This window comes from Meles meles, chromosome 19 (assembly GCF_922984935.1).
Source record: "Meles meles chromosome 19, mMelMel3.1 paternal haplotype, whole genome shotgun sequence".
NCBI classification, from domain to species: Eukaryota; Metazoa; Chordata; class Mammalia; order Carnivora; family Mustelidae; genus Meles; species Meles meles.
This window is the reverse complement of record NC_060084.1, coordinates 58,922,641-58,989,143: the sequence shown is the minus strand read 5'-3', so window position 1 is coordinate 58,989,143 and position 66,503 is coordinate 58,922,641. Positions and strand designations below refer to the sequence as shown.

The window sequence follows — 66,503 nt, the reverse complement described above, 5'->3', positions numbered from 1 at the left end:
CCTGAGCTGAAGGCAGACGCTTAATTGACTGAGGCACCCAGGCGCCCCTCTAACAGTGTCTTTGCCACTGTGAAGGTATCAGCTTTGTGGCAGAGGAAAGTTTCAACCTATTTGGAAAATGTACATATAATAACAAGAACATATTGATAACCCATCCTACTTGCCAATTGAATGAACTCCAGCTACAGTTGTTCAAAGGATACAGAGAGAAGAGGTTGAGGCCTCTGGGAACAAAAACAGTTTTTCTAGTACATGGGCCTGATGGGTTAGATGTTGATGGTAAACTGTTTATGTAATTTTTAAAAAATATTATATTTATTTATTTGACAGAGACACAGTGAAAGAGGGAACACCAGCAGGGGGAGTGGGAGAGGGAGAAGCAGGCTTCCTGCTGAGCAGGGACCTGATGTGGGGCTCGAACTCAGGACCCTGGGATCATGACCTGAGCTGAAGGCAGACACTTAATGACTGAAACACCCAGGTGCCTGTTAGGGTCCATGATCAAAGGAACGAGACTGACACAAGGAGAAAAATCAAGCAAAGCTTTATTTCGTGCCATGCATCAGAAACCAAACTGCATCAGAAACCAAACTGCATCAGAAACCAAACTGCATTAGTAACCAAACTGCATTAGAAACCAAACTGACTGGTAGGTGCCCGAGCCTTGCTGGGGACCACCGCCTCCCAGTCACTGGGGTCCCTCCTGGAGGCTCCCTGCCCCACCCTCACCTTACCACAGGCCCACTCCCAGCGAGGCTGCACCGTTGGCTCCTGAGAGGCTGCTCCTGGTGGTGGCACTGCTGAGTCGGCGTGGCTGCTTGAGCAGCGCGGCTGCTGTTGCTGCTGCTGATGCTCCGGCTCAGGGTGGCATTGCTTGCGGGGGCGCGGCTGCCACTGCTGCTCTGGTGCACGGGGTGGCGCCAGCGCTTGCGGTGGCGCCAATGCCACTGCTGCTCTTGCTAAAAAAAAAAAACCTACTCCTCCAGCCTCACAGACCATCTTTTATAGTGGTGGTTGAGCCCGGCCCACACACAGGTGGCCAATCGGATTTCAACCTACCACAGTTAATATATGCACACCCCTCTGATTGAATATGGCTATCTGGCCTGGCCCGCCCCTATATCCAGGTTTTGCAAGTAACTTCCTTTTGCTAACCAGGCCCCTACATTCCCCCTTTTTCTTTGGAAATTAGTCAAATCCTTGACTTTTTTTTCAGCCAGTTCTATGTTCTCCTATTGTAAGGGGGTTATTTGGGGCATGTAATATTGGGGCCAAAAAGTAACAGTAGTGTACAGTCGGCTGTTGAGTTAGCCATTCAACATTTTGTATAACCTTTTCCATTTTTTTTCCTATTTCCGTTCATCTAATTTCCCACCTATACATTTCATAAACAGAGAACAATAGGAGCAACAATAAATTCACAGTTTTTTTAGCCTTAGCTTTAGTCCATGGTCAGTGGGGTCTGTCGCCTGCAGCTTCCATCTCTGGGGCGTGTCCTCGTCCTCGGCTCATTTGACATGACCCGCATGAATCCAGGCCCTAATGCCTTCTACTTTTACTGCCACGGGGGTGGTCAAGATAACAGTAAATGGTCCCTTCCAGCAAGGCTCCAAGTTTCCCACTTGATAGCGATGTATCCAAACCAAGGCCCCAGGTTGGTAAGGATGTGGTTCCACCTCTGTCTCCGTCCCAGTGTGGGCAGTCAGGATCCCTGAGTGGGCTTTTTAAAAGACAGACTAATGCCTGCAGTGACTAGAGTACAGACTGATCAGTCATTTCTGCTAGGTCAACCTCTAGTAGTTGAGGACAGAGAGGGGGGATCTCCCAAACATTATTTCAAATGGGGTCACCTTGCTTAAATAGGGTGTACATTGTGCCCTGAGGAGGGCGAAAGGAAGGAGATCCACCCATCCACCGCTAGTCTCCAGAATTAGTTTTGTCAAGGTCTCTTTAAGAGTCCGGTTCATTCTCTCTACTTGCCCGGACCTCTGAGGCCGGTAGGCACAATGTAATTTCCAATTAGTGCCCACGGCCTTGGCCAATGCCTGTGAGACTGAACTCACAAATGCCGGGCCATAGTCTGACCCGATTGCAAGAGGCAGCCCAAACCTAGGAATTATTTCTTCTAGTAGCTTTTTGGCTACCACTCCTGCCGTCTCATGTTTGGCGGGAAAAGACTCTACCCAGCCTGAAAAGGTATCTCCAAAAACTAACATGTACTTGTGCCCATATTTTCCAGGTTTTATTTCTGTAAAATCTATTTCCCAATAAATTCCTGGTTCCTTACCTCTATCTCTTTTCCCTCTTCCCATTTTTGTTCTTCCCACATTAACTGCCTGGCATTGAGCACATCTATCGACTACATCCTGTACCATACGCCCTAATTTAGAAACCTGGAACTGCTTGCCTATAAGCTCCTTGAGTTTGCATATCCCCAAATGAGTACCCTGATGTATCTGGTCTACTAACTTCTTATCTACTCTTCGAGGAAGAATTATTTTTCCTGCTTCAGTCTTAGCCCAGTCCCCTTCCTAGTTCAATTTAACCCATTTCTGTAAATACTTTAAATCTTCTTCTGAAGAGTTCAGTTTTTCTGGTAGGGCTGGAGCCAGGAGTGTAACCAGTTCTTGCTCTGTTTCTCGGGCTGCTTGCTTTGTGGCTTGATCTGCTAATTGGTTACCTTTTGACATCAGATAAGTCCCCTTTTGGTGTCCCGGGAAATGCATAATGGCCACCATTTTTGGGTCCCAAATAGCCTGGAGGAGAGCCAATATTTCTCCTCTGTTTTTAATTCCTTTTCCTTCTGCTGTTAATAGGCCCCTTTCTTTATAAATAGCCCCATGTATATGAAGAGTAGCAAAGGCGTACCTGCTGTCCCTATAGATGTTGGCGGTTTTACCTTTGGCCATCTGCAGTGCCTTAGTGAGTGCAATCAGCTCCGCTTTGTGCCGAAGTTCCATGTGGCAGGGCTGCTGTCCAGAGTCTCTGCCCAGGAGAAACTACCGCAGCCCCCACATACCTCTTTCCTTTGACCATGTAGCTACTCCCATCTGTGAACAGAGTCATCTCGGCATCCAGGGGGGGAATGTCTCTAAGATCCGACCTTATTCCTGCAACTTGGGTTAGGACCTCCCCACAGTCATGTGGATGGTCAGCCAGCTCCTCTGGCAGCAGCGTGGCTGGATTTAGCACTGCCAGGGGCCGGAAGGTCACTCTTGGTTCGTTGAAGAGGAGGGCCTGATACCCCATCACTCAGGCGTTTGTCATCCATCGGTCTGGTGGAGTCCGGAGAAGGCCCTCGATGGCGTGTGTGGTGGTCAAAATGAGATTTTGACCCAAAGTCAATTTACTTGCATCCTTGACCAGGAGGGCCGTGGCAGCAATCATGCAGAGGCAAGATTCCTCAAGAGAGGAACCCAGCCGCTACTGGATCTAATTTCTTGCTAAGATAGGCTACTGGCCTTTGCCAAGGCCCCAGAGTCTGAGTGAAAACTCCTTTGGCCACCCCTGCTTTTTCATCCACATACAAGTGGAAGGGCTTGGTAACATCTGGGATGGCCAATGCTGGGGCACTCAGTACAAATGTTTGTAATTCCCAAAATGCTCCTTCTGCCTCAGCTGTCCACTCTATCATAGTGAGCCCCCCCTTTTGCCAGTTCGTAGGGAGGTTGGGCAATCTCCGCAAACTGCAGTATCCACAGCCTACAGTAGCCCACCGCCCAAGAAACTCCCTCAGTTGTCAGGACGTGATGGGGCGGGGGTATCCGGTGATCACCTGTTTCCTGGACTCAGACAGTGAACGCACTCCCTCATGAAGATCAAAGCCTAGATAAGTGGCATGGCTCTGACAGAGCTGTGCTTTCTTTGCTGACACCCAATGCCCTTTTTCCTGCAGAGTCTGTAAAAGAGATCTTGTCCCCCACAAACATGACTCATAGTCCTCAGTGGCTACTAGCAAGTCATCAACATACTGTAGCAGAGTGACTCCTGGGTTGGAGGTTCTGTACTCACACAAATCCTCATGTAGGGCCTCGTCAAAAAAAAAAAAAAAAAAAAGGTGGGTGAATTACTGAATCCTTGGGGAGGTGAGTTGGCCTTGAAACCCTTTCTGTGGGTCGGACCACTCAAAAGCAAAAAGGGCTGAGAGTCCTTTGCTAAAGGTATACAGAAAAATGCATCTTTAAGATCTAAGACTGTATACACAGTTCTTTGGGGGCCCAGGAGGGAGAGTAGGGTATAGGGGTTAGGCATTGTCGGGTGGATATCTTCAACCCGTTTGTTAACTTCCCGCAAGTCCTGAACAGATCGGTACTCCCCAGTCTTGGCCTTTTTGAAGGGCAGCAAAGGTGTGTTCCATGGAGATTTGCAAGGAACTAGGATCCCACCTCCTCGGAGGCGGTTAATGTGTTTTCTGATCCCTTCCTTTGCTTCCAGGGGAAGGGCGTACTGCCGAACGCGAATAGCCGTAGCTGTCGCCTTTAATTGTTCCACCACTGGAGGTTGTTCCTTGGCCAAGCCAGGGGGCTTCCCTTCTGCCCAGACCTTGGGAAACTCAACCTGTAGGATTTGGAGACGGCTCCCCCTCTTTGTCTCCTCTGGATTTGAGACTGGCTCGTAAAGGAGGTATTCATCTACTGCTGCCATAAGCACCTGTACAGTGGGTCGTCTCAAGGTTACAGTCATGTCTCCTTCCGAGAACTGAATGCCAGCTCTTAACTTATGGAGGAGATCTCTTCCCATCAAGTTATATGGGGCATTAGGGAGGACCAAAAATTGATGTTTAACTATTCCCAAGGCCAAATTTTAAAGTCCTTTCTGTTGTCCATTTATGTCTCTCTGTGCCATTTGCTCCTTGTACCCAAACTTCCTCTCCAGATAGTTTTCCCATAGGTTTAAGTAATATGAAAGTTGGGCTCCCGTGTCCACCAAAAAAATCAACTGATTTCCCCTCCACTTCAATTTTTACCCGAGGTTCGGGGAGGGGTTCCGAACCATGGCCCCCTCAGTCTCTGTTGGCGAGCATTGCCGTCTTCTTTTTGGGGCACTCCCTGGCCCAATGTCCTTTTTCCTTACAGTAAGCACACTGGTCTGGATCTAAGTCTTCTGCCTGCCTTTTCTGTGCTTAGGCTTTTCCTTCCATTTACTATCCCCTACCTATCTCATGTAATGCCAAAACCTTAACCAGCTTTTTGTCTGTTTTTCATCCTCCTGTGCATCCCTGTTGTTAAAAATCCTTTCTCCTATTCCCAATAACTCAATCAGATTCTTCCCTTCAAATCCTTCATTTTCTTGAAGTTTCCTCCTTGTATCCGGGACTGACTGACTGGCAAAACCAAGATTCACTGCCCCCTGATTTTCAGGTTCCTCAGGGTCGATCAGGCTATACATTTTATAGGCTTTAATAAACCTTTCTAGGAAAGTTCCTGGAGACTCATTCTTACCTTAAGTCACTGTACTAATTCTGGTTTAGTCTGATGGTTTAGTCTGAGTGCAACTTTTACTTCTGGAAATTCAGTTCCAGGATTTCAACATATCAAAGACCTGTATTTGTTCTGAAAGTCTCCCATATGAATTTCCTTTAAGGCGGAATTCATCTTACAAGAGAATTAAAACAATTACAATTGACAAAAAAAACCTCAGAATAGTTATGGTTAAATATCAAATGATGACCCTTATCAAAACATTAAAGCTTTAGGAAATGTATAGAACCTCTGGAGTAGTTACAGCATTTACCCAAATGTAACCCAAGGCTTATCATTGATTTAGCAGTACTTCCTGAGTAACTTAGCACATCAGGGAAAAGCCTTATGAGTCAAAGAGATCTCATTTACAATTCTAGGTGGGCAAAGAGAAAACCATTCACATTTTAGCCACTTGTGAACTGTTACAACAGCCGTTAAGCACAAAACTTGTTTAGTAACAGATTTCAAAAGCAAACCCAGTTCCAGCAACCAGAACCCTAGCACTTCATCCCATTTGTCATCCAAGAAAAACTTCAAAGCTTCAGGTTGCCAAAGACTCTGAAAGCTACTTTAACAATTACCCATTAAAACCCTGAGACAGACAATTAACCATCAGTTCAGTCATCTCTTTGCTAACAGATTTCATGTTCCATCTGGGCCCATTCCACTTCAGACGCCATGCTTTCCCGCCAGCAAGGGGGAGAGGCTAGGCAGTCCACGTCGGGCCAGAGAAGGCAAGGAATTCCCCGAAACAAAGGGAGTTTCGGCAGCTGCTTGGGAATATTCCTTTAAGTCTCTGTCCTGAGTTAGACTAACCCCAGTTGGCTCTAGTGATAGCCCTTAACACACGAAATGAGTGAGGGAGAAGCCCCACATCTATTATGAGGAACAGAGGGATGAAAGTCAGAGTCCCCTTACTCTTTGCTTGCCCCATTCCTTCAAACATAACAAAGAACACAGCAGACAACAAAAAGACAAGACAAAGACAACCAGAGGCCCAGCGGTCCTGCCACCAGTGGGGATTTCCTAGGGGGTCTCAAACCCCCTGATCGCCTAGGGGGACTCGAACCCCTGATGACCACCTCGGGGGACTTGAACCCCCGATGACCACCTTGGGGGACTCGAACCCCCGATGACTGCCTAGGGGGAATCGAACCCCCTGACCATCCAGGGGGACTCAAACCCCTTGGTGACCGTCCAGGGGGACTCGAACCCCCTGACCATCTAGGGGGACTCGAACCCCCCCACTGCCCAGGGGGACTCAAAGCCCCTGTTGATCTACCAGCAGAGGGATGGGGTGTCCCTGCATCCACTCCAGCCCTGGGGAGCATGGCTGCGTCCAGCTTCTCCCCGGTGGGCCATACCCTGGACCTCCAACCAGACAGACAGATAAAATCCTAACACCTCGGGAGGCTTTTCCCATAAATTCCGATGCTGGCTCAGTTCTCGTTGTTTGATCCCAGACGAGCCCCCAATGTTAGGGTCCGTGATCAAAGGAACGAGACTGACACAAAGCGAAAATCAAGCAAAGCTTTATTTCGTGCCATGCATCAGAAACCAAACTGCATCAGAAACCAAACTGCATTAGTAACCAAACTGCATTAGAAACCAAACTGACTGGTAGGTGCCCGAGCCTTGCTGGGGACCACCGCCTCCCAGTCACTGGGGTCCCTCCTGGAGGTTCCCTGCCCCACCCTCTCCATGCCACAGGCCCACTCCCAGCGAGGCTGCACCGTTGGCTCCTGAGAGGCTGCTCCTGGTGGCGGCACTGCCTGAGGCGGTGTGGCTGCTTGAGCAGTGCTGCTGCTGTTGCTGCTGCTGATGCTCTGGCTCAGGGCGGCGTTGCTCGTGGCGGTGCGGCTGCCGCGATGCTGCTGCTGCTGTTGGTAAAAAAAACCTCCTCCCTCCAGCCTCACAGACCATCTTTTATAGTGGTGGTTGAGCCCGGCCCACACACAGGTGGCCAATCGGATTTCAACCTACCACAGTTAATATATGCACACCCCTCTGATTGAATATGGCTCCTTTTTATAACCAGGCCCCTACAGTGCTGCCCCTTTGCAATTTTTTAAAAAGGTTTTATTTATTTATCTGTCAGATAGAGATAGAGAGAGAGAGAGTACACAGGCAGGAGGAACAGCAGGCAGAGGAAGAAGCATGCTCCCTGCTGAGCAAGGAGCACAATGTGGGACTCGATCCTAGGACCTTGGGATCATGACTTGAGCTAAAGGCAGATGCTTAACCGACTAAGCCACCCAGGTGTCTCAATAGAATTTTTAACCTTCACAGACTGTCGGTAAAAGTGAACATTCACATAAATAATCTGTAATAAAAGGCAGAATGAAGAAAGAATGTGAAAGACACAACCATGGGGTACAACATGGAGGAGAGACCAGGTCTACCACTTGCTCCTCTGCAAACAGTGTTCATCAGGTCTCATCTGGTGCTCCCATGTGAGCACTGTGTAGAGAAATATGTCCAGGTACTAGCAAATCCAACTGCAACAGAGCAGCTGGTGTTTAGATTTGAGAACATGTGTGTATCTCATGACACAACACAGAGAGCTTACTGTTGGAGCACACTGCCGGTGGAGCAGTGAGGAGAGTGAGTGGCACCAGTCCAGAGATGTGAGGATTAGCCCTGGAACTGGAAGTAAGAGAAGTGACAAGTAGTACAATTGAAAAGTCAGCAGAGGGGCGCCTGGGTGGCTCAGTGGGTTAAGCCGCTGCCTTCGGCTCAGGTCATGATCTCAGGGTTCTGGGATCGAGTCCCGCATCGGGCTCTCTGCTCAGCAGGGGGCCTGCTTCCCTCTCTCTCTCTCTGCCTGCCTCTCTGCCTACTTGTGACCTCTTTCTGTCAAGTAAATAAATAAAATCTTAAAAAAAAAAAAAAAAAAAAAAAAAAGAAAAGTCAGCAGAGGTAGAAGCATGGGGAAGAACAGGCAAAAATGGGGTGTGGGCACAATAATGGCACCGAAATGCTAGTTAAACAATAGATTTCTGGCACTGATTTGTATACAATCCTGATGTCACGTCCTCCTCCAGGGACTTCTCCTTAGGGCCAGACTTCCTCTGACCCCATCTTGCTGTGGCTATTTTCATATACATCTTGTGTACTCCCAGGGGGGTCTCCATCCCACCCGCAAGATAAGTAACTGCATGGGACCTGGATGATATAATTATTAAGGAGAAGACAGAATAGAACAGCAGCTAACGCTGCTAAAGAATAGCTCAGGACAGGACAGCCTATAGGAAAGAAAACTACTGAAAAGAGAATTTCAGAGGGAGGGTCTTGCAAGAAGAGCCCTTGGTCTGAGTAAATCATGACTGAGCTGAGGGTGAATCCTTATACAACTATGGGCTTTGGGTGATAATGATATGTCAGTGAAGTTCATTAATTGTAACAAATTACTACTCTGCTTGAGGTATACCGGTAATGGGGGAGCTTTGGTTGGTGGGGCAGAGTTATAGGGGAAATCTCTGTACCTTTTGCTCAGTTGTGCTGTGATCCTAAAACCGCTATAAAATATAGTCTATTACCCAAAAAAGATAGCATTGGTTAAATTGTTCTCAGATTGAGCTGCTTCTCAGATTGCTAAAAGAAATTGGGTATATCTTAGAATACGGAGTAAAAAAATGTGGATAAAAAGTGTTTTTCAGGGGCGTGTGGGTGACTCAGTGGGTTAAGTCTCTGCCTTCGGCTCGGGTCATGATCCCAGGGTCCTGGGATCCAGCCCCACATCCCGGCTCTCTGCTCGGTGGGGAGCCTGCTTCCTCCTCTCTCTCTCTGCCTGTCTCTCTGCCTACTTGTGATCTGTCAAATAAATAAATAAAATATTTTAAAAAGTGTTTTTCAGTGCACAGGACATAATTGCTGATGATATATGCAACTGAGAAATTTTCTGTGGGATTCAGACGCAGAGCTCCTACTTGTTCACTGGCTTCTGGGCAGTCTAACATTCTTCTTCTTTCTTCCCACTCATGGCCCTCTGTGGAGTTTTTTCTATTCTTCCTGACCAAGCACAATGAAACACTGAATAGCGCTTCAGTCCACAGCATTTGAAGAACAATAACATAACGTTTCCAGCTATTCAAGGACACATTTTATGACTGATTATGGGATGATTATTCTATTTATGCTAAGTAGATCTGGGAGCATCTCAGGTAAGATTTTTATCCTCTTGGAGTAGGCTGATTTTGTGGAGTCTGAAACAATGTCTTTTTAATGCGTTTGACACGGGCAAAGCCTTCTCCTCCCCTGAGGCAGGAATATCGTTTTCCGGCTTCCCTCCTAGTGCCGCGCAGCCTATGCTGGATACCCTGGTTTATCAAGGGTGGAGAACCCGCTTTCCTGCCACCGCCGGAACTCTAGGACTACATTACCCACAAGATCCTGCGTTCCGAGGAGCCGAAGACGCATCAGGACGAGGATATCTGCGCGTGCGCATCGCGTCGGGGCGGGACTTCCGGCCTCCTGCGCGCGTTTTGCAGTTCTCGGGGATCCCTTCCGCAGGGCTGAGGTGTAGGTAACAGAAGGGAGCAGGCGTAAAAAGGCTCGCCCTTACCGCAGAGATATGGGTCCTGGGCTGTCCCGCTCCGGGCCGGGACCTGGACCGCTGGCCCCGTGTCCGCTCCGCCACCGAGTCCGATGGCAGCGGCCGCTCCCAGGGACCCGGCTCCGGTAAGCGCTCGTCCCCCGGGCCATCCCTGCCCCCCCCCCCACCCCGACCCCGACCCCGAAGGCCCGAGCGCGGGGCGCCTGCTCGCGGCCCTGCGGCCCAGGCCCGGGTGTCCCGGACAGAGAGGCGCGGGTGGGCGGGGGCGCGGGTGTGAGAGCCGGCGGGCTGCGTGTGGGAGCAGGCTTGGGGCTTAGGGGTCGCCGGGGCGGGGGCTGCCGGGTATCTGAGGCGGGAGGATTCCGCCCTCGGGGCGGAGAGCGTGAGGCGGAGACGCCTGGATTGGCGGGCGGAGGTGCGGTACCTTCATGGGAGGACACTAGACGCCAAGGGGACTTTGGCCAAAGGAGGGACACGATCTCCATTAGCGTTTCAAAATTCCCCCAGGGAGTTCTAAAGAAGAGCAGTTTGGAGGTGGGAGATGAGTGCTCCGAGGAACTGGCAGGCTGTCTCTGTTCAGGGTCACACAGCCGGTAAGACAGCGTTGAGCCCTGAGGCCCACTGATTAGACAGCCAGCCTGAGCTCACTTGGCTCCAGGGCCTGGAAGAGTGCAGAGAGGCACGAGCCCATCATCCTTTCCCCTCGTGGTGGCATTCTTTAAAGGCCTTCCTTTTCCCGCAGAGTCCAGGACTGCAGAAGTACTTGTGGAACCAGCATGGGTATGTAGAGGGTGTCCTAGTCGTTTACTAGCCCTGACTGACACCCAGATGTTCTCTGGACTCTCACGTGCTGTTTTCCTAGTCCTTGGGTCTGAGGACGGTAGAGAAACCCCAATCTCAGAGTCCTAAGTTGATGTCAAGGTTTATATGGCAGTGTTCCCATTTCTGTCATCCACCATAAACGACTGTTTAGGGTTAACCCAGGAGCAGGTACCAGGATGTGCAAATACAAGGAGGTAAAACTGAGTTGGGGGTGTTCAGGAATCACAAGTTTCCTTTTATGATGTGATAAAGGAGCAGGGGGACACGTGTCAGGATAGGAATGACTGCCTGAAAAAATTGGGTGTCTCTTCTGGATGTCATAGGAGGTTTGGTCAGGAGAGAGATAATGTTGGAAAAGTCAAAAACAGTCTCCTGTAAAGCAGAGAATAGACCATGGAAATGAGGGAGGGACTTGGGAAATCAGGGCAAAGCTACTACCATAAACCAGGTGAAGGTTAATTGAGCAGGACTGTGGTTTAGGGTGATCACATTTTTGGATGCAACCATGGATTCATGTTTTAAAACGGGAAACTAGATTTTCTAATGTGGGTGGTGAGGGGGAGAAACAGGTATCAGGGATAACCCCAGGGTGTTTGAACTTTGCAGCTGTAGGGATGGAAGTTCCAACTGAGGAGGAAGTTGGTAGTAGCAAAAAGGTTCACTGGGATATCAGGAGCTTTGTTTTGGCCACGTTTAGTTTCAGAGGTATTTCAGAGACCACTGAGTGGAGGCATCAAATTTGCAGCTGGAAACACAAGGTGGGAAATCAAAAGAACAGTTCAAATTGGAGACATTCAAAATGTGGTATTTACTGTGTGGACCCAAGGAAGTGACCTGTGGTTACATTTAGGAGGTATAACCTTCTTGTTGATTGGTGTGAAGCTGTTCATAGGCCAGGAAGTAGAGGGTAGGGACGGAGCACTGGGTCTTTCGCTTGGGTACCTGAGTGATGGTATTGGAATTCATAAATGCCAATTAGGGAGATTTGTGCCCTTAAAAGTAGGGTGTATCAGACAGACTAGTCTAGCAGGTGGTCAAGGCTTCCAAGATAAGAATGGACGTGAGAGAGATGCAGAGACAAGGAGTAATTGAGGCAAGATGTCACTCAGGCCAAAGCTCTTGCTCATTCACATCTCTGTGGATTCCCAGTGATTTGTGAGGACTTTGGTGGGACCTGGGTTATGTCATTCGGACTGGTGGTATGCTCAGGGGCAGATTATGGTCATCTATGAGAATCAGTAGGACGGGGGTGTGTGATAAATGGACTGGGCTTTGAATGGGGGTTAGGTGGACAGAGACGATTGTCATTGCGGAGGGGACAGCAGGTACGGCACAGAAATGGAAGAGGGCCATGGTTTCAACCACAACTGGTTCTGTGTGGCTTGGTCTCAGGCATGGATCAGAGCCAGGGAGGGAGGCCTTGGTAAAAGGATTAGGTGTTTCCAATTCTAGCAGGAGCCATGGGAGCTCTGGACTAGTATTAGGTCCTGTGGGAATTTGCCAAGGAACTCGATGTTTTCTGCTAAGTTGTATTTCATGGCCTAAAATTAAGGCCCATTATTATGTGCTGCCTTGGCACCTGTTGAAACTCTGAGTGCCTGACATGGCCTGAGTTCAGGTTCTCCTCCCCACTCTTGGACAGGTCTCCTAGCCAAGACTCTCTTTTCATCAGGAGGACCAGAGCATTCCTGCTTATGCCTTTAAAGTGTGTTTCAGTTCTCTACAAGCCCATGGAGTTACTCGCACAAGCCCTTCACATCATCCTATGGGAACCAGATTATACCTCACCTCTTGATCTTGTAAAACTTGCCTCTCATGGCTCCTGTTTGTTCACTGTACCCTTAGATGTTCTCTGCTCTTCCCTTTTTCCCAGGGGCTGGTCTGGCCTTCTCATATCGGGCCCACGGACACTGCTTGTTTCCCTGATTGCCTAAGCACATGCTGTGGCTGGTAAGTCTGAGGTGTGTGCACTGCCCTCCCCGCGAGCAGCCCCAGCACAGGGTCAGTCATCTGGTGGTCATTGTAATTGATTGTTCTTTGCATGCCCTCTCCCTGGCCGGGTGACACTGTCCAGATCTAAGGCACCCGAATACACCAGTTGCTACTTCCTTCCTCTAGCTGACATTTCTTCATGACTGTCCATGCCAGGAATTGCTAACACTGACATGATTACAGTTTTGGGGACCATGATCTCTTCCTGTAAGACTCTCCTCCAAGGCACCCCCCCACTCTCACACCACACCACAGGCAATCAAATACTGAGTTGTTTTGGCCCAATACTTTCTTCTCTTCTGTGACGTCTTCCCTTTGGTGATTGCATCATGTGGGTGCCATGTAGTTGCTCATCTTGGGAGTAGGTTGGAGAGCCTTTACGTGGTTCACAGACGGCTGTTGATGCAGCCACAGCAAGATGGGCTCAGGAGGATCCCGATCTGGAGGACTGGCCCCTGGGGGAGGGCATAAATCAGGGCTGTGTTTAAGAAACAGAACATCCGTTGTAACAGAAATCTGTTCTGTTCAATTAGTATTTTGGTGCCTGTGAGCACACCTCATTTTTGCTCTTTCCTCACCAGTCTTGATCCTCTGCCTACTTGTCACTCTACATGTCACTTCTACTCTCAGATCCTGTGTGTGACTAGTCCCTGACTCTCTGGACTCCACGTCTTGCCTGCTTTCTTCACTGCTCCATCTGCAGTGCTGCCTGCATTGACCGCTGCGCATTTTGTCATGAGGTGTGCATTTCTGCTCAAATAGGCCTTGAACATGAGCAACTCTATTGCAGTTGAATTTTCTTGGTCCTGGACTTACCTTTCCGCATAATGGGCATGCATCATCAGGAACCAAGAGCTGGCTGGAGGTCTTTTGCCGAGAAACAGGTTATAGACCTGGCTCTCCTCCACATGTCACACGTCGTAGTTGTGTTCTTCACCATTTGAGACCTTCCCCATTTTACGCTTTTTATTTCCCTGGAACAAAGACACTCTGTCCTGAACTGGAACCAAATCTGTTTTGCAGATAATCACACGGACTTGTCATGGGTTTGTCAAACACATTCTGGCGTATGGGTGGTCTCGTCCAACCAGAGTCAACATGGACTCCTCCAGCATTTTATTTCTTTCAGATTGTTGGTGTGGAGCAGATGAGGAGGAGGTACCTTTCAAGCAGAGGATTTCTGTAGAAGTGTCAGAGGTCAGGACTCCAAGGCAGATGTGTCTGCCCAGAGGGCCCATTCCTACGAGGTCGATAGCCTGGTCTTGAGAGAGATTTTGCGCTTGGCTATGCCAAGGAACACATACCAGCCAGAAACCATACACCTGTGGGGCACATGGGAAATGATTATGTTTTACTGCAAACCTTCCATAGCTCCGGAAGCAGGACAATGGAGAGAAACACTTCAGAAGCAGAACCTCATTCATGAAGAGCTTCAAGTTCTTTGTGTCAAGGAGGCCCTTTATCTGTAGGGAGGTTGGGGAGGACTTTTTGATCAGCTCTGGGTCTCTCCAACAATAAGTCAAACAGCAGTGCCAAGAGCATAGTGGCCTTACGTGATATAGAAATTCATTATAAATGGGGAGGATGCATGAAAACTTGTGAGAACAAATACACATTTATTCAGCACCGGAGAGACCTTTCTAGAACAAGATGTTACATATGTAGTGCATGTGGGAAGTCTTTTACGAAAAGGTACCGCCTCAGTCACCGTTGGAGAATTCACACTGGGAAAGGGCCTTAGTGAGTGTGTGGAATGTGGTAAATTATTTAGCATCAAGGCCGGCCTCATTCCGCATCAGAGTTCACACTGGGGAAGGGCCTTATGTGTGCGCGGAATGTGGGAACTTGTTTCCTTACAGATCCAGTCTAATTACCTGAGGTTTCACACTGAATCAAGGCCTTATGAGTGTGGTGAGTGTGGGAAATCTTTTAGCCAAAGTTCTGTGCTCTTCCAGCATCAGAATTCATACTGGAGGAAGGCTTCTTGAGTATGGGGAATGTGGGAAATCCTTTAAATAAAGCTCTGGTGCTCCTTCAGTGTTGGAAAGTTCACCCCGGATGAAGGCTTTCTGTATGTGATGACTTCCCTGGTGGAGGCCCTGTCTCATTGACTACCAGATGATTCACGTAGGAAACTCAGAGGATTAATGTAGATGTGCGGGGAGTGTGCTAGTTCTGTATTCCTTCTAACGCTGGAGGTGGCTTATGAGGGTGCCATCTGCCTGAATTTAATCTACATCAGAACAGCCACCAAATTCCACATATGTGAGAGGCATATATATGTGTGTGTGTGTTACATATTTTTTTTTAGGATTTTTTAAAGACTTTTAAGATTTTTTTTTTTAATTTTTTTGATGGAGAGTACAAGCAGATAGAGTAGCAGGCAGAGGGAGAGGGAGAAGCAGGCTCTCTGCTGAGCAAGGAGCCCCATGTAGGACTCAGTCCCAGGACCCCGGGATCATGATCTGAGTGGAAGGCAGTCGCTTAACTATGGAGCCCTCCAGGCGCCCCGAGAGGTGTTTTGTTTTGTTTTTTTTTAAAGAATTGAAGGATTTTGTTTTAATTTTTTATTTATTTATTTGACAGACAGAAATCACAAGCAGGCAGAGAGGCAAGGCAGAGAGAGAGGAGGAAGCAGGCTTCCCGAGGAGCAGAGAGCCTGAGGTGGGGCTCGATCCCAGGGCCCTGGGATCATGACCTGAGCTGAAAGCAGAGGCTGTAACCCACTGAGCCACCCAGGCACCCCTGAGAGATGTATTTTTAAACTGCCCAGGTCATTGCCATATTTACATCCCTCTGTTAAGTTGCGGAAGCTTTTCTACTTCTACCCTTTGGAAGGTGCTCAGGGTGTGTCTCATTCGCTAGCTACATTGTGTTTAGGGAAGTAAAACTTCCCTGTTCTCCTATTTGTGAAAGGATGAGTGAGAAACCTGGTCATTCCTTTCTCCTTTCTTTCTGTCTGATGAGTTAGGCGGTGGACCTGGTCCAGTTTGGGCCCGGAAGACAATGCTCATGATTTGAAAACATAGATTCCTTTTTCAGGGATGTTACTGGTCTCACATGACCCTTGTGATGGAATTTTCCAGCATCCAAATCACAAACCTAGGATTAGCCTCTCTTCCATTGTTCTGGTTTATGTGATAATGAAGGCCTTACTTAACGCACCTTTAATTTGGGGCTTCTGTTCACTGTGAATATGGCAGCTTGCAAACAACTATTTGAGTCGTTCTGCTGAGAACAACTGAGTTCTCCTAGCATGAGCATGTGACCAGCTTTTCTTGGGTCCAAACTTTGCCCCAGATAGGCCAGTATTTGGCAGAATATATATATATTCTTTTTTGTTGTTGTTTTTGTGGAGGCCAAGAAAATTAAGGACATCCCACCTCAAGTTTTTTTTTTTTTTTTTTTTAAGATTTTATTTATTTATTTGACAGAGAGAGAGATCACAAGTAGGCAGAGAGGCAGGTAGAGAGAGAGGAAGAAGCAGGCTCCCTGCGGAGCAGAGAGCCCGATGCGGGGCTCGATCCCAGGACCCTGAGATCATGACCTGAGCCGAAGGCAGCGGCTTAATCCACTGAGCCACCCAGGCGCCCCCCACCTCAAGTTTAACCTTAGCAAGAGTACAGCCATTTTCAGCAGCCATCTCAGGCCCCAGTGATCAGGGGCTGAACTTTAGTTCCAGGAAAAACCGCTAAGCTTTAGTAATAGGAAAAACCGCTATACCCAACCCTGGAACACCCCGGCAACAGCTAATCAGCTTACTGCAGGAAAGTCTGAAATTTCCCCTCTCCCCCCACCCCCCCGCCCCAAGCCTCTTGTAATGACACATAAATACCCCTACCTTAACTAGACTCGGGGTCCAAGTCCCTACTTGGTTGCGTCGGGTATACTTGGGCCCAAGCTTAAGCTTGTGGAATAAACCCTTGTGTGATTGCATCAATGTTGGCTCCTTGGTGGTCTCTCGGACATGAAAACTCGGGCACAACATTTGGAGGTCCCACCGAGATCTGAGAGACCCCCAGGACCCCAACCCAGAGGGTCCTGTGCCGGCTGGTGAGTGCACTCGTTTTTACCTGTTTGCGCGCATACTTTCGGGGAGCTCCAATCTGTGTTTTTACCTGTAGGAATTCCAAGCTGTATCTGGGTCGACATTGGCTTAAGCGGACTCGCTGGCAGGCTGTCGACCGGGGGTCTTGGGAGACGTCCCTTGCTCCCGCCTGAAGGATGAAGTCCTTCTCTGTGAGGAGAGTCCCCTGTCATTGCAGTCGGACCACCCCTCAACTTACTTTCAGTTTTGTCTTCGCGGCCGCGCCAGATTGTTTGTGTGAGTATGTTCTAGTTAATTGTCATAAGTGTCTTTGTCTTGGTGTGGACTGGAGACGTGATGGGACAGACAAAGACGACCCCTCCGTCTCTGATTGTTGACCCCTTCTCAGACGTCAGGGAAAGAGATCATAAGCTGAGCACGGATGAACAAAAGGGAAAGTTTCAGACTTTCTGCATGTCTGGGTGGCCAGCCTTTAATGTTGGATGGCCCCGGGAGGGAACTTCTCAATTGCCTATTATCTTACGGGTTAAGGCCGTCATCTTCAGAGAGAAACTTCCCGGCCACCCTGACCAAGTGCCATATATCCTGGTCTGGCAGGATATGATCGAGAACCCTCCCTCCTGGCTTAATAAACCTTTTCTCCCTCCCAAAGCAGGACCTACATCCGAGATCCTAGCCCTGTGGAACCTAACTCCTAAGTCTGACAAACAGAGTCCAAACCAAGGACTCCTCTTTACCCGGTCCTTCAGGACACTTCCACGGAGGACCTGATTCTTCCACCACCCTACCAGGTCTCCCCCTCCCCGTCTGTCCCTCCAGCAGAAGTACCAGGGGCTGCCAAGGAAGTGCCGCTCCCCCTCCCAGATGGAGGGGCCCCCATACATGGGCCAGCGGCGGGGACACGTGGACGGACCCATCGGGCAGCCCCAACCCCAAACCTGGGACTGGCCAATTCCACTGTCCTTCCCCTCCACGCTGTGGGACCCCCTGATGAAATGGGGGGACAGCCGATGTTATATTGGCCATTCTCTACTAGTGATTTATACAACTGGAGAACCCAAAACACAAAGTTCTCCGATAACCCAAAAGATCTTATTGGTCTTTTGGATACTGTTCTTCTCACCCATCAGCCACCTGGGATGACGGTCAGCAGCTCTTCAGGTTCTCTTTTTTTTTTTTTTAAATATTTTATTTATTTGACAGAAATCACAACTAGGCAGAGAGGCAGGCAGAGAGAGAGGAGGAAGCAGGCTCCCTGTGGAGCAGAGAGCCCGATGCGGGGTTTGATCCCAGGACCCTGGGATCATGACCTGAACCAAAGGCAGAGGCTTTAACCCACTGAGCCACCCAGGCGCCCCTCTTGCAGGTTCTCTTTACCACTGAGGAAAGAGAGCGAATCCAGGTGGAAGCCTGAAAGTCCGTCCTGGGTGACAACAGACAGCCAACTCAGAACCCCAACCTCATAAATGCAGCTTTCCCCTTATCTTGCCCCGCTTGGGACTACAACTTGGCAGAAGGTAAGGAGAGGCTCCGGGTCTACCGCCAGACTCTAATGGCAGGTCTCAAGGCTGCAGCACGCAAGCCCACCAATCTGGCCAAGGTACATGATGTAAGACAGGGTAAAGATGAGAGTCCGGTGGCATTCCTAGAAGGGATCATAGAGGCGTTCAGACAGAATCCAGAGGCCCCAGAAACCAGAGCTGCCATTGTTATGGCTTTTGTTAACCAAGCCGCTCCGGACATTAAAAGGAAATTGCAGAGGGTAGAAAGACTAGGAGAAAAGAGCCTACAGGATCTGATCGTGGTGGCAAGAGTCTACAATAACAGAGAGAGAGCCTGGAGGAACAACAGGCTAAGATAAGTGACCATCAGACCCAGAACCTGGCTAAGATCCTACTGGCCACAACCGCGGAAGACCCGCGTGAAAAACAGAGACGTCTCAAGAAGTTGGCTTCAGGAGCAGGTAAGAAGGGTGGCCCCCATCGAGAACGCCCCAAACTGAATAAAAACCAGTGTGCTATTGCAAGGAAGAAGGCCACTGGGTAAAGGATTGCCCCAACAAAAGACTAAAGGCCTCCGCTACTATCTTGGAGGTCGAAGATTTAGATGACTAGGGGGGTCGGGGTTCAGCACCCCTCGCCGAGCCCAGGGTAACCCTTAAAGTGGAGGGGAAACCGATTAAATTCCTAGTAGACACCAGGGCACAGCACTCTGTCTTGCTACAACCTCAAGGGAAGTTGACAAATAAGACCTCATGGGTACAGGGGGTCACAGGCGCTAAGCAATATTCATGGACAACCCGAAGAACAGTGGATCTCGGCGTGGGCCGGGTATCCTACTCCTTCATGGTCATCCCTGAGTGCCCCTACCCCGTTAGGCCGGGACCTACTCACCAAGATGGGATCCCAAATTAATTTCCCTAAATTGCCTAAAGGGGCAACGGTTCTAGATAAAGAGGGGCACCTGATCCAGGTGCTTGTCATGAACCTCGAGGACGAATATCGTCTTCACCAAACGCCCCCAGCACCAGTGACCGACGTTGACCACTAGTTGCAGGAGTTTCCCCAAGTGTGGGCAGAAATGGGGGGAATGGGATTGGCTCAACATCGGCTGGCTGTATACATTGAACTAAAGCCAGGGGCAGAGCCAGTCAGGGTCTGCCAATACCCCACGCCTCTCACAGCACGGATAGGGATTACCCCACACATCGGCGACTGCTAGACTCGGGCATACTGCAGCCTTGTCAGTGGGCATGGAATACTCCCCTCCTGCCGGTGTGAAAGCCACACTAATGATTGTAGACCAGTCCAGGACTTGAGGGAAGTAAACCAATGAGTGATGGAAATGCACCCCATGGTCCCAAACCCTTACACTCTCCTCTCCACCTTGCCCCCAGACAAGACTTGGTACATAGTGCTAGACCTAAAGGACACCTTCTTCAGCTTGCCCTTGGCCCCAAAGAGCCAAGACCTCTTCACTTTTGAATGGATGGACCCGGAGAAGGGCATCAATGGCCAACTCACCTGGACTCGACTGCCGCAAGGATTCAAGAACTCGCCCACCATCTTCGACGAGGCACTACACGAGGACGTCGGTGAGTTCCGTGCCGAGCTCCCTAACCTGACTCTATTACAGTATGTAGATGATATCCTGTTGACAGCAGAGGACCAGGAAATATGCCTACAAGGCACCAAGGATTTGCTCCAAGTGATAGCAGCTCTAGGATACCGGGTTTCAGCTAAGAAGGCCCAGATCTGCAGAATGGAGGTGAGCGACCTGGGGTACAAATTAAAAGATGGACAAAGATGGTTAACGGATGCACGGAAGGAGACCGTCATGAGAATCCCACAGCCTCAAAACATCTGCCAGGTGCATGAATTCCTAGGGTCAGTGGGGTTCTGCCGGTTGTGGATCCCTGGTTTCACTGACATAGCTAGGCCCCTCTACGAGGCCACAAAACAAAAACAGAACTTTGTGTGGACTGAGGCCATGAACAAAGCCTTCAATGACCTTAAGCAAGCCTTGCTTTCGGCCCCGGCACTCGGGCTGCCTGATTGACTAAGCCCTTCCACCTTTACGTGGATGGAAAGGAAGGGGTGGCAAAGGGAGTCCTAATTCAGTACATAGGCCCCTGGAAGAGACCGGTGGCCTACCTCTCAAAGAAATTAGATGCCGTGGCTGCTGGTTGGCCTCCGTACTTAAAGATTATTGCTGCAGTGGCCACCATGGTTAAAGATGCAGATAAGCTGGCCCCCATGCCATTGAAGGGGTACTCAAACAACCCCCAGACCGGTGGATCAGCAATGCCCGCTTGACCCATTACCAGTGCTTGCTTTTGAACCCTACCAGAATTTTGTTCCAGGCACCAACAGCCCTAAACCCAGCGACATTGCTCCCTAAACCTGACTGGGAACCACCCCTACATGACTGCCAAGAAATCCTGGCTCAGGTGCACGGAGTCAGAGCCGATCTCCAGGACCGACCACTGCTGAATGCAGATGACACCTGGTATACAGATGGCAGTAGCTTTGTCCGGGAAGGAATCAGGTATGTGGGAGCAGCTGTGACCACAGAGACAGAGACTGGGCAGAACCATTGGCAGCTGGGACATCTGCCCAACGTGTAGAGCTGATTGCGCTAACCAAGGCGCTAACAATGGGAGCAGGCAAGTGGATAAACATCTATACTGATAGCAGGTACGCCTTGCCACAGCCCATGTACATGGAGCCATTTATAGAGAGGACTCTTAACAGCAGAAGGAAAGACTATTAAATACAAGGCAGAATTCTTGAACTCCTAAGGGACCTCTGGCTACCTAAGGCACTGGCCATTATCCATTGTCCGGGACACCAAAAAGCAGACACACCAGTGGCCAGGGGAAACTGGCTGGCCGACTTAAAGGCAAAGGAGGCAGCTCTTTCGGTGGACCATGCCTTAGTGACCACACTGCCTGATCCGGGAGCACCGAACTTGCCAGACAGCCCCAACTACACTGACGCAGACTTACAATGGATTGGGCGTCTGCCCGGGACACAGTGCTTACATGGCTGGTGGAGAGCTGCAGATTGCAGCATAATCCTACAAGAGGAACTGGGATGGCGACTCCTATCCGAAATGCATAAGATTACACACCTGGGAACAAAAAAATGGAAAACTTGGTGTGACATGCGAAGATCACCATCAAAGACTCATGATCAAAGATCAAATATTGTAGCAAGCTGCCGCGCATGTCATTTAACTAATGCCACTGCCCATGGATCTAACCCGGGCACCCGGCTCCAGGGGGACTGCCCAGGAGCCTACTGGGAAGTGGACTTCACTGAGATAAAACCTGGAAAATATGGATACAGGTATTTACTAGTGTTTATAGATACTTTTTCAGGATGGACAGAGGCATTTACCACCAAACATGAAACAGCACAGGCCATGACCAAGAAACTGCTGGAAGACATCTTAACGAGGTACGGTTTTCCTGTTAGGATTGGATCAGACAACGGACCAGGATTGGTCTCTAAGCTAACACAGGGAGTGGCACTGGTACTTGGGGCAGATTGGAGATTACATTGTGCATATCGTCCCCAGAGCTCAGGACAGGTAGAGAGGATGAACAGAACATTAAAGGAGACCTTAACTAAATTAGCCCTGGAGACTGGCAGGGACTGGGTGACTCTCTTCCTCTTCACCCTATATAGGGTACGAAACTCCCCATATAAGATGGGACTTCCCCTCCGAGATCATGTTCGGTGTTCCTCCGCCTGTTATTCCCAATTTAAAACCTGAGGTGCTTGCTGAGTTTGATGATCACCGACTCCTTTTCTCCCTCCAAATGTTACAACGAACCCATGAACAGGTGTGGCCTAAGCTAAGGGCCCTCTACGAGACTGGGCCACCCCCGGGCCCCCATCGATATTGGCCGGGTGACTGGGTGTACGTCCGGAGACGCCAACACCAGACACTTCAACCATGCTGGAAGGGACCCTACATCGTGATCCTGACCACTCCCACCGCTCTCAAGGTCAATGGGGTTACTCCCTGGGTCCACTGCACCCACATCCAGCCAGCTGACCCACACGCCGTTCTCAAGGACTTTGTTCCAGAATGGAAAAGCCAACCAGACAAGGACAATCCCCTAAAGCTAAGACTGTGCCATTCTCACTTACCCCACTAATGTTGCTTATACTATGCCTTTTCCATGCCAGAACTAGTAGCACTAACCCTCACATACCCTATAATATTACATGGCAAATTATTACCCCAAGTTCTAATCAGGTAGTGGTCCAGATGACAGAACAACGCCCTAAGGGAACCTGGTGGCCTGACTTGACCGTAGACCTGTGCACTGTATTCAGACAGGACCCGTGGCATGAAGGTAGGACAGGAATACCGGGGTGCGGTACCCAAACCGCCATGAAGGCACTCCAAAATACCCGTTTTTATGTATGTCCGCCCCCCCCCCCCCCCGTTAGACTGTACCAGGATCTCCCATTGTGGTGGGCGGACAGATTATTTCTGTAGAAGCTGGGGTTGCGAAGGAACTGGGACATGCTATTGGCTGGCGGGAAAGCCTCTCCTGGGCCTCATAAAGGTCCAGTGGAACATAACTAACACCCAATGCACGGCTAATCCCACCTGTAACCCAATCAGCATCTCCTTTACAGACGCAGGAAAGAAAGAAACAGATTGGGGAGTGGGACTTCTATAGGGGCTACGACTCTACCAGAGCGGATATGATACTGGAGTCTTATTTATGCTCAGGCGACTCGATAAACCACTGGGCGGACCCCAGGGAGCAGGGCCTAACCCAGTCCTAGCACCACAACCACCCAAACATCAAACAACTCCTATCTTGCCACCACCCTCCCTTATACCTACCATGCCATCTGCGTCCAATAACACCCCTGATGCAGACACAGTGACTCCCGTCCCGACCTCCTTCCCATAAGATCCTCCCTCCGCCCCTCTCAGCATCCACTTTGGGACCTGAAGTTCCAAGCTTACAGTTTCCTCAGTGCAACCAAGCCCGATCTTACCCGATCTTGCTGGCTCTGCTATGACATCCAGCCTCCTTTCTATGAGGGAATTGCAATGTCGGTCAGTACAACATAACCTCCGACCCTAATGCCTGTAGATGGCATCAAAAGACTCAAGGACTGACTTTACAATCAGTGTCGGGTCAGGGACTCTGCATAGGCACCCCCTCACCCCAATAGTAGTCCCTATGTAATGATACAAGATCTATATCTAGCCTAGACTACTACCTACCTCCTCAAGATGGGTGGTGGGCATGTTCTACAGGCCTAACTCCCTGTTTTCATGGTCAGGTTCTAAATCAGACAAAGGGTTTCTATGTGCTAGTTCAGCTACTTCCTAAAATTATCTCCCACTCAGGGGCGCCTGGGTGGCTCAGTGGGTTAAAGCCTCTGCCTTCGGCTCAGGTCATGATCCCAGGATCCTGGGATCGAGCCCCACAGCGGGCTCTCTGCTCAGCAGGGAGCCTGCTTCCTCCTCTTTCTCTGCCTGCCTCTCTGCCTACTTATGATCTCTGTCTGTCAAATAAATAAAATCTTTAAAAAAAAAATTACCTACCACTCAGATGAACAGGTACTTCAGTGGTTCAATGCAGGTACCCACAGACGGGATAAAAGCCCATCTCGGCTGTCACCATCGCCATGCTGTTGGGAATTGGGTTAGCAGGTGCAGGGTCAGATATTACTTCACTAGCCGTACAGAATTCCCACTATAACAGTCTCAGAGCAGCAATTGATCTAGACATAGAATGGATAGAAACCTCTATTTCCCACCTCCAAGATTCCCTAACATCTTTGTCTGAGGTTGTTCTTCGAAACAGAAGAGGATTAGACTTAGTCTTCTTACAACGAGGGGGGTTATGTGCTGCCTTCAACAAGGAATGTTGCTTCTTCGCTGACCACTCAGGAATAGTCTGAGAATCTGTGGCAAAAGTCAGAGAAGGTTTGACTAGATGCCAATGGGAACAGCAGCAAAGTTGGTTTGAATCATGGTTCAGTCATTCCCCATGGTTAACCACCTTGCTGTCCACCCTAGCTGGGCCCCTCATTATCCTCCTCCTCCTTACCTTCGGGCCCTGCATCATTAATAGATTACTTTTGTCAGAGACAGAGTCAGCTCATGGTACTCAGACAGCAGTACCAACCACTGGACCTGTGTGTTGAAACCAGCCTGGACCCGTGATTGGGTCCTTCCTTAGGTTCACCTGAGAGGGGGAAATGTGGAGGCCGAGAAAATTAAGGACATCCCACTTCAAGTTTAACCTTAGCAAGAGTACAGCCATCTTAGCTTCAGCAGCCATCTCAGGCCCTAGTGACCGGGGGCTGAACTTTAGTTCCAGGAAAAACCGCTATACCCAACCCTGGAACACCCCGGCAACAGCTAATCAGCTTACTGCAGGAAAGTCTGAAATTTCCCCTCTTACCCCCGCCCAAGCCTCTTGTAATGACACATAAATACCCTTGCCTTAACTAGACTTGGGGTCCAAGTCCCTACTCCGCTGTGTCAGGTATACTTGGGTCCAAGCTTAAGCTTGTCGAATAAACCCTCGTGTGATTGCATCAATGTTGGCTCCTTGGTGGTCTCTCGGACGTGAAAACTTGGGCACAGCATTTTGTTTTGTTTTGTTTGGCCTAGTTTGCATTGCTGCCCACAGCCTCCCAGGAAAGACTGTCGGGCATTATGGTCCTGATTTGTAGCTTGGATGTCATGATACTCTGTAGGTTCAGAGGTCAACCTGAGGAGGATACAGTTGTGACAGACTCTGGTGTTCGGAAGAATTGTTTTCTTATTCAGAGGAGATGCTGCATCCCGCTCAGCACTGGTAAGAGAAATCTATTACTTGGGTCCCGCAAAGCGGCCAGGTGCTCTGGTGTCCAAAATTCTTTTTTTTTTTTTTTTTTTTTCCCCCTGGTGTCCAAAATTCTTTAGGGTGGTGCCACTGGTGGAAAGATTATAGGGGGAATCATGATTGTTAAAAACAAGCAAACAACCCCCCACCCCCGCACCCCCACACTGGATTTATAGGGAGTGAGGAGACTACAACAAACTGGTTGGAATGGGCCTCTTTTAAAAGGGTGTCCGCAGTTTTAGTCACTATGGCTGTGAAGGATGAGCAGGTACTGAAATTTTCAGGATTTCCAGAAGGGTGTATCTTGTGTAGCTGAGGGCCTTTGAGAAAAAAATAATGTAAAGTTTTTATGACTCATGTAACTTTTTTGGGCGCCCTGTCTCAAGGCCGTTGCTGTCTTGGGAGGAAAACAGGGAGTTGAGAGAAAGGAGATGTCTTGGTCCGGTGATTGTGTCCTCAGCACTGCAGCCTGCATTCCTTTCGAATGAAGTGGAAATGGCTTTCATTGTTTACTTGTGTTTGTTCTCCCTGGGGTGTGAGGAGAGATGGTGAGTCTAGAGTGGGATTTTACAAGCCAGTAGGAAATCCAGATTTTTACTTTGAACCCTTTCTAAAGTTGTGATAAGGTATAGATGATGTGCAGTAAACCGTACATATTTAAACTGTACAGCTCAGTAAGCTGAAATTCACTTAACCCAGGAAACTCATCACAATCATGAAAAAGGACCTGTCCCTCACTCTGTATTTATGTGCAGCGCTTCAGTGGTGTCTCTCTCTCTGCCCTTCAGGCAACCATTGGTCTACTTTCCTTTGTAACAGATTAGTTGCATTGTCTAGAATTTTATATGGTTGAAACAGTAAATTGTTTACCCTTTTTTTCCTCCCATGGGTGCCCTCTGCAGAATGTTCTTTTTTTTTTTTTTTCAGATTCAGCATGAATAGTTCATCATTTTTATATCGCTGAGAAGTATGATTTTCTATGAACTACCACTGCTTGTATATTCATTCATCTGTTTATGGATATCGACTGCTTTCCGGTACCAGTTGTTACAAATAAAATCACTACAGACATTATACTACAATTCGTTATGTGGCTATATTTCATTTCTCTTGTGTTAATACTTCAGGGTGCAATGCTGGAATCACAAGCTGGGTGAATATTAACTTTTTATGTATGTTACATAGTGCGATAAGGGAGGCGTCTTTGATAATGGGGTCACTGGGCAAAAACTTGAAGGATAAGAGGGATAACTATGTGGGTATTTTCAGAATAAGTTCTAGGCAAAATGTGCAGGTGGATAGGTAGCTTTGGTAGGTGGAGCCCTCACAGGGCTCCTAAGCCATTGAGGACTCCAGCCAGGTTGGCCATTAGCCTGATTTGCTCACTGCAGAGACACTCAGGGGACAGATGTGAGACACTCTGGCTCTGCCTCTGGGAGTCTGCAATTCTTCAGTGTGGCAGACTTCAAGGCCTGGACCTAGGCAGCCTCATTTTTCATCAAAACCTGGTTTCCAAGTTTAATTCCTAGACCTTTACCATTCGTGTCACCCAGTGATTTGTTAGAAATGCTTGTTCTCGTTTCAGAAACTGGCCTAGTGAAACAGATTCTTTGGATCAAGACCTTAGAATCTGTTTTAACAATTTTCCAGGTGTCTGATAGAACATTCCATTGTACTGTTGTGATTTCTTAGACCAGGTCACAGTGTTTCTCACAATAGCAAGAGTCACCTCTAAATCTGCAGGATTTTTGAACTGATACTAAAAAAGAAGGGATCGTACAGGTTATGTAATATACAGACCATACTTCTAAGCACATTCATGTTATGTTCTCCTACATGATTTAGGATTTCTTCTTTCATGAATTCTGTGACCTCCTTGTATATAATATAACCCCCAGGAGGGCAGGAGTCTTTGTCCCATTGTGTCCAGATGTCTCCTTTGCATCGACAATAAGTTCTTGAAGCCAAACACTCATTGATTATTTGTTAGAACAGTGAATAAGCAAGACACTTTAGCTTGCCTTTATATTTTTACAAGTCGACCTATTTCTAATGTCCCTGTTAGTTCTCCCTGAATGTTGGTATCACTTACTTTTGAAAGAGTGCTCTTTGCATAGCAAAGGAGCAGTTAATTAGTTCCTTTGCTATGTGAAGAGTACCCCTGCCTGCAAAGACCCTTCCCCCAGGGTTGAATTCAATGTAACTGCCTCCCCCAGGGTTGAATTCAATGTAACTGCCTGGCTTTTAGGATGTAAATAACCAACTGCTCTTTTGCTTTTCTGTAACCGCTTGGCTCCCTCAATACAGTGTTAGTTGGTAACTTCATAACAGCTGTTTCTTAGCAAGATAGGGCACTCCCTGCAAACAACCTTCTCATGAGATATGGCCTAATACCTGACCACGTAGGCAGGGGGCCGCATAGTCATGTTAGTCACGTAGGCAGGGGGCTGCATAGTCACGTAGACAGGATACTTTTCTGCTGAATCACAAGGCCTAAACTCCCCTCTTTGTTTCCCTTTCCCGCCTTTCTCTTTGCGCGCGCAGGTATCCCAAAGCCAATCCGTAAACACCAAGTATGCCTTTTTCAAAAGTTCAAACTGTCAGCCAATCAGCCCCGCCTCACCCAAAACTTGTTTGTGCCTATCTATAAAAACCCTGCACCACCCAAGCCTGGTGTGCTCAGCTGGCAGGAGCTGCTGACCACCCGCAGGCGCCCGCGTTACAATAAAGATCCTCTTGCTATTTGCATCCTGTGGCAGTGTTGAATTCTTGGGTACGGGATCCGAGGGTCTTACATTTGGAGGTCCCACCGAGATCATCGGACTCCTGCCCAAGGATCCAACTGACTCCCACCGGGAGGTAAGCTGGCCAGCATTTAAGCCTTAACACCTGGGTTCTCGTCTTCCGTCTCGTGTTCTCGTTTGTCCTCCGTCCTGCCTATACGCCTGTATAGGATTGTACAACAGCGCGTTGTTGCTTTGTATTTTGGGCAGCTTGAGAAGGAGTTGACGAACTCGGACTTCTCCCCTGCCACCCTGGGGGACGCCCCAGGGATTAAAGTATTTGTATTTGTTTGTCCGCCACAGGGGAGCCTCTTGGTTCCCCTGGGCAGGTTTTGTCCACCACAGGGAGACCTCGAGGCTCCCTTGGGTCGGTTGAATTTGTAATTTGTACTTTCGGTTTTGTACCGGAATCGCGCAGCGTTTCTTTTTGCCGGCTCGTTAAATGTCTTATGTGTTTTGTGTATCTTTCTCGTTGCACTTTGGGTTTCCCTTGATTCCATGTGTGTGACTATGTAAGGCAGATAAACTGGTGCCCCCCCCCCCCCCACGAATGTGCAGCTGGGGCGAAGGAAAAAAAAAAAAAAAGCTCAGAAGTGGGCTAGGCAGGCTAGAGCGGAAGCTAGAAAGAACGCCCCTACCGCCTGGGCTGCACGGTGCGGCGGCGCGGCTGCAAGTTCTGAGCTGCTCGCCTGTCCAGGCAGTCGGGGGCCTCCCGACTCCTGCAGCTGCTCGCCATCTCTGTGCCCTTAGGAGAGAGGGAAACACTATGCCTAGCAAAGAAAATGTGCGATTTTAGAGACAGAACCAGTAAGTAGGAGACAAGTATGCCAGAAATAGAAACAAGAAAGATAGTGGACAGGAGGATATAAGGGAGCCAATGGCTGTAACCAGAGCCAACTGGGGTTGGTCTAACTCAGGACAGAGACCTTAAGGAATATTCCCAAGCAGCTGCCAAAACTTCTTTGTTTTGGGGAAGTTCCCTGCTTTCTCTGGCCTGACTTGGACTGCTTAACCCTAAGTTAAGTTTAATGTTTCAATTAAGATCGACATGCTTTTAAGTTATCAGCAGTAAATGTAAAACTTCAAAGTTTACTGAAGGTCAAATAAGCTCATGTTACTGGTTAAAATTTGTTAGCAAAAAGAAATTACTAAACTGATGGTTAACTGTCTGTCTCAAAGTTTTAATAGGTAATTGCTGAGATAGCTTTCAAAGTCTTTGGTAACCTGAAACTTGAAAGTTTTGCTTGGATGACAAATGGAATTAAATTTGTTGGACATCTAGGTCTTTTCTGAAGAAGATAAAATGCTAAGGCATTGATTACTGAACATAGGTTTGTGCTTTTGACTTCTTACTGCAAAGAAAATAAGAATATTTAAATCTGTTGGTAAGCACGGTTTGTGCTGAAGGGATTCACAGATCGGCATCTGAGGATTTCTGTGATGACCGGTCACAACTGGTTAATAGCTGATTAAGGTGTTTCTAAGAGGACAAAATTCTGCTAAGTGTAACTGAGACTGATGGAAAAAAAAAACCCAGCCCTCAAGGTGATTTAGCACTCTCCTAACATACCTCCACATAGATTATACTTCCAAATGAAAGGGCCATTTGGCCTTGAGAGATTCAGAAAGCGGCCCAACCTTGAGGGACTGGGAAAACACCCCATTACCATCCCCCATTGCCTGTAACCATAGAAACTCACTCTTACTCATAAAGAATGAGAGGGGAGACTGATCACCTCCCATTAGCCAGGGATACCCAGAGGCGGGTGTCCGACCTGTTTGAATCTGAAGAGTGCCTGACTGTGTGAATGTGTCTGTATGGCTCCACCGCTCTGGCTACAGAGTCTGAGTGGGCTGCACCCTGAGTCTCGCGGGGCGTCACGTCATATGGCATATCGGTCATCTACTCCACGGAGTAGCCTGGTCCGGGACTTATACGGACAGACCTTACCTAAGATGCGCCTAAGTTCCCACTAGGGATGCGAGCAGGACAGCATCTAAAAGATCCCCCTCCCTTTGTCTGCGACATCATTCACGATGGGAAGGAAACCTAGTAAAGGAAAAACACTGATATAAATAAAGGTGGTTTTCTCTCTGTTTAAAAGGGCAACATTTTCTTAGGTTAATTGATCTGTTATGGTTTTCTCTTTGCCTGCCCAGAAAACCCAGTTTCTATGTTTTGTTTTATCAGGTGTTTAACAGCCCTAATTCTATTTAGGCATGTGTTTTAAAACTTTCTAAGGTTTTAGCAATTGTTGACAAGATTTAAATTATAAATGAGATCTCTTTGACTCATAAGGCTTTTCCTTGGTATACTAAGTTACTCAGTAAGTACTGCTAAACCAACAATAAACCTTGGGTTACATTTGGGTAAATGCTATAACTATTCTAGAGATTCTATGCACTTCCTGAAGTTTTAATGTTTTGAGAGATCATCATTTGAATTATGGAAATGTTACGTGTCACAGAAGTAACCTGATCTCCTTGCCAGCTAAATTGTAAACTCTCATCTCATCAGCTCTAACCATATCCATTCTGAGTTTTTGTCATTTGTAATTGTTTTAATTGTCTTATAAGATAAATTCCGTCTTAGAAGAAATTCATATGGGAGACTTTCAGGACAAATACAGGTCTTTGATATGTTAAAATACTGAAACTGAAATGGGTAAGAATTTCCAGAAGTAAGAGCTGCATTCGGACTAAACCAGAATTAGTAACATGGGTCCTGGGGGCTCCCCCGGGACGGCCCAAGGACTGCCATTGGACCCTTGGCCAGAGAGATGAAAGAGGAGGCCCACACAACTCCCTAATGTGATAGATGCTGCCTTCCCTTTGACTCGTCCTGCCTGGGATTTTAATACGGCCGAAGGTAGGAACCACCTAAATCTTTACCGCCAGTTACTCACAGCAGGTCTCCATAATGTGGGGCGCCACCCCACCAATTTGGCTCAGGTAAGACAGGTCACTCAGGGGTCAGAGGAATCTCCAACCGCTTTTCTAGAAAGGCTCAAGGAAGCTTATCGCAGGTATACGCCTTTTGACCCAGATAGTAATGAACAGAGAGGAAATGTTTCAATGGCATTCATTTGGCAGTCAGCACCAGATATAAGAAATAAACTACAGCGCTTAGAGAATCTACAAGATTTCTCTTTGCAAGATTTATTAAAGGAGGCAGAAAAGATTTTTAATAGAAGAGAGACTCAGGAAGAGAAAGAGGAACGACTTAGAAAGTTGCAGGAAGAAAGAGAGGAGAAACTGAAGAAGGAAGCTGAGGAAAGGGAAGAAAAACGAGAGCGTAAACGAAGTAAGGAACTTAGCAAAATCTTGGCCGCCGTAGTGCAAGGCAGCCAAGGACCAGAGGCAGGAAAGTCAGACAGGGAGGGAGACATAAGGAGGTCCCAAGTAGACCGAAACCAATGTGCCTACTGTAAAGAAAGGGGACATTGGGCCAAAGAATGCCCAAAGAAATTCCGACACCCTAAGGAAAATGCTAAGCAAGTCACAAGACTTATGGCTTTAGACGAAGACTAGGGCCATCAGGGTCAGGAGCCCCCCCCCCCCGAACCCCAGGTAACCCTAACCGTTGGTGGGCAACCAGTCACCTTCTTAGTAGATACAGGGGCTCAACACTCCGTTCTAACCAAGAGCCTCGGACCATTAAGTGACCGGATGGCATGGGTTCAAGGAGCAACAGGAGGAAAACTATATAAATGGACTACAGAGAGAAAAGTACATCTGGCTTCAGGTAAAGTTTCTCACTCATTCCTTCATGTGCCTGACTGCCCCTATCCACTCCTGGGGAGAGATTTATTAACCAAGCTCAAGGCTCAAATCCATTTTGAGCCTCAGGGGGCCACTGTGACCGGCCCCAGCGGGACTTCTTTACACGTCCTTACCCTACAGTTAGAAGAAGAATATAGACTTCATGAGGAGCCCTCCCAACCTCAGAGAAACATAGAGTCCTGGCTTGTGTCTTACCCAGATGCCTGGGCGGAAACAGGAGAAATGGGACTAGCTATTCAGCAGCCCCCTATTCACATACATTTAAAAGCAACCACCGTTCCTGTCAATGTTAAGCAGTACCCCATGTCCAATGAGGCCTACCAGGGCATCAAACCGCACATACGGCGGTTACTAGACCAGGGCATTTTGACCCCATGCCGGTCTCCCTGGAACACTCCTCTGTTACCTGTCAAGAAACCTGGTACCAATGATTACCGACCGGTTCAGGACCTCAGAGAGGTCAATAAGAGGGTAGAAGACATCCGCCCTACGGTGCCCAACCCTTATAACTTACTCAGCACCCTCCCTCCAACCCATACCTGGTATACAGTCCTAGATCTCAAAGATGCTTTCTTCTGTTTGAGATTGAGTCCTCAGAGTCAGCCCCTCTTCGCCTTTGAATGGAGGGATCCAGATTTGGGAATATCAGGTCAGTTAACCTGGACACGGCTACCACAGGGGTTTAAGAATAGCCCAACACTGTTCGACGAAGCTCTTCACCAGGACCTAGCCGACTTCCGGGTAAGACATCCCTCTCTGATCCTGCTCCAATATGTCGATGACATCCTATTAGCAGCTACCAATAAAGAGGACTGCCAAATAGGTACTGGGGATCTCCTACAGGCCCTAGGTCAATTGGGATATAGGGCATCCGCAAAGAAAGCCCAAATTTGCCAGATTAAAGTCACCTACTTGGGCTACGAGTTATATAATGGCCAACGATGGCTGACGACTGCAAGGAAAGAGGCTATATCTGGTATTCCAGCACCTCAAAACCACAGGCAACTGCGGGAATTTCTAGGAACGGCGGGTTTTTGCAGATTATGGATCCCAGGGTTTGCAGAAATAGCGGCTCCTCTGTACCCCTTAACCAAACAAGATACTCCTTTTGTTTGGACTGAGCAACAACAGCAGGCATTTGACCATATCAAACAAGCGCTCCTTAAATCTCCAGCATTAGGCCTGCCAGACATAACAAAACCCTTCGACCTCTTTGTTGCCGAAAAACAAGGATTTGCTAAGGGGGTCCTAACTCAAAGACTCGGGCCTTGGAGGCGCCCTATTGCCTACCTCTCCAAAAAGTTAGACCCTGTGGCGGCAGGCTGGCCACCATGTCTAAAAATGATAGCAGCAATCGCGGTCCTCATCAAGGACGCAACAAAACTAACTTTGGGACAGCCCCTAACCATCCTGGCTCCACATACAGTGGAGTCTCTAATCCACCAACCACCAGACCGCTGGCTGTCTAATGCCCGCCTGACTCATTATCAGTCCCTCCTCCTGGACTCAGACAGAATCCAGTTCGGACCTATAGTGACTCTTAACCCCGCAACTTTATTGCCCACTCCTGGGGAGGCACCGCTGCATGACTGTCACCAGATCCTTGCTGAAACACATGGGACACGGCCCGACCTAACTGATCAGCCCATGAAGGATGCAGATCTGACCTGGTATACTGATGGCAGTAGCTACCTGCAGGATGGAAAACGACGGGCAGGAGCGGCCATCACGACCGACTCTCAAATTATATGGGCAAGCGCGCTGCCAGAAGGCACCTCGGCGCAGCGGGCAGAATTAATTGCCCTAACCCAGGCCCTCCAACTGGCAGAAGGTAAGAATCTTAATGTCTATACAGACAGCAGATATGCTTTTGCCACTGCCCATATTCATGGAGAAATTTATCGGTGGAGGGGACTACTAACCTCTGACGGTAAGGGGATTAAAAATAAGACCGAAATATTGGCCCTATTAAAAGCCTTATTTCTCCCCAAGAAGCTGAGCATAATGCACTGCCCTGGCCATCAAAAAGGGGATACCCCCGAGGCGAGAGGAAACCGCCTAGCTGATGTGACAGCCAAACAGGCAGCTTTGGGGCCCCAGCTATTAACTGTCACCATACTCACTGGGACGGAAGGGATAGATGGGACACCCATTTGGAATTATGAGGAGGCTGACTTGGACTTCATACAGAAGTTAGGGGCCGATTACAACTCAGCCCTGAACCGATGGGAATACCAGGGAAAGGCCATAATGCCCATAAAAATGGCAAAAGAATTAATAAATCATCTTCACCAGTTGACTCATTTAAGTGCAAGTAAAATGAAGACCCTAATGGATAGGGCAGATCTAAAAGACTTTATCCCCAAAAGAAACTTCCTTCTTCATCAAGCGGCCGCTAATTGCAAAACCTGTGCTCAAGTTAATCCTGGAAAGACTGTTATTGGACCAGGGGTCCGGGTACGTGGTCATCAACCTGGCACACATTGGGAAATTGATTTTACCGAAATTAAACCTGGCATGTATGGATATAAATACCTCTTAGTTTTTCTAGATACCTTTTCAGGATGGGCAGAAGCCTTTCCTACCAAAAAGGAAACCACCAACATAGTTGCCAAAAAGCTACTGGAAGAAATTTTTCCAAGGTATGGAATGCCGGAGGTACTAGGGTCTGACAAAGGGCCCGCCTTTGTCTCCCAGGTAAGTCAGTCGGTGGCCAAGCTGCTGGGGATTAATTGGAGACTACATTGTGCTTACAGACCCCAGAGTTCAGGACAGGTAGAAAGAATGAATAGGACCATTAAGGAGACTCTAACTAAATTACTGCTTGAAACTGGCTCTAAAGATTGGGTGTCGCTCCTACCTCTAGCACTCTATCGGGCCAGAAATACTCCAGGCCCCCATGGGTTAACTCCCTTTGAAATTCTCTATGGCGCTCCGCCCCCTGCTGTCACATTCTTTGCGCCAGATATCTCTGCTCATTCCCCCTCCCCCTCTATACAGGCCCATCTGCAAGCCTTGCAGCTGGTACAACAAGAGGTCTGGAAACCCCTGGCAGCCGCCTACGAGGAGAAACTTAACACCTCACTGCGGCCCCATCCCTATAAAATTGGGGACACTGTCTGGGTCCGCAGACATCGAGCCACGAACCTCGAACCCCGTTGGAAGGGACCCTACATGGTACTCCTGACAATGCCCACGGCGCTAAAAGTTGAAGGGATTGCAGCCTGGATCCACGCCTCCCATGTAAAAGCGGCACACCCAGAAGGACAAACCGGACACCCTCAGAACTCGGAATGGACCGCCCAATGCTCCCCAAACCCACTAAAGATAAGACTTATTCGCCGTTAATCCTACTCTTTTGCTTATTCTCTTTCCTTTCCCCTGTAAACGGCACCAGCCCACATATCCCCAAACAATTAACTTGGCAGGTCATCTCTCAGACGGGGGAAGTTATCTGGTCCATTAAGGGCCTACATACCCCTGGTAATTGGTGGCCTGCTCTCACCCCTGATGTCTGTCAGTTAACCATCCTAGACTTCTATGAGGGGAAAGAAAAGCTCCGATACCGGAGGGAACCCATATCCCTCACAATAGCTCTATTGTTAGGAATTGGAGGAATAACAGCAGGAATTGGGACAGGAACTTCTGCCTTACTTCAAGGCAACCAGCTTATGCAGTTGCAAGTCGCCATGACTGCTTGAGGCGATAGAGAAATCAATCACGGCCTTAGAAAAATCCTTAACTTCCCTCTCAGAGGTCGTACTACAGAATAGAAGGGGATTAGATCTACTGTTCCTTAAAGAAGGAGGACTATGCGCAGCCTTAAAGGAGGAATGCTGTTTTTATGCTGACCAAACGGGGGTAGTTAGGGAGACGATGGATAAGCTTAGAGAGAGATTAGCCCAAAGGAGAAGGGATTTTGAATCCCAGCAAGGCTGGTTTGAAGGCTGGTTCAATCGATCACCTTGGTTCACAACTTTATTGTCCACCCTCATGGGACCCCTTATTATCCTATTATTGATTTTATCATTTGGCCCTTGCATCCTAAGTAAACTCGTCCAGTTCATGAAAGACCACTTGTCAGTAATTCAGACCATGGTACTGACACAGCAATACCAACTCCTTAAACAAACAGGGTCCCAGACTAGCTCAATGCAAGGGCAGGACATGCAAGAACAAGACGAATGGATATAAGATTCTATCCATGATCAAGAAAGAGGGGGGAGATGAAAGAGTGCTCTTTGCATAGCAAAGGAGCAGTTAATTAGTTCCTTTGCTATGTGAAGAGTACCCCTGCCTGCAAAGACCCTTCCCCCAGGGTTGAATTCAATGTAACTGCCTCCCCCAGGGTTGAATTCAATGTAACTGCCTGGCTTTTAGGATGTAAATAACCAACTGCTCTTTTGCTTTTCTGTAACCGCTTGGCTCCCTCAATACAGTGTTAGTTGGTAACTTCATAACAGCTGTTTCTTAGCAAGATAGGGCACTCCCTGCAAACAACCTTCTCATGAGATATGGCCTAATACCTGACCACGTAGGCAGGGGGCCGCATAGTCATGTTAGTCACGTAGGCAGGGGGCTGCATAGTCACATAGACAGGATACTTTTCTGCTGAATCACAAGGCCTAAACTCCCCTCTTTGTTTCCCTTTCCCGCCTTTCTCTTTGCGCGCGCAGGTATCCCAAAGCCAATCCGTAAACACCAAGTATGCCTTTTTCAAAAGTTCAAACTGTCAGCCAATCAGCCCCGCCTCACCCAAAACTTATTTGTGCCTATCTATAAAAACCCTGCACCACCCCAGCCTGGTGTGCTCAGCTGGCAGGAGCTGCTGACCACCCGCAGGCGCCCGTGTTACAATAAAGATCCTCTTGCTATTTGCATCCTGTGGCAGTGTTGAATTCTTGGGTACGGGATCCGAGGGTCTTACACTTTCAGGAATGGATAAGAATCAAATTCAGGAGACAAAGCCATCAGAATGATTGTTTTAGTCACATGCTCAGCTTAACTATATCTTTTCTCAGACATCACTGCTACAATTTCTCTAAGATCTTCACATTTTTATCATTCACTGGTATTTCCACTGAGACATTTCTGAGACAATCTCTGAATCATTATAGAGCCATTGTCAGTAGCTTTGTGTAATTTGCATTTTATAGCTGTTTTTCTCGGATAATGTCAATTCCTCTTGCAGAAAACTCCCTGTAATCCCCGGGGAACTGATAACCACTTTCCAGTAATGAGGTGAGCTCATAGATTTAAGTTACCCTCTACATTTTGGAAATCAGAGCACCCTTTTCATACGTGCTAACACCTGTAAACCCTGAAGCCACCGTCCGCTATCAGAATAGCACGTCTTTCACAGTTCTGTTGTTCAGTGCTCGCTTCGGCAGCACATACACAGTTCTGTTGTTCAGATGTCAGATTTCCAAAAGGTAGTGACTTTCAGTCTATCCAAAAAGAGATACTAAATAGATACAGAGTATCTAAGTTGCTAAGTTGAACATAGTAATTTACTGTACAGTCAAGGGAGATACCTTCTGTGCTAATTACTTTATATTCCTTCTTCGGGGTAGTCCAACATCCCTCTTCGATATTTCCTGTCATGACAATCTGTTTTTTTCTGTCTTCCCTGATCAAACATAGAGCGACCGATCAAACCAAGTGTAACTGACTTCATAGTGTATGGAATTTAATTGCAACGTGACGTGTTGAGCCTGCACGACTACAGATGGTAAGCGTATTTGAATCTGTATGTAGCCTCTGGGAGTATCTGAAATATGTTTAGCTTCTGGGAGCAAGCGGAGCTTCATGGAGTCTGGAATAACACGTCCCTGCACTCTTGGGTGAACATTTACAAGCAACACACAACACTCCCCCCAAAACTTGAGTTCTCCTTCTTTAAGTCCCTTCTAGTCTCTTGGACTCATAGACCGCATCTCCCAGCGCAGCTCCTGGATCGAAAATTGTCTGCGTGTCCGCAGCCGAGCACCCTTACCCATGGCGTCTGATTCCGTGGGAACTTCATTACCCTGTATGCTCCGCGCCTAACGGCCGCCTCGCTGAACCAATGAAGGTTCACAACAGGCGTCTTCCGTGTGTGACACCGAGCGCGGGGCGGGACTTCCGGCGTCCTCCTCCGGGCGGTCATTTTGGCTTCTCCCCTGTGTTCATCCGGGCAGAAGTTCCGGAGCGCTGGGTGTGTGCGAGGTGATTTGCAAGAGAAGGAGTCAGAGGAGTCTTTGACCCCGCCATACAGAGGAGGGTTTGAGGCGAGGCGACGTTGCCCTGGGGTGCCCCTCACCAGGGCGGGTGTAAGAACCGCCTGCCCGTTCCCGGCCCCGCTCCGCCCACAGGCCCGGATGGCGGCAGCCACGCTGAGGGACCCGGCTCAGGTAAATGCTGCATTTTCCGCCCCTCACCGCCACCCAGATCCTAAAGCTCCGGTTGAGGGGCGCCGGCTCATGTCCTCACATCCCGCGTCACTCTAGGATAACGAGGCACTAGTAGGTAGGATCCCGTTTCTGACAATGACTCTGAATAAACATGACATCTCAGCTTCCCGGTTTCGTTTCACTGGTGATTAGTTATGGGGAGCGTCTAATTTCACTGTTGTGATTAGGCATGGGGGAGTGTTGCAGGCAGAGGAACCGACCTGTGCAAAGGCGTGGACGTGCCGCTGAGCTGGGAATATTCGGGACAGCTGGGGGTGGTTGTGCCTGAGGGGAGCATTGTTGGAGGCGGAGTCTCACCTGGAGGAGCAGGCCGAGGGTTGTGCCTGCGTGCTCAGGAGTCTGGCAGCTGTGGATAATTGTAAACAAAGGAGCGACACGAATGACATTAGGGTTTTTAAAGGCTTCTCGAAGGCTGCTGGTTGGAAAAACAGATGGAAGGGGAGTGATGGAGACATTGAGGCATTAGGAAGTTGACTCCTTTTTCGAGGACACAGAGCTAGTAAGATGGAACACTTGAGACATAAAAGGTAGACTCCAGTCATAAATTCACTCGCTTACCGGCCAGGCATGGGTACACAGAAGAGTCTGAGCCCACTGAAACCCGACATGTATCATCTATAACCTGCCGGTTAAAACATGGCTACGGACGCACTTACGGAACCTACACAAGTATGTGTAGGGTGTCCTCTCTCACTGGCTCCTGTTTCCACTCCTGTATTCTCCACTGTAGTGTGCAGGGACTACGTGCCATTCTTCCACACCTTGGGTCTAGGGACCCTGAAGAAACCCCAAGCCTCTGCCCTGGGGCCATATGGAGAATTATATGGAGGTATTTCCATTTGGGACACCTGATGTAAACAGGTGTGGAAAGGTTATCTCAATACAGGGCTGTAAAAACATTTGTGGAGGTAATCTGGGAGCATTAAGGAAACCAAAGCTTCCCTTTCCTTCAGGTGGGAGCAGTAAGATGGGATTCAGGACCGGAGTGGCTGCCTGAGAATTGGTAACCTGTACTGGAGGTGATGGGTACTTTGGGTCTGAGAAGGGAGATGTTCTTAGCCAGGTCTTAACAGGCTTCTTCCGCCTGCATGGTAGCGAACAGATTGTGAGGATGAGGGAAGAGGAAGGAAAACTAGGGTGGAGTCCACTGTAGTGGTCCATTTGAGGGTTCATGGGACAGAGTGGTGGCTTAGAAGTGGCTGGACTCTGGATCAGTTTTTATTAAGAGTCAACTGGATTTCCTGATGTGCAAGGGAAGTCACATGATTGGTCTCTTTGTATTGCTGTATAACAAAATACCACAAGCTTGGCGATTTATAAATTTCAGAAATTTATTTCTCACAGTTCTGGAGGCAAGAAGTCCAAGATCAGGATGCTTGCATAGTCAAGTTTTGTGTCTAGTGAGGGCCTCCTTCCTAATTTCCTCCCAAAGGTCCCAGCTCCTAATACCATCAGTTTGGTGGGGGGGGGGGGGGTGTAGAGTGTCAAAATACAAATTTTGTGGGGGATAAACATTTTTTTTCTGGAACAGTGAGAAAGTGAAGCACAGGATTCAGAGATGACCTAAAGATTTTTGATTTAAACAACAGGAAGGATGAAAATTCCAGCAGATAAGGGGAAATTCATCATAGAGTAATTTTAACTGGGGATATCAGTAACTTTCTGTTGGCTATTTTAAGAAGATCTGAGGTGTTTCAGAGACCATTGAGTGAGAGTATCAAGTAGGCAGCCGGACACCCACATCTGGAATTCTGGGGAGGGGTTCAGGATGGAAACATCCAACATAGGGTGGCAACCATATATGTCCAGGTAGGTGAGTTATATTTTGGAGGTGCAGTCTCTAGGTAATGATGGTAAAACCATTTTCAGACTAGGAAAGGAAAGGTGGTGGCTGAGAACTGGGCCTCTTGCTTGGATATCTGGTTGATGGCTTTGAGTTTTCTTTTCTTTTTTTTTTTTTTGTTTAAAGATTTTATTTATTTATTTGACAGCGAGAGAGAGAGAGAGAGATCACAAGTAGGCAGAGAGGCAGGCAGAGAGAGAGAGAGAGGGAAGCAGGCTCCCCGCTGAGCAGAGAGCCCGATGCGGGACTCGATGCCAGGACCCTGAGATCATGACCTGAGCCAAAGGCAGCGGCTTAACCCACTGAGCCACCCAGGCGCCCCGGCTTTGAGTTTTCACATACTTAAGTTAGTGAAGTGGCACGAAGGTGAAAATGTCAAGGACAGGGTAGACTCAGAGCCGATGAAGGGCTAGTAGAAGAGTGGACATGAGATGGATAGAGAGGCATAGCAGTTGGCACATTAATACTCAGTCCTTGGAGCTAGTGTTTATTTCACTCAAAGGACTTGATGAATTTTGTGGCAACTTTGGTGGGGACTGGGATATTTCATTTAGGCTGGAGGATTAGGTTAGGGGCAAATCTGTGAGAACTTTTTGCAACTCAGGTGGGTGACTGGTGGAGCTGCACTTTGAATGAAGGACTAAGTCAAAAGAGGAAAGTTCTGACTGCAGTAGGCACAGCAAGTGCAGCACAGAAATGGAAAGAGGCCATGGGTATCTGAAATCTGCAGGTCATTCTGGGCTGTGGTGGTTGTTGTGGGAAACAGACTTAAGCAGGGAGAACTACATAGCAGGCTTCAGAGCTGCCTCTGACGGTGAGGCTCATCAGAGTATCAATTGGGTCTTGACTGGGTTTACAAAAACCTTTCTTGGATACTATGCAGTAGGTAACATGAGGCCAGGAGATGCTTGTCCTGTCCTGTGGGGCAGGAAGTGGTTGTGGCTTCTAAAAAGAGGCAGGGAAGAGCCTCTCCAGGAAACTAAGATATTTAAAGGCGATCATACATGCTGTAGTTAACAGACACAGCACAGGGAATATGCATTTGTAGAAGAGATTTGAGTGACCCCAGGACTTCTGAGCTAGGGAGATTAGTGAAGGTCTTCCCCTGCACAGGCGCAGTTCTTTTTTTTTTTTTTTTTTTAAAGATTTTATTTATTTATTTGACAGAGATCACAAGTAGGCAGAGAGACAGATGAAGGGAAGCAGGCTCTCCACTGAGCAGAGAGCCCGATGCGGGGCTCGATCCCAGGATGCTGGGATCATGACCTGAGCTGAAGGCAGAGGCCCTAACCCACTGAGCCACCTAGGAGCCCCATTTTTTTTTTTTTTTTAAGATTTTATTTATTTATTTGACAGAGATCACAAGCAGGCAGAGAGGCAGGCAGAGAGAGAGAGGTGGAAGCAGGCTCCCTGCTGACCAGAGAGCCCAACGGCGGGGCTCGATCCCAGAACCCTGGGATCATGACCTGAGCCAAAGGCAGAGGCTTTAACCCACTGAGCCACCCAGGTGCCCCACAGGCGCAGTTCTTAATGACTGGAAGTGTTGGCTGTTTTTTCAGATGCCCAGATCTTGACAAAAGAATGCAGAGCATACGAAGAAATAAGGAAATATGGCTCAATCGAAAGAACCTGGAAACTAGCCCTATAAAAATGTAGCCTCTGAATTACTTGACAGAAATTTAAAACGACTGTCCTAAAGATGCTCAGTGACTTAAGAGAACACAGACAACAATATCAGAAAACAGTTCATGGACAATGTAAGAAAATCAACAGAGAGAAACTGTAAAAGAGAACAAACCAGATATTCTAGAGCTGAACAATACAACAGTTAAACTGGAAAATTTACTAGAGTGGTTCAGTAGCAGACTTGATCAGGTAGGATAAAGAATCCGTAAACTTGAAGACAGGTCATTTGAAATTGTCAAGGCAGAGGAGTCACTCTTTGTTTTTTTTTAAGATTCATCTATTTGACAGAGATTACAAGTAGGCAGAGAGGCAGGCAGAGAGAGAGAAGGAAGCAGGCTCTCAGCTAAGCAGAGAGCCCGATGAGGGGCTCGATCCCAGGACCCTGGGATCATGACCTGAGCTGAAGGCAGAGTCTTTAACCTGCTGAGCCATCCAGGCGCCCCCAGAGGAGTCACTCTTAAGGGACTTATGGGATAGCAGCCAACTGACCAGTATATGCATTATGGCAGGCCCAGAAGCAGAAGATTGGGACTTTATTTGCAAAAGATATTCAGCAGGACAAGTATCTAAAATAAAGAATATCAATAGTTATAATTTTTTAAAAAGAACAAGCAAAACGTGAACAGATATTTCCAAAAGGAAGTTATGGCAAAATGTTACATAAAAAGATATTGGAAAGGGTCATTATTAAAATGAAAAATTAAACCCATAATGACTTAACCACTGTGCACTTTTTTTTTTTTTGACAGGGAGAGAGACCACAAGTAGAGAGGCAGGCAGAGAGAGAGAGAGAGGGAAGCAGGCTCCCTGCTGAGCAGAGAACCCGATGCGGGACTCGATCCCAGGACCCTGAGATCATAACCTGAGCCGAAGGCAGCGGCTTAACCCACTGAGCCACCCAGGCGCCCTCCACTGTGCACTTTTAAAATCATTAAAATTAAGGGGCGCCTGGGTGGCTCAGTCGTTAAGCATCTGCCTTCAGCTCAGGTCATGATCCCAGGGTCCTGGGATTGAGCCCCACATTAGGCTCCCTGCTCAGTAGGAAGCCTCCTTTTTTATTTATAAGCTGCTTTTGTTACTGCTGTTGCTTGATTGTTTTTGTTTTTTAGATTGCACACATAAATGAAATCATATATTTGTCTTTCTCTAATTTATTATGCCACTTAGCATAATACCTTTTAGGTCCATCCATGTTGTTGTGAATGGCAAGATGTTTTGTTTTGTTTTTTTTTTTTAAATAATCTCCATGCCTAAAGTGAGACTTGAACCCATGACCTGGAGATTGAGTCACATGCTCTACCAGTGAACCAGCCAAGCACCTCACGATTTCATTTTTTTTAAAATGGCTGAGTAATATACTCTTGGGTGCATATATACACAGACACCTCACATCTTTATTCATTCATCTACCAGTGGACGCTTAGCCTGGGTCCATATTTTATCTATTGCAAATAATGCTGTGGTAAACAGGGATGCATTTTTTGAATTAGTGTTTTCATTTTCTTCAGGCAGATACCCTGAATTGGAATTGGCAGAATTGGAATTACTGGATGGTATATATTTCTTTTCTTTTTGTATATATTTTCTTTTTTTTTTAAGTACTAAAGTATTTATTTTTTACTAACATGTGATGTATTATTTGGTTCAGGGGTACAGATCTGTGAATCATCAGTCTTACACAATTCACAGGATCGTATATATTTCAATTTTTGTTTTTCTAGGGATCCTCCATACTGTTTTCCAGCGTGATTGCACCACTTTACACCCCCCCCCCCAAACTCCCAAACACACACAAAGCACAAGAGGTGTCTTTTTGATACTAGCAATTTTGAGTGGTGTGAGGTGATAAATCATTGTGGATTTGATTTGCATTTCCCTGATGATTAGGGATGCTGAGCATCTTTCCATATCTGTTAGCCATCTGTATGTTTCTTTGGAAAAATGTGCATTTAGGTCTTATACCAATTTTTAATTGGCTTGTTGGAGGGGGTTGGTGTTGAGGTGTGTGAGTTTTTTATATATTTTGGATATTAACCCCTTATTGGATATTGTCAGGTTTCTCGGTAACTAAATGGAAGTGAGACCGCCAAGACAAAGGAGGGTCCGAGAACACAGATCTTTATTGTGGGCACCCTCTGGCGAGGTTCCACAACTCAAAAGAGGGCAGTGAGTCGGGGAAGTCGGGGGCAAGACAAGGTGACAGGGGTTTACATAAAGTTGAAAAGCAGAACTGTTTCCTATTGGTCGGCTCATATGCAAAGGGAGGATTGTAAAATGACCAGTCAGGGTTACTTCCTCTATGTAAAGGAAGGGTTGTTAATCCGGCCAGTCAGAGTTACTTCCTCTATGCAAAGGAAGGATTGTAATCCGACCAGTCAGAGTTACTTCCTTTTCTGGGGTTTGAGGGGTATTGGGTTCGGTTGGGGAAGTCCAAAAGAAGAGGTGTAGGGGCTTGCCTCGAGCTGTCAGCAGGTCATTGATCCATTGGCAGCCCGAGAGGAGGTGATGACGGGAACCTCGGCCATTTTGGGGTATCCGCCATCTTGAAGAGTTTTCCTTCCTGCCCGGCCCCAACAGATATATTATTAGCAAATATCTTTTCTAATTCAGTAGGTTGCCTCTTCGTTTTGTTGATGGTTTGCTTTGCTATGCGTAATTTTTTTACTTTGATGTAGTCCCAACTCATTTTTGTTATTTCCCTTTTCTGAGGAGATATATCTAGAAAAGTGTTGCTAAGGCTGATGTCAAAGAAATTCCTGCATATGTATTCTTTTAGTTATATGGTTTCAGGACTTACGTCTAGGTCTTTAATCCATTTTGAGCTTATTTTTATGGATGGTGTAAGAAAGTGGCCCAGTTTCATTCTTTTGTCGGTAGCTACCCAGTTTTCCCAACACTATTTATTTATTTTTAAAGATTTTATTTATTTAAAAAAGCTTTTATTTAAAAACTGAAGCTTTTAGGGGTGCCTGGGTGGCCCAGTGGGTTAAATAAAGCCTCTGCCTTCAGCTCAGCTCTTGATCCCAGGGTCCTGGGATCGAGTCCTGCATCGGGTTCTCTGCTCGGCGGGGAGCCTGCTTCCTCCTCTCTCTCTCTGGCCGCCTCTCTGCCTACTTGTGATCTCTGTCTGTCAAATAAATGAATAAAATCTTTAAAAAAAATAAAAAATAAAAATAAATAAAATAAATAAAAGCTGAAACTTTTCACCATCGAATATGATGTTAGCTGTCATTTTTTTTAAACATGGCCTTTATTATGTTGAGATATTTCTTCCCTGAACCCACTTAATTGAGTTTTTATTATGAACGAATGTTAAATTTTGTCAGATGCTGTTTCTGCACCTATTGAGATGATATGATTTTTATCCTTCATTTTGTTAACATGTTGTGTTACATTGATTGATTTTCAGATATTGAATCATCCTTACATTCCTGAAATAAATCCCACTTCATTGTGGGATTGAATGATTTTTTTTTTTTTTTTAATTTTTTTTTTATTTATTTATTTATTTGACAGAGAGAGATCACAAGTAGACAGAGAGGCAGGCAGAGAGAGAGGGAGGGAAGCAGGCTCACTGGCGAGCAGAGAGCCCGATGCGGGACTCGATCCCAGGACCCTGAGATCATGACCTGAGCCGAAGGCAGCGGCTTAACCCACTGAGCCACCCAGGCGCCCCTGAATGATTTTCTTAATGTATGTTGAATTTAGTTTGGTAATCTGTTGAAGACTTGTGCATCTGTGTTCATTAGGGATATTGATCGGTCTGTAATCTTCTGGTTTTGTAGTGTGTTCATCTGGTTTTGGTATCAGGGTCGTGGCTAACTTTAAGAAATGAAGTTGGAAGCATTCCTTTTCTATATTTTTGTAGTATTTTGAGAAGGATCGGTGCTAATGCTTCTTTAAATGTTTGGTAGGGGCGCCTGGGTGGCTCAGTTTAAAGCGTCTGCCTTCGGTTCAGGTCATGATCTCAGGGTCCTGGGATTGAGTCCTGCATTGGGTTCTCTGAGCCTGCTTCCTCCTCTCTCTCTCTGCCTGCCTCTCTGCCTACTTGTAAAATAAATAAAATATTTTAAAAAATGTTTGGTAGGATTCACTTGTGAAGCCACTGTGATGAAGTCTTAGAACATAGGTGAGGTTCGGTGGGGTGAGTGAGGTCCGGAGCCTATGACCAAGAAAGAATTCTTGAGACATCTTTGGTGCAGAAGGGTGGTTTATTAAAGCACAAGGACAGGACTCGTGGGCAGAAAGAGCTGCTGCCCGGGGCTGTGAGGAGTGGTCCATTATATGCTTGCAAGTTGGGAGGGGGTCAGGGATGGCGTTTTAAATCTCTGAGGAATTTTGGGAGCAAGGTTTGCAGGACCTTGAGGGGCTAGCTGTTGTTCGGAAAAAGGTGATTCATTACCAGTAATAAAACCTTTGTTGTGAGACTCTTTAGATGTATATCAGTGGGCCATATGCTTGGGCTTGATTGTCAATGCGCATCTTGGAAGGTTTAGAGATAAAGAAAGCTTCCAAAGAAGTTGTTAAAGTAGACTTTGCAAAATCCTGGTTCGGGGTGGTGGGGGGGGTTGTCAGGCTATGATCGCCCTTTGCCCATAGCAAAGTGTTAAGGTGGAGGCAGTTGAGGAACGTCACTTTGCCTGTTTCAAGGGCTTGTCAGTGGGTAAGGAAATTTAATAATTTTTCTTCTGCCTGTTTCCCACATCATTTGGGTCCTGGACTTTAGTTTGTTGGGAGTTGCGGGTTGTTTGTAGGGGTGGGGGTGGCGGAGGGAGGGGCAGAGAGACTCTTAGCAGGCTCCATGCCCAGCACAGAGCCCGATGTAGAGCTCATTCTCATGACCTTGAGATTGTGACCTGAGCCAAAATAAGAGTTGGACGCTTAACTGACTGAGCAACCCAGGCGCCCCCTGTTGGGAGTTTCTTGGTTACTGATTTAGTTTTGTGACTAGTAGACAGGCTGTACAAATTTCCTATTTCGTTGTGATCCGGTCTTGGAAGGTTATATTTTTCTAGGAAATTATCCATTTCTTCGAGGTTGTCCAGTTTGTTTCTATATAATTAATTCTTTTTTTTTTTTTTAAGATTTTATTTATTTATTTGACAGAGGTCACAGTAGGCAGAGAGGCAGGCGGGAGGTGGGGGAAGCAGGCTCCCTGCTGAGCAGAGAACCCGATGCGGGGCTCAATCCCAGGACCCCGAGATCATGACCTGAGCTGAAGGCAGAGGCTCAACCACTGAGCCACCCAGGTGCACCTCTTTTCTTTTAAGATTTTATTTATTTATTGGGCAGATAAAGAGTGCACAAGTAGGCAGAGCAGCAGGGAGAGGGAGATGCAGGCTCTCTGCTAAGCAGGGAGCCCGATGTGGGGCTTGATCCCAGGACCTTGGGATCATGACCTGAGCTGAAGGCAGCCGCTTAACTGACTGAGCCACCCAGGCACCCCTATTTCATTTATTTTCATTCTGATCTTCATTATTTTTTTCATTCTATTAACTTTGGTTTTTGTTCTTTTTCTAGTTACCTTAGGTATAAGGTTAGATTGAGATTTATCTTGCTTCTTGAGGTAGGTCTGTATTGCTATAAACTCCTTCTGAGAACTGTTTTTGTTTCCTCCCAAAGATTTTGAAGTCTTGTATTTGTTTTCATTTGTCTCCAGCTGTTTTTCAATTTCCTTTTTGATTTCCTTGACTTCCTCTTTAGTAGTGTGTTGTTAAGCCTCCATGTGTTTGTGTTTTTTCCATTTTTTTTTCTTGTAATTGACTCTAGTTTCATACTGTTATGGTTGGAAAAGATACTTGATATGATTTCAGTCTTTAAATTTATTGAGACTTGTTTTGTGACCTAATATGTGATTGGACTTGGAGAATGTTCCATGTGCATTTGAAAAGAATGTGTATTCTTTTGTTTGGGGATGGAATGTTCTATATATGTCTGTTAAGTCTGTGTGGTTTATTGATTAAAGCCACTGTTCCTTACTGATTTTCTGTGCAGGTGATGTGTCTGGCGATGTGAGTAGACTGCTGAAGTCCCCTTCTATTATTGTATTCTGTTAGTTTCCCTTGGTGTCTGCTAATGTTTGCTTCATATTTTTAGGTGCTCTTATGTTGGTTGCATAGATAGTTAAAATTGTCATATCCTCTTGTTGGATCAACTTTATAATTATGCAGTGCATTTCTTTCTCTTTATTACAATCCATGTCTTTTTTTTTTTTTTTAAAGATTTTATTTTATTTTTTGGCAGACAGAAATCACAAGTAGGCAGAGAGGCAGATGGGGGGGGGGGGAGCAGGCTTCCTGCTGAGCAGAGAACCCGACGCGGGCCTCGATCCCAGGACCCCGAGATCATGACCCGAGCCGAAGGCAGAGGCTTTAACCCACTGAGCCACCCAGGCACCCTACAATCCATGTCTTAAACTCTACTTTGTTTATTATAAGTATTCCTACCCCAGCTTGTTTTTCACTCCCATGTCCATGGAATGTGTGTTTCCATTCTTTCATTTTTTGTCTGTATGTGTCTTTAGGTCTGAAGTGAGTCGCTTGTAGGCAGCTTATAGATGTAGGCAGCCTATAGATGGGCCTTGGTTTTGTTTTTGTCTTTTTGTTTTAAGATTTTATTTATTTATTTATTTGACAGGGAAACAAAGAGAGGGAAGAGTAGCAGGGGGAATGGGAGAGGGCAAAGCAGGCCCCCCGCTGAGCAGGGAGCCCAGTGTGGGGCTGGATCCCAGAACCCTGGGATCATGACGTGAGCCAAAGGCAGATGAATAACTGACTGAGCCACCCAGGTGCCCCTATATTTTGTATCTCTTTATTGATATTTTGAATCTCTTTATTGAAGGTCTCACTGAATTCATCCACTTTTCTGTCAAGACCAGTGAGCTCTTTAGAACCATTACTTTGAACTCTTTCTCAGGTAGATTGTTTCATTGAGTTCTCTTTTCTGAGGTTTTGTCTTGTTTCATTTGGAACATATTTCTCTGTCTGTGTTTTGTCTGACTCTTTGTTTGCATGTATTAGGTGAGTTACAGGTCCCGGTCTTGAAAGTACTGACCTTTAATGTAGAAGGCATTCCGTGGGTCCCAGTGGTGCAGTCCCCTAGTCCCCAGAACCAGTCACTGTGGGATATGTCCCCTGAGTGTGCTTTTTAAGCTCTTTTGTAACTGGTCGGGGACTGCCCTGAGCATGCGGGTGGGTGGGCTGGCGGTCAGCCCGTCTGTCTGCAGTGACCCGCCATGGCTCCTGTAAGCCGCCTGGTGGACGGGGCTGGCACCTGCTGTGGCTGGCTGAGATAACCTCACTGTAGCTGCTGCTGGTGTGCTGCGGGAGGGAGGGTTCCCTCCTCCCTGGGGCAGGAGTCACTTTGCAGAGGTGCTTGGCCCAGCCGGGGGTGCCCGTGCTCTGCGGCAGCACAGGAGCTGCTTTGGGGATGGGTACCTGCTGGGGGACAGGTAGCTTAGGTGGGGCAGGTTTGCAAGGGGACGCTTGGGGGGCGGGGAGCAGTGGTATATTCAGTGGTATATGTCTGCTAACAGTGGAGAGCGAGAGGGTCAGATCCACCTCCCACAGGCATCCAGCCAGCCAGGCTGAAGGAAGGCCAGAAGAATGGCCTCTGCCAGCATGTCTAATCCTTGAGAAGGGTTCTACAGATCCTTGCGCCTCTGGCACGTGTTCCAGAATTAGTCCGTAAATCTTCACGTGTGACCTAGGTGCTTTTCAAACCGCTGCCTTTTGTGCTAGCTTTCAGACGGAGTGTTCCAGTATGGTGGCCCTTTAAGAACAGAATCTCAGTTTCCCATAGCCTTCTGGCTCTGCCATCACCATAGTTTAGCCCTGCTGATTTTCAGATCTCTCAGAGTTAAGCTCTGCTCATTTTCAAAGTCAGACTTAATGGGGCTTATCTTCGTGTGCAGGTCCCCAGGGCCAGGAGGTGCCCTGTGTGGGTATGGAGCCTCTTAGTCCTTAGAGAGGACCTGTGTGCCTGTGATACCCTTCCCACTTGGGGCTTGCCATGCTGGGCGTTTGGTTCTGCACAACGTCTCTAACCCCTCCTACCCTACTTGATTTAGCTTTTTTTTTTTTTTTTAAGATTTTATTTATTTGACAAAGACACATGGGAGAGGGAACGCAAGCAGAGGGAGAAGCAGGCTTCCTGCAGAGCAGGGAGCCTGATGTGGGGCTCCATCTCAGGACCCTGGGATCACGACCGGAGCTGTAGCCACATGCCTAACGAGTGAGCCACGCAGGTGTCCTCTATTTGGCTTTTTGTATTCAGCTGTGGAATAAGTGTTCTAGTCTTTTTTTTTTTTTTTTTTAAGATTTTATTTATTTATTTGACAGAGAGAGATCACAAGCAGACAGAGAGGCAGGCAGAGAGAGAGAGGGAAGCAGGCTCGCCGCCGAGCAGAGAGCCCGATGCGGGACTCGATCCCAGGACCCTGAGATCATGATCTGAGCCGAAGGCAGCGGCTTAACCCACTGAGCCACCCAGGCGCCCCTAAGTGTTCTAGTCTTAAGGTCATTGTCAGAGCGAGTTGTGTTATATGTAGTTGTTGGCTGGGTGCATCTGTGGGTGGTGAGCCATCCTCTTCCTACTCTGCCATCTTCCCCTGCTTTGTCTTTGGGTTTTTTTTTTTGTTTTTTTTTTTGGTAAAGATTTTATTTATTTATTTGACAGGAAGAGAGAGAGGAGGAAACAGGCTCCCCACTGAGCAGAGAGCCAGAGGTCTCAATCCCAGGACCCTGAGATCATGACCTGAGCCGAAGGCAGAGGCTTAACCTACTGAGCCACCCAGGCGCCCCGGGCATCTTTGGTATTTCTTACAAAGGCACTAACGTCATCTTGAGAGTCCCAGCCAGATGGCCTAATCTAACAGAAGTACCTCCCCATACCCTACCTTCTATTTCCATTACATTGGGGTTAGGGGTTCAACATACGAATTTGTGGGCACAAATCCATGATTTAATAGGAACAGAATATGGATATGTCCAGCATAGATGAGTCTAAACACTTATGCTGAGTGGAAGAATTTAGACGAAGTGAACACACAGGATCGTTCCGTTTATTTAAGACTCGAAAATGTAAGCTAATCCATTATCACAGAAGAGATCAGTGGTTTCCTGAGAATAGTGGCTGAGTGAGTGAGGGATGCAGTAGAAAGGGTTATGAGAACATTTTGGATGGTGATGAATATGTTTCCTGTCTTGATTGTGGTGATGGTTTCAGTGGTATACATATGTGTTAAAACTCACTACAGTGTACACTTTATTTTTTAAAAGATTATTTATTTATTTATTAGACAGAGATCACAAGCAGGCAGAGAAGCAGGCGGGGGGGGGGGGGGCGCGGTGCTGGCTCCCTGCTGAGCAGAGAGCCCCATGTGGGGCTCGATCCCAGGACCCTAGGATCATGACCTGAGCCAAAGGCAGAGGCTTTAGCCCACTGAGCCATCCAGGTGCCCCTACAGTGTACACTTTAAATGTGTTCAGTTATAATAGCTTCATAGAACCATAAAAATACAGATAAATAAAAAATACATTTACTTCTAGCAAGACAAAGTATCTGAAGAGAATGGTTAGGCTGAAAGCAATAAGGGGGAGAAATTGTAGCTACTAGCATAGAATCCTGAAGAAGAAGGGGTTTCTTTTTTCTCTTCCTGTGTTCCATGGTATCAGCAATGCGGTGAAGGATACAGCAAAAACCCCCTAAAAAGATGGAGTTGTTGGAGTCACCCTAATACTGTGGGGGACTAAGGAGGATCCAGCACCAAATATTCCTAAATCCTTATGACCCTAATGTTGTTTCTAATGAGAGGGAAAGTTTGTGCTGGGTTTGGGGAGTTAGAACACTTTCTAAGCCAACGGGATAAGTAGGATAATGTCGCCCTTACACATCTTGTCTCAAGGGTCAGATTACACAGCAAAGGAGTAGTAGTGGTAGTAGTGGGTAGAGTTAAGGGACTAATCAACTGGCCTAGAAGTGGGAGATGATGCTGGATTACCTGAGCCTGCCCAGTGCGATCAAATGGGTTCTCGGTTGGGGAACTGATAGGCAAAAAATGGAAAGTGTCCAAGTGACGCGGGGTGAGAACAACTCAGCTCGCCATTGCTGACTTTGAGATGGAAAGGGCCATGAGCCCAGAGCTGCAGAGCCGCTCTGAAGAATGAGGGAAGAGATGAACTCTTTCCTAGAGCCTCGGGAAAGGAAGTCAGCCCTGCTGACACCTGGGAGGCTTTCTGGACTTTGGACTTCCAGAACTGTAATATAGTAAATTTGTATTGTTTAAGCAATAATAAGAAATTTAAAAGGCGCCTGGGTGGCTCAGTGGATTAAGCCGCTGCCTTCCGCTCAGGTCATGATCTCAGGGTCCTGGGATCGAGCCCCGCATCGGGCTCTCTGCCCCGCAGGGAGCCCGCTTCCTCCTCTCTCTCTGCCTGCCTCTCTGCCTACTTGTGATCTCTCTCTGTCAGATAAATAAATAAAATCTTTAAAAAAAAAAAAGAAATTTAAAAGGCCAGTTTCATGTGTTAAAATTACACCCAGTTGAAATAGTGCATTAGCAGAATACTTACAGTTGCCAGATTTAGAAAATAAAAATACAGGACACTCAGTTAAATGTGAATTTTAGGTGATCAGTTTTTTTTTTGTTTTTTTTTTTGTTTTTACTATATGTCCCATGCAATATGCCTTATAAAATTATTTGTTCTTCGCCTGAAACTCACATGAAGCTGGGTATCCTGAGCTGTCAGGAACTCCAGGTATACTAGAAGGCACTGTGAGCATGTTTTGGTATTTTTAGAACCCTGGTTATTCTCCATAATATGGATAAAAAGAAACAGGGATTTGACACTCAGCTGACAGCTGGTAGGATGGAACAGGATGAGACCTGAAAGCACACGTGATGCTGGTGTGCGGGCTAAGTGTCCAGTTTGCTTCAGGCTATGGGGAAAACCTTAGGAATGACTTGGAAAACATTCTGGGGCCTTGATGTAGTTCTGCAAATGTACTGCTTTGAGTCAGAACAACCAAATCTTTTCTGATACACCATTTAATCAGCTTTAGGAGTACCTACCAGTACCCCTCCCTGTCCCTTCCCTTTCCCTGCCTACCCACAAACATGCAAACACGTACATACACACGAAAGTATCACGCAGGCATCTGTACTAATGCTCGTAGCGAACACACTTGCTGCGTGCTCATGAGAACATACTTGGGGAACCGCAGCAGTTTGCAGGGACACCTTTCTGTGATCTGAAATTGTCTGGAAATGGAGGTGGAGAAAGCGGTATTCTCAGGTACTTGCTGCTGGCAATGCAAAAAGGTACATCTGCCTTGAAGAACAATTTTTTGCAGTTTTTTTTTTTTTTTTAAGTTAGATACATGTTTACACATTACAACTCAGAATCCTAAGTTGAAACAAAAAACTATAGTGTTTACTGTGGCTATATTCATGATATCCGGAACTGGAAATGATTCAGATGTCCTGCAGCTGGGGAGTCGATAAACCATGGTACATCTGCGCCATGGAAGCCTGCTTGGCATTACAGAGAATGAACTACTGATCCCCATCCAAACAAGGGTGAATCACAAATGCGTTGTTGTTGTTTTAAGATTTTATTTACTGGAGAGAGAGAGACAGCATGCACAAGCAAGGGGAGCAGCAGGCAGAGGGAGAAGCAGGCTCCCTGCCGAGCAAGGAGCCCAATGTGGGACTTGATCCCAGGAGCCTAGGATCACCACCTGAGCCGAAGGCAGGCGCCTGACCAACTGAGCCACCCAGACATCCCACAAATGCAGTGTTGTATGGGGCGCCTGGGTGGCTCAGTCGTTTAAACATCTGACTCTTGATTCTGATTTCCTCATGCTGTCAGGGTCATGGAATCGAGCCCTACGTTGGGCTCTGTGCTCGCTGTGGAGTCTGCTTGTCCTTCTCTGCTCCTCCTGCCCTCAAGTGCATGCTCTCTGGAGTAAATACATAAAATCTCTTTAAAAAACAAAAACAAGGGGCGCCTGGGTGGCTCAGTGGATTGGGCCGCTGCCCTCGGCTCAGGTCATGATCTCAGGGTCCTGGGATTGAGCCCCGCATCGGACTCTCTGCTCCGCAGGGAGCCTGCTTCCTCCTCTCTCTCTGCCTGCCTCTCTGCCTACTTGTGATCTCTCTGTCAATTAAATAAATAAATAAATCTTTAAAAAAAAAAAACCAGTTCATTGTTTCGAGTAGAAGGCTGTATCCTGTTTGATTCCCCTTATCAGACGCCCTGGAAAAGATGTGCCTAAAACCTGAGGGACAGACAGCACATAGGGTTTCAGAACTCGGGGATAGGGAGCTCGACTTTCTGCAGAGGGGGAGGAGGACTCGCAGAGAGATGGGGCTGTTCTGTACATTTATTTTAGTTGGTGAATTTGTGATTATGCTGTCAAAATATGTCGAGCTGAACGTTAGAGTGCATTTTGCAGCATTTGGTGTTCTGGGAAATTAAAACATAAATACCAAAAAGAGTGGCTGTTTTTTTAAATAGGGCTGTCCTGAAAGGGCTTGGCAGCAAGCATTTCATGTGGCTGTTTGAGAACAAAGAAACTCGGCAGAGAGGTCTGAAGTTTGCTTAGGCAATGTCAGAGTAGTCCTATTTGGTTTTGAGGAGAATACGTTTGTGAAACAGGTACTTTTCTCAAATACATAATCTGTGATCTGACATCCACAAGGCTAAAGGCTTTTGGAAATCTTTCCTTTTACTTTGTGTGTAAAGCAGACTTCAGTTTCAGAGGGGCGCAGTGTCCTCTCCATGGCGCGTTGTCATCTGTTTGCAGCTTGCAGCAGGAGGCGTAATTCCTGCTTCTGTTTCTAGCCCGCGAGCTCCTTCCAGGGCTGCCCCCAAGTCCCGGCCCTCGGGAGTGGCCACGCACCCACTGCAGTGCGTCTTGGCACACGTGGCGCCCATCCACACGCCAGCACTCGCTGCACAGAGCGGGATGCTGGCTTAACGGAGACTTCCACAGCCCCCAGCTCGGGTCGCACACGTTCCCTGCTCTTTGGAGATGTAAAATCCAGGGATGCGTTATTCCTGTTCTAAAATTTCGCCATTCCCTTTACTAGAAAGACTCCAAGTAGCGATTTCCTTGTTATCTTACTGCTGCCATCACCTGCAACCTTGACTTCATGTAGTTGGGGAATATTCAGGAAACCTAGGACCTACTCCGCTAAACGCTCTTAATAATTCTAAGTATCTCAGTACTCTCAGATAAGGAGCCCAGGCACGGCCGATCCCTCACTTAGAACTTCCCCAAGCCCTGGGCGCAGAATTCTCTGCTCTGGCCGCCTCTCCCCGTCTCTTAATTGCATCTTCAGGTTTCAGCTCTTGACTCAGTAGATCCAGTAAACTTTTGGCAGATCCAGGAAATCTAAATGTTATTTCATTACGTTTCCAGTATTACTCCCCTCTTTTCTCTTGATATTCTGCTCCCATAACACAAAGAACAAAGAAATCACCATTTGAAAACAGTTTTTGCTTTCTTACATAAAACCAGTTGGTTTAACGTTAGTCAGAGAGAGCATACAAGCCTCGGGAGCAGCAGGCCCCCCGCTGAGCAAGAAGCCTGATGCAGGACCCAGTCCCGGGACTGTGGGATCAGGACCTGAGCCAAAGTCAGATGCTTAACCAGCTGAACCACCCAGAGGTCCCCGTTGGTTCAAGTCTTTTATGGACCTACTTTTATCAAAATAGAACTGATTCCTCCCCTCTAATTTAGGGTCAGTTACTAATGCCAGCTAAGGACTATGCCGCCCATGTCTTAATTTCTGTGGGCACTAGTTCTTTATGAAATCTCAGGATACTAAATTCTCTTGCACTGGGCTTGCTTTTGCAGTATCTCTCTTTCTCTCTCTTTTTTAAAAGATTATTTATTTGACAGATCACAGGTAGGCAGAGAGGCAGGCAGAGAGCCACCTCTCTTTTTATATATATATTTTTTATTTTTTATTTTATTTTATTTTTTAAAGATTTTATTTATTTATTTGACAGAGAGAGACCACAAGTAGATAGAGAGGCAGGCAGAGAGAGAGAGAGAGAGGGGGAAGCAGGTTTGCCGCTGAGCAGAGAGCCCGATGTGGGACTCGATGCCAGGACCCTGAGATCATGACCTGAGCCGAAGGCAGTGGCTTAACCCACTGAGCCACCCAGGTGCCCCTTATATATATATTTTTTTAATTTTATTTGACAGACAGCACTCTCAGCACTGTTATCCTTTTAAAAATACTTGGGGTGTTAAAGAATTTATTCAGTTATTCATCTGTTGAAGTTTGTTCCTAGTGTTGTGCTATATAATGAGTAAATGCTGTGAACGTTGATTTGTGAATATAAGCCTCTTTTTTTATTCTTAGGAATTTTATTTCAAAATACTTAATCATAAGTATATGAAAGGAATTTCATCCTATTTACTCCACTTTCCCCCCCTCCCCTCTTAATTGGATACCATTCTTCTAAGCTTAAAAAAAATCTAGTATATAACCACACAGGTTGATTTTTCCATATAATTTTATCTTATTTTATTTTTTTTAAGATTTTATTTATTTATTAGAGAGAGAGATCACAAGTAGGCAGAGCAGCAGGCAGAGAGAGAGGGGGAAGCAGGCTCCCTGCTGAGCAGAGAGCCCGATGCAGGGCTCCATCCCAGGACCCTGAGACCATGACCGGAGCTGAAGGCAGAGGCCCAACCCACTGAGACACCCAGGTCCCCTTCCATACAATTTTTGTTCCTTCCAGTGTTGGGGAAGAAGAGCTAATTACAGATGGCAGTCTGATATTTTATTTTATTTATTTATTTTTTTTAGAGAAATAATTGAGAAAGACAAAGGGAGAAAGGGACAAGTGAAACTCTTTAGATAGTTGTTGAGCATAGCTTAAAGGTGCGTGAGTTAGATGTGAGGATTTTTTTTTTTTTAAGATTTTATTTATTTATTTGACAGACAAAGATCACAAGTAGGCAGAGAAGCAGGCAGAGAGAGTGGGGGGGAAGCAGGCTCCCTGCCAAGCAGAGAGCCCGATGCGGGGCTCGATCCCAGGACCCTGAGATCATGACCTGAGCTGAAGGCAGAGGCTTTAACCACTGAGCCACCCAGGCGCCCCGGCAGTCTGATATTTTAATATAAGATTATGACCTGGGGGCGCCTGGGTGGCTCAGTGGGTTAAAGCCTCTGCCTTCGGCTCAGGTCATGATCCCAGGGTCCTGGGATCGAGCCCCGCATCGGGCTCTCTGCTTGGCAGGGAGCCTGCTTCCTCCTCTCTCTCTCTCTCTGCCTGCCTCTCTCCCTACTTGTGATCTCTATCTGTCAAATAAATAAAAATAAAATCTAAAAAAAAAAAAAAAAAAAAAAGATTATGACCTGAAGTTTCAGCAGCAGGGAAAGTTTATTGAGCCTGTCCACAGCAGCCTACTGCTCCATGATGATTTATTCAATTCCCAATTGAAAGATACTAGTTTGAGTCTGTGATGATAATTCTACACGAAATAGCTCTGTAATTATGAAAGACTTGCTGTTATCATTATTATTAAATTGAAATAGTTTGTTATCTGAATGAAGAAGTTTTCTGGTATGACTTTGTCACTGAAATCAGCCTTTATATGCTAAGTTGATAAGGTAGTTTCAGCTAACTTAGATCCGAATGTTGTCTTTCCCACCTAGACTAGAGTTGGGATCCTTGGAAATTCCTCTCCCTTTTCTTCAGACATTCCTATGAGAGTGCCAGTTTTGTTGAGAAGCAGAAACCTAAACATTGGGGGAAATGTATGCATTTTCCCTGGGCTGTTGCAGACAAACCGAGAAGCTTAGGAGGTGTAGAAAACTGACAGCATCTGTGATGTTGATGTGTCGTGTGCTTTTGAGCCTCATGGTCTGGGCTTGACTCCATACTGTCCTTGTCCTTGACAGATGCCTGCAGAGGGGTCAATACCTTCTCAGCAGTGACTCTCTTCCTGTGAAGCCAGAGCCATAGGCACCATCCTGATCGTGGTGAGTGTGTTTGACTCTTTTCACTCATTCAATTAATATTTTGTCCTTTTAGATAACCCCGATACCCTGATGATGAATCCAAGCTCTCGGCTCATGAACATCTGCATTTCTCAACGTCTCCACATTTCCTCTTTGTACTTCATTAGCAGTGACAGACAAAACATCTTTTTCCCAGTAGAGTCTTTGGGCTCTAAGTTCTCTCTAGAACACACAATTGTTTTATTTAGTAACACTTGAAAAATTCCTTATAGTCTCATAAGCTATGCCAGTGAATCTGCTGGGAATTTTGCATTCTGTGTTCAGTAGCAATTGTAGGATACAAAAGGAGCCATTCTGTAAGCAGTTATTCAAAGGGAATTTCATGAAAATGTCATGTATGGCTTTTTGAGGTTTGGGGAGTTTGACAGTAGAAATCCAGTGCTTATTTGAATGAAAACACTGGGTGAAAATGTTGCATGTGAGGGGACAGCGTGGGTGGACTGTGATGACTGTGAATGTCTCCAGTGTAACGGCATTTTTCATCTGTTGCTGTGAATGATGGAGGAAAGATTACATTTATTGTGCAGGGACCTCTTTCCCTTTACAGTCTGAGCAGAAGAGAGAGAATGTGGTTTGCGTAGTGGGATCTCAGTTCCCACTGTCCGGGTTCTGAGGGAGGGAGGGTTGTCAGGACTCCTTTCCTAAGAAGTTGCTGCGTTTGCCCGATAATGGATGCTCCAGGAAGGCTCCTTTCTGCCCGTGTTGCTGCTCGCACCCGAGGGGCATGTTGTAGTCCCATCACCAGCAACGCAAGAGGTGTGGGTTTGGTTCTACACCTGCGATAAAGCAAGTCGAACGAAGTGTTTGGTTTCCCAGGACATATATAATAGCAGTTATGTTTACACTGTAGTCTTTTAAGTGTACAAAAAGCATTAGGCCTTATTAAAAACAAAACAAAACAAAACACCTAACCAATATACAGACCTTAATTAAGAAAACACTCACTGAGCTTTCAGCAAGTCCTAATCATTTTGTTTGTGGCTCAGGGTGGCTGTGGCATTTTCTTCAGACAATGAAGTTTACACTACAGTTGACTCCTCCTCTTACAAAACATTCACCACAGACCTTTAGCAATGGCCACTTTGGCAGTCTTCGGGCATCTTTACCAGGAGTAGTTCCACCTCAGGCAACCCCAAGCAATGCCTTTCTTTGGTCTTCCATTCAGGTTCTTTCATGAGCTTGTACTGTGCAGCCTTTCAGTCACACCTTCTCTACTTCTGATTCTCCGCAGCTACTGGTACTTCTTCTAAGTCCCCACAGAGTCATCCATGAAGGTTGGAATCAACCTCTTCCAAACTCCTGTTCATACAGGACTCTGCTGCCCATGAATGGCTACTAGAATGAAATTCCAGAAGGTTTTCACTTTACCTTCCGTGGACTTACAAATTGTATTTTTCATAAGCAATAAGACTTGAAAATCAAAATTACTCCTCAATCCATGGGCTATGGAGCTCTTGTGTGGCCAGGTGTATTGTGGACAAGTAAGCAGTCGGTATCAGTAAACCAGGTTGTAAACATGGTGTCTCTGCCCGGCTTTGTTGTTCCAGAGATTCAGCCTAATTGGTAAGGGAGCTAGGACGTCCAGAGTGATACAGGAGCGCTGGCTCCCGCCAAGAGAGTTGGCCTCCTTTGAAACCAGGCTCGACATCTCGATCTCTGAAAGCGCTCGATGCAGGGCGTCTTCCCATCGCAGCCTGTTTTGTCTGCCTTGGAAATCTGTGGTCTGCCCTGAGCTCCATCTTCTGGGTCACTCGCCGCAGCTTCTGCGTTAGCACTTTGTCCGTTGTGCTGTGGTGGTGTGGAGATAGCTGCTTTTCCTCAGCCTCAGGACGCAGCCTCTGCTGACTTTCAGCTGGTCTTCTGCAGACTCCTCACCCCTCTCAGCCTTTCTGGAAGTGGAGACAGTTAGGCCTTGCTCTGGATTAGGTTTTGGCTTAAGGGAGTGTTGGGGCCGCTTTGATCTTCTTTGCAGACCACTAGAACTTTTATGTCAGTAGTCAGGCTATTTTGCTTTCGTACCGTTTGTGTGTCCCCTGGAGTGGCACTTTTAATTTCCTTCAAAGACTGGCTTTTTGCATTCACAACTGGGCTCCATTCAGCCAGCTGTTGGGCTCAAGAGGCCTAGCTCGGCTTTCAACATACCTTCCTCGTGAAAATGTCCATGACACCTCCTCTCACTCGAACGCATATTAGTTGTACTCCTGTTATTAGTAGGCATAATTTCTGTATTTTGGGGTGTCAGGAAGCCTGAAGGTGGAGCAGTCAGAACAGATACCAGCATTTATGAATTCCAGATGGCTCTTTGGATAGGGGTTCATGACCTGGAACTGTCAAACCTGTAAATTTTTCCACAAGAGACTTACAAGCTTTAGAGCCCAAAAAATCTTGGTGCACTTAGTGTTTTTTCCTTCCCAGAATGTAGTTGTTTTGGGAATGTTCTTCACACACTTATGGGAGGACTTGTCTCTGTGTGGCATTTCCACTGAGAAGCTCTTCACATCCTTGACGCCCTGTTATTCATATACACACAGATTAGGGATGCTCTTTGGCACCTCAGTTCAGGAGTATGTTTTCATCTCTTTAAACCCCCTAGACAGATAAAATACAGCTTTATTTGCTGCTTCAACTCCATGGCACTCAGTAGCTCAGAGCTACCCCACGGCGGTGAGCGGGTCCTGCATGGAGCCTGGGAAGTCAGAGAGCACAGTTACGAATCTGTAACGGGACATGATTTTGGTTTGGAGCATTACCTTTTATAACAACCCACGCATTCGCAAAGTCTGGAGAGAGCCCTGAAGTAAGAATTGGGTTTCAGAAGCTTTAGATCCCTTTCGTTTTCCTCAAGGGGTCTCCCTCAGACTCCTTCTGTAAGTGACTTTAAAACTGGACCAAAGACCAGAATCCATGGCTTTCCAGTGTTGGACAAAAGCACGCCATGGGCAGTGAGCCTGGAGAAAACAGGTGTAGGAGATGAGGTTGCCTTCTTCCCAGCCCCCCAGTCAGATACAATTCTGATTCTGAGTGACTTCGGAACACTAGGTCCATGTGCATCTGTGAGCTTTGGGGACAACGGGAGTAGTCCCTGTAGCCTCGGAGCACGCTGTTGGGGAGTCTAAAACCACATCGGTGTTGAACATGCAGGGGATCGTCACGACTCCCCAGGAATCCGGGCACAGTGCCCGTTGCAGAGCAGCTGCGACTGTGTTCCAGGAGGTTTTGACACGTGCCGTCCCTCGCAGAGGCCTGTGGAGTGCTGAGAACGGCATTGCTCAGAGGACCCTGTGCCCAGCAACGCCAGCGTGGAGCCAATGAAGGTCCAGGAGACAGGCTGGTCGCTGTTCCGCAGGTCCAGAGCGCAGGGTCAGGCCAAGGTGACTGGGGCAGCACGAGAGGAGGCGTCCCTGCGGCCCCGGGCTGCTCCCAGTCCTGCTCTTCCCACGGAGTCCCATGGCGGCAGCAGCGCCCACGGACCCGGCTCAGGTAACCGCTTGGCCCCCTTGGGCCCGAGCTCGGCACCTGCTTGCCTCCCTGCAGCCCCAGCACCTGCTTGCATCCCTGCAGCCCCGGCCCCTTCCTGTCTGCCCCGCGAGCGGAAGGCGAGGCATAGTCACGGGGCAGGTCCCAGCGGGAGCTCCAAGGGCCCCGCCTCTATAGGTGAAGCAACAGACCTGGAAGGACACGGGTGTGGGGGTGGCGCAGGCGTCCCTGACTGACTAGGCCCGTAGCTACAGAAAGTGGGAGGGTTGGGGTGGGGGTACAGAGATGTAAATCACAGCCCGAGAAGCAGGAGAATCGGCTTTAAATTCCTTTTTAAAGTTGAAACAGATTCTCTGTTGGGAAGAGTGAGGTGGAGAACAGGTGGAGCCCTGGCGAGGCACTCGGTGGGCAGAGGTGAGGGGTTGCGCCTTGGGTGCCTGCGGACCTTCAGTACTGAGTCTAGTCCTGCCTTGGGCCTCCCACAGGCAGGTGAGGGACAGGAGAGGGATGCTGGTTTGTGGCAACCGTACCTGGAGCCTGGAAGAGGAGCTTAATTTAAGGGCAGAGGTCACGAGCCCTTATTTATTTGACAGATCACATAGGCAGAGAGAGAGAGATGGGGAAGCAGGCTCCCTGGCGAGCAGAGAGCCCGATGTGGGACTCAAGCCCAGGACCCTGAGATCATTACCTGAGCCCGGAGGCAGAGGCTTTAAACCCACTGAGCCACCCAGGTGCCCCAAAGGGAGGTTTTTCATGGAGGCTCTAGTCCAGTATGATTAGTGTTCTCGAACCCAGAAGACTAAAGGCTGCCCTAGGAAGTGGGGTCCCTCTTGTGAGCACTCACAATTCCAGCAGCTGTAAAAGGGGGGTAGGAGCTGATGGGTATTAGGGACTTAGGAGCAGCGGTTGGACCTGGTGGCTACACTGGGGACAGTGCCTGGTTGGGGGCTGGTGCGGCCTTGCAGACCTTGCCTGCTGTCGCACAGGGCTGAGACTGTGAGAGGTGGCACAAAGCTTGCCTGTTCGTGGTTTCCTCTCTCCCCTCATGGCAGGGTAGTGTGACCTTCGAAGACGTGGTTGTGTACTTCTCCTGGGAGGAGTGGGGGCTCCTTGATGAGACACAGAGATGCCTGTACCATGATGTGATGCTGGAGAACTTTGCACTCGTGATCTCACTAGGTAAGACTCCCCGCCTGCCCGGGCTTGACTTTTTCTCACATTTGGAATGTGGGCAGAGACCTCACCAGGGCCGGGCCAGCTCCTGTCCAGACCCGCCGCGCGCTCAGGTCTTCTCCCTCCTCCTCGTTGGGGCCAGCAGTTTCGTGGAAGACCAGGGGCTCCTCTTACGAGATGTTCCTGTGCGGATCTGCATCTGGTATTGGTTGGGCCACACACGGACTTGCTGGTCCTCTCCCAGCCCTGTCCCAGCCGCTTCAGCTGGGGGTTAGGGGGTTGTCCAGGGTGCTCAGGCCCGTGCCCACTCCTGCCCCGCTCCTCCCCCCAGTGGCATGTGGTCCCTCGCAGCCCGCTGCGGGGCAGAATGAATTAGGGGCCGTGCTCCTTCCAACTGGGACTCGAGTCCCAGGGCTCCGGCCCGTTTTATCAGCCTGACCTGCTCCCCCGCGTTTCTTTGCTTTCAGGTTGTTGGTACGGAATGGAGGAGGAGGAGGAGGCCCTTTCGGTGCAGCGGATGTCCGTGGGGAGGACTCCGAGTCCAGCTCCATCCGTGTGGAGAGCTCAGCCCTGTGAGAAGTGTGCCTTGCTTGGGAGAGACATTTTGTACCTGGGTGAGGACCAAGGAGCACATCGTGGGCAGAACTACATCTGCGAGGCATGTGGGAAACTATGGTTGGGCACAAATCTTCAGCCCGAGAAGCACAATGAGGAGAAGCCATTCAGATGGGACATGGAGCTTGTGACAAGGTACAAACTGCATGTGTCAGGGAAGCCTTTCCCCTGTGGGGGAGTTGGGAAAGACTTCCTGGCCATCGTGAGCCTTCTCCGGCACCAGGCCACTCTCAAAGGAGCCAAGCCTCACAGCAGCTTTGAACATGGGGACTCCTTTCAGGGTAGAAAAAGTCCGCCCAAGTTCAGCGACCACGGGAAGTCCTTTAGCTATGACTGTAAACTGTTTCAGCATCAGCAGCTGCCCCCTGGAGAAAGTTACGACTGGGAGAACTGTGAGAAGCCTTTTAACCAAAGCTCCATCCTCAGTCACTGCCCGAGAGCTTACCCAGAAACGAGGTCTTACGAGTGTAACGAATGTGGGAAATCCTTTAGCCAAAGCTACAACCTCATTCAGCACCACCGGATTCACACGGGCGCCAGGCCTTACAAATGCAGCGAATGCGGAAAAGCCTTCAGCTTCAAGTTCAGACTCGTCCAGCACCTGCAGATTCACACTCGCGTGAGGCCTTATGCCTGTGGCGAATGCGGGAAAGCCTTCAGCTACAGCTCGACCCTCATCAAACACCAGAGAGTGCACACGCGAGAAAAGCCTTACAAGTGCGGGGAGTGTGGGAATTCCTTCAGCCAAAGCTCCAACCTCATCCAGCACCAGAAGATCCACAGCGGAGCAAGGCCCTACAAGTGCAATGAATGTGCCAAGTCCTTCAGCTACAAGTGCAAGCTCGTTCAGCACCTGCGCATTCACACCGGAGAGCGGCCTTACGAGTGCGGCGAGTGTGGCAAGTCCTTCAGCCACAGGTCCACGCTCAACCAGCACCAGAGAATTCACACGGGAGCCAGACCTTACAAGTGCGGGGAATGCGAGAAGTCCTTCAGCCAGAAGTCCAACCTCATCCAGCACCGGAGAGTCCACACGGGCGAGAAGCCTTACGAGTGTGGAGAATGTGGGAAATCCTTCAGCCAAAGCTCCCACATCATTCAGCACCGAAAACTCCACACCAGATAACCTTCTGCCTGCAGCCGCGGGGGACCCGCGATGTTGGTGCAGCACACGGGGAAAGCCGGCTCAAGGCCTGACCTCCTCCCGTGACTCTGGGATTTCATAGAACGAGACTCACAGTGGGGGAAGGTTCCCTGAGACCAGGTTTGTGGGCCTCTAGGAGCCCTGCCACCTTCCTCAGCGAATAAAACAGGGCAAGTTCTCTGGGCCCTTGGGAGGTGGGGGGCATTACACAGTCCCCCTTCTTCCTCAGTAGGTAGTTTTGACAGCTAAGAGGGTTTGAAAATCTCCTGGTTACCTGCGGGGACTCCTAGAGTGCCCTGAGAACAGCGGTTTATTCTGCAGGGCGTGTGGGAACGTTATGCAAAGGAATCATGTGCCTTCATGGGGAGGGTTCAGCTTTTCTGGTGTCCATGCTTGTAAGACGCCCCGGGGGGACCTGGTGATGCAGTGAAACCTGCACACATCAGCTTCTTCGTGTAGTTGAGGATCTGTATAAACTCTATCTGCAGGATAGGGCTTATGGAGGCAAACTGGTAATAGGATAGAAATTCTGCTGCTGGGATGATGCTTTTCTGTCCAGTTGCTGACCCACAGACAAGCTATTTGGAAATTCTCATTGTTGCACCAGGCAGGAGGAGGGGACCCGCTCTCTAGTCCTTTTTTTAATAAAGCTTTATAAAAGTTAGTAAGGATACTGGTAGACCTCACATATTTAAAATTGTATACAGACAGTAATAAATCAATCTATATGTCTTCTTTCCTTGTGACCTTTTCAAGTCCCTCCCTACCCCCAACGCGTTATTTTTTACCAAGGAATTACTCCGGAATACTGCAGGATCTTGTTCATCTACATGATTTCATCCATTTTGCTCCCCCTAAAACTTCACCTTCACCACCACGAATAAAATGTATATAAACATTTCCTCCCATTTAGTTTGGGGGGGTTAGCCATTATTTACAAATTGTGTGCTATAAAGGAAAGACTTTCAGGACTTCTCAATAATATTCACTCTATTATGGACAAAATACTCTTTCCTATCATGGGAAACTTGTAAAAAGCAATACACAAAAACTAAAAAATTGGCACAACCGGGCAACTAAAGTTGGGTTGGATGCAGCGTTTTTAAGGGTCCAAAAAATAAGTCACCAAGAGGAAGCACCTTTTTCTGTCTTACCCGGCACAGGTCTGCCCCCTCACCTTATCTCTCTTGCATCCTCACGTGGTTCCAGGGCTTGAGGGGTTCCCCACCGCCCCTTCCTAGCAAGCCCCCTCAACTCGCTCTGTTGAATAGGCAGGCCTTGCTCTAGGTTCCAAGATGGGCCCTCACATGAGGAAGCCACCCCTGGGCCACACTCCTTTGCGTCCCAACCAGCCAGGACTGCATCCACCCTGCACCCCTGGGTGAGGACGCCCCTTGGGGAGTGGGGCACACACCAGAGCAGGCACGCCCGGGTTTTCTGCCTGCTGGAAGCCCTGGAGCAGGTGGCCTTTGTGGTCTCAGAAGGGTTTCCACTTCCCGTCCTCCACCGCTCTCCACCTGTCCCTCAAACCCCTCGTTTTTCCCTTCCAAGACTCAGATATCTGGCCCTAAAACACCACGTGCTTGGGGGCTGCATTGCAGCCAACACCTGGGCTTCACTCCCGACCCCGGGGCGAGCCTTCAGCCAAGGTTCCTCTCCCCCCAAATTCATGCATCAGTGCAAGGCCACAACTAACCGCCTGCCTGGAACTCACAGCCCCGTCCCTCTGCCACTGGAGGCTAAGCCGCACTGATCACCTCCCAGGCATGCACGGTCCGGGGGACAGGAGGGAGAGAGGGACCCGCAAAGGCAGCCACGAGAGGCCGGACACACTGGGGTCCTGGCTGGCGAAAGAGGATGGGGCCACCCGGGGCCTCTGGAGGCCCGCACAACCCGCCCCACCTCTTTCTCACGTACCGACCGACGGGGCAACCCAGGAACAGACCCCGGGGGGCCACCGCCACGAGTCGCTCCAGCCGGGGCACACACAGTGCTCCCCTCAGCGAAACCCCGGGCATGACGCTGTGCTGAGGTAACGGGGCTCCCGGGGAAGCAGGTTCATCCTGCAAGTCCCTCCCCCACACACTGCCCTGGGCCGACTCACCACCCAGCCAGGAAGGGCAGACACCCCACCGCCAGGGCTCCTGCCTCCCTCGAAGCTGTGCTCCGCGGCTCGTCGGTGGGACCCGAGAAGGACCAGGCCGCTCCCAACTCCGCGGGACCACACCGCTGCGACCCGAGCTGGA

The 66,503-nt window shown here is 47.9% G+C and overlaps 2 protein-coding genes across 13 annotated transcripts; both read left to right on the top strand.

Annotated features, from left to right (window-relative positions):
• Window positions 1–9,910: 9,910 nt before the first annotated feature.
• On the top strand, window positions 9,911–65,625 carry LOC123931895 (zinc finger protein 211-like). Of its 12 annotated transcripts, XM_045989574.1 has the most exons (14): window positions 9,911–10,142; window positions 10,525–10,610; window positions 10,760–10,797; window positions 12,713–12,789; window positions 13,462–13,571; window positions 13,855–13,989; window positions 16,956–17,155; window positions 18,246–25,229; window positions 26,184–26,409; window positions 37,466–37,553; window positions 57,729–57,809; window positions 61,088–61,328; window positions 62,378–62,504; window positions 62,966–65,625. In XM_045989574.1, the coding sequence occupies exons 12-14, from the start codon at window positions 61,296–61,298 to the stop codon at window positions 64,237–64,239; spliced, it is 1,434 nt and encodes a 477-aa protein (XP_045845530.1). In that variant the 5' UTR covers window positions 9,911–10,142; window positions 10,525–10,610; window positions 10,760–10,797; window positions 12,713–12,789; window positions 13,462–13,571; window positions 13,855–13,989; window positions 16,956–17,155; window positions 18,246–25,229; window positions 26,184–26,409; window positions 37,466–37,553; window positions 57,729–57,809; window positions 61,088–61,295; the 3' UTR covers window positions 64,240–65,625. The 12 variants fall into 12 exon arrangements, with proteins under 12 accessions (XP_045845530.1, XP_045845529.1, XP_045845531.1 ...); XM_045989573.1 differs by lacking the exons at window positions 10,525–10,610; window positions 10,760–10,797 and having other exon boundaries at window positions 25,129–25,229; XM_045989575.1 differs by lacking the exons at window positions 10,525–10,610; window positions 10,760–10,797; window positions 13,855–13,989; window positions 16,956–17,155; window positions 18,246–25,229.
• Window positions 19,733–54,784, top strand: LOC123930649. Its single transcript, XM_045986838.1, is given in 5 exon segments — window positions 19,733–20,146; window positions 30,827–34,519; window positions 34,823–35,065; window positions 38,176–38,214; window positions 54,611–54,784. Coding segments are annotated over 5 exon segments (4,563 nt in total).
• Window positions 65,626–66,503: the final 878 nt, after the last annotated feature.

Bases quoted from the DNA above. Each gene is read 5' to 3' on its own strand.
- LOC123931895 (XM_045989575.1), top strand. From the start codon at position 61,296: ATGGCGGCAGCAGCGCCCACGGACCCGGCTCAG. The intron at 61,329-62,377 runs GTAACCGCTTGG...CCCTCATGGCAG, and splicing joins CGCCCACGGACCCGGCTCAG to GGTAGTGTGACCTTCGAAGA. The intron at 62,505-62,965 runs GTAAGACTCCCC...CTTTGCTTTCAG, and splicing joins TGCACTCGTGATCTCACTAG to GTTGTTGGTACGGAATGGAG.